General features: G+C 38.8%; 1 protein-coding gene and 1 pseudogene across 1 annotated transcript; both read left to right on the forward strand.

Moving 5' to 3' along the window:
• Positions 1-18,393: 18,393 nt before the first annotated feature.
• LOC107764100 (ABC transporter G family member 1-like) lies at positions 18,394-37,776 on the forward strand (annotated as a pseudogene).
• A 5,575-nt stretch (positions 37,777-43,351) lies between these two features.
• Positions 43,352-47,009, forward strand: LOC142163047 (ABC transporter G family member 1-like). The gene is made up of 9 exons (XM_075220297.1): positions 43,352-43,616; positions 43,711-43,764; positions 43,902-43,981; positions 44,121-44,564; positions 45,240-45,326; positions 45,420-45,539; positions 45,619-45,810; positions 45,947-46,033; positions 46,136-47,009. The coding sequence occupies exons 1-9, from the start codon at positions 43,352-43,354 to the stop codon at positions 46,850-46,852; spliced, it is 2,046 nt and encodes a 681-aa protein (XP_075076398.1). The 3' UTR covers positions 46,853-47,009.
• The last annotated feature ends 25,080 nt before the right edge of the window (positions 47,010-72,089 follow it).

Raw genomic sequence — 72,089 nt, forward strand, 5'->3', positions numbered from 1 at the left:
TGCTACCTTCAGTCCAGTCGGAGATTCCGAGGTAGTCCTGTAGGCGTCCGTAGGCCTTGGCTTCTTCTCCTATCCTTTTATTCTATTTCTTTTATATATTTTTGAGACAGTGTTGAAATCTTTCGGACCTTTATTTGTAGTATTCCTAGACTATGTGAAGTTGTGACACCGGTCTTGGGTAGCTTATGTATGGATTGATATTGGCACCTTTATTAATATAGTATGTTTCAGTCTTCCGCTTTTAAATTTTCCGCAATTTATATAATGTTGGTCCTTAACTGCTAAAGGATTAAAAAATGGAAAAAAGGTAAATAATTCAAATAGTCGGCTTTCCTAGCTTTCTGTAACAACCCGACTGGTCGGTTTGAGCTCTAGCGCATCGTTCAGCAGTTTGAGGCCACGAGCAGCTTCACTTCAGGTATTATGACTTGTATGCACGGTCAGAATTGAATTCTGAGAAGTTCGGAGTTGATTTGGAAAAAAGAATTCTCATTTCGGAAGCTTTAAGTTGAATGAATTGACTAAGGTTGGATTTTTGAGTAAATGACCTCGAAATCAGGATTCAAAGGTTCCAACAGGTTTGTATGATGATTTCGGTCTTGGGCGTATGTCCAGACTGGGTTTCGGAAGACCCGGGAACGTTTCGGCGCCTATTATGGAAGTTAGCATTTTTAGAAAAATCTCATAAGTTTAGATTGAAGTGCATTTCCGGGTTATCAATGTTCGTTTGAGATTCTGAGTATGGGAATAGCTCCGTATGGTGATTCTGGTATTGGGAGCGCGATTGGAAGTGAATTCGGAGGTTCGGAGGTCATTTTGGAGTCATTTGGCTAAAGACAGAAATTTGAAGGTTTTGAGAAGTTTGACCGGAAGTGGAATTTTTGATATCGGGGTCGGATTCTTATTCTGGAAGTTGGAGTAGGTCCGTAATGGCAAATATGACTTGTGTGCAAAATTTGAGGTCAATCCGATGTGATTTGATAGGTTTAAACACCGAAAGTAGAAGTTTGAAATTTTAGAGTTCATTAAGCTTGAATTGGAGTGCGATTCATGGTTTTAGCGTTTTTCGATATGATTTGAGGCCTCTAGAAAGTCTGTAATGTGTTTTGGGACTGGTTGGTATGATTGGTTGGGGTCCTGGGGGCCTTGGGTGGATTTCGAATGGTTAACAGATCAAAAATGGAATTTGGAGAAGGTTTGATGCTGTTGGTACTGGTATAACCGCATTTGCGAGAGAGAGTTTGCATTTGCAAACCTAGGGGCTGCTTAGGGGAGATCGCATTTGCGAGGGGGCCATCGTTTTTGCGATGCTGTCCTCTTCGCATTTGCGAAGAATTTTGTCGCAAATGAGACCATGGAAGGGAAAGCTCGGCTTCGCATTTGCGATGCCTTTGTCGCAAATGCGACCATCGCAATTGCAAGCTGGGAGTCGCAAATGCGACTTCTGTGTCTGGTGCAATGGCTTTTTATTCCAAGACTTAGCCCATTTCCCTCATTTCCCACTTGGTCTTAGATGATATTTGAGGGCATTTGAGGAGAGGTTCCATCATCATAAAAAAGGTAAGTAATTTCTACACATCATAAGTTAAATACATGGATTATAGGTAGATTAACATGTGAAAATTAGGGAAAATCAAGGGTTTTAGATGAAAAACCTAGAATTTGGTAAAAATAAGATTTAACCACGAAATTTGTTAGGGAATGGAGTAAAAATCATATATTCTTGATCCTTAGGTTATGGGTAACAATTTTCTTCAAAAGTTTCCAGAATCCGGGAACGTGGGCCCGGGGATGAATTGTAGGACCTTGCATTTAGGGTTGGGAAATTACTTTAATAATTTAAATAGTTTTGGATCGTTCGGCTCCGAATTGGAGGTTTGAGCGCGTTCTTGAATCGGAATATAAGCTTCGGAGTGAGGTGACTCTCTTTTCTAACCTTGTAAGAGAGAATTGTCCCCATAGGTGAGTTAATTGGTTATGTGCTCCTATTTGTGGGGGCTACGTACGCACGAGGTGACGAGGGTCCATGCGTAGCTACTATTATGCTATTGTTCGGGTAGTCTAGGACCCAAAAGCATGTTGTAATTGGAAATATTTGTAATCCTATTGACGGTTTGAATTGCTTAAATTTTATCGAATTGGTAAATGAATTTCTAAAAGAATTAAACTTCATTTTTCTTAAATCGTTAAAAAGGGAGAATTTGGATTTTCCTTGGATAGTTGTTCCCTAATGAAGTCTTGATTAACTGTTTGAATATGTGATTCTATGTGTACCTGCGTCGCATGTATGATTCGCGAGCAGGGTGTTTGTTTATTTTATGTTGACCGCGTCGCATGGATTATTCGCAAGCGGGGTAATAGATGTATCTATGGTTCGCGTCGTTCGACCCTCGGCAGTACACATTTTACATTTATGTTGGATCGGTTCGTACGACCTCGGCATGATATGCGCATGTTTGTATTATTGCTTGAGATTTATAAATATTGACATTTGCCTTTCCTAGCCGGAGATAAATTGATAACGATAATGAAAAGTAAATTTTTTGAAATCCATTATTATTTGGGAAGTTGTTTACCTGCTATCTGACTTTATGAATTATTATTGTTGTTTTAATAAAATTCCCTGATCTCCTCGCATTTTTACTATATTATTATTGGGCCACTAGTAAGTGTCGAAGTCGACCTCTCGTCTCTACTTCTTCGAGATTAGACGGGAAACTCATTGGGTACACATTATTTTCGTACTCATACTACACTTGTTGTGCATCTTTATTGCATAGGTTCATATGTGGCTAGTGGCTTAGTGGCATAGCGGCATGGTTGATACGGAGACTTAGGTGAGTTACACTTATCGAGACGCCCGTAGCTAGCAGAGTCTCCTTCAGAGTATTGTACTATATTTTCATTTCTGTCCACTTGTATTCCGGACAGTTACTATATTTTATTTCATTCCCTAGTAATTGCTCATGTACTTGTGACACCGGGTTTTGGGATGATCACGGGATTTTTCAGTAATTAAATTTTGTAAAGACATCCTCATTTATCCAGCGAAGTTTATTATTTATTATTTATTTGCTTAAAGGAAATGATTTCAAAATAATTAAAAATGAGAAATTGTTAGTAAATGGTAGTTGGCTTGCCTGACAGTGGTGTCTGGCACCATCACGACCCTTAGTAGATTTTGGGTCGTGACAACATGGTATCAGAGCACTAAGTTCCCTTAGGTCTCACGAGTCATGAGCGAGTCTAGTAGAGTCTTGCGGATCGATACGAAGACGTCTATATTTATCTTCGAGAGGCTACATGGCTGTTAGGAGCACTTCCCTTCTTGGTTCCTCATCGTGTGGTTTGATTCCTTGAGGCTTATGCCCTTGTTTCCTTCCTACTCTATTTTACGCGACGCGAACCACTTGTTACAAATCAAGAATTGAAGAATTGTAATGGTACTACAGATGTGGTACGGGATGTTTCTCCTGGTATAGTTGGTTGGGCTATTGTCGTAGCCTTGCGTAAGGATTTTTCTATCATTTCAGCTCGGTAGTTGTGCTTCTAAGAGCTTGGAGGCTATGCACAGGTTGCTATGATGCTCACAATTGGTTATTGCACAGTATTGACTTGATGGTAGGATACTTGCCTATGTGTTGGGGCGGTGAATAATTTGAAAGAAAGTCTACTCAGTGCATGATTTAGAGATCTGATAGTTCATTTCCGGCAAAGGAAAATCAATTGGCCTATGAATGTCCAGATTTTGGGTGATGTAGTAACGAGACTTGGCATTTTTTAGCGTGGTGGAATTTTCATCTGCGATGTAGTGTCGTCGTCCTCGATTGTATGTGTTATATTCGTCGGTGTTATGGTCTTCTACAATTCGCCTTTGGGGTAAGATATTATGAAATAATATGGGAGAAACAACTGTCAGAGATTGCGGGGTATGGTGGTTCAGGATTGAATTGGTGTTTCTAATGTTGATGGCTCGACAAGGATTTTCTTCGAAAAAGTTTAAGGTTAGTAGCGATTTGAGGGTTCAAGTGCTGCGAAGATAGATTTATATTTAAGGCAACAACTGAGCGTCAAAGGATGAGGAAGGACATGTGGGGAGTGCCAGGTGGTGGTTAAAATTTCTAGAAGGCCAAGTATAAGAAGCAAAGGTCGAGTAGTCGATCAAATGGGTGAGTTCCGCCGAAGTGGGAGAGTGGCGGAGTTGCGTATGGGCTTTGTGGTAGGATGACCACGTAACTTGAGGAGAGCTTGGAATGATTTGGGAACTTTAGAGATTGGTGATTGGGGTCTACGAATTTAATTTGAAGCATGGGCTATTACGCGGCAGGAGATTTGAGATAACGGAAAGGAGATGCTTGAAATGAAGAAGGATACAACCTAACTTTGAATTGGAAAGATGTTTCCGCACATTTAATGGATGTCCACGAGAGATGAATGGACTTGTGCAGCTAGAGAGTGAGCTCAGGCTCAGTATGGGTTAATGATGTTGTAGTGATTGTACATCGTGCAGCAGCGTTGGAAGATGTCGGCGCGTAAATTCCACAAGTGGGTTATCTCCAGTGAGAAGATCGGCGATCGCATGGTTGGTGAAGCTTCTGCAAAAAATTCTATTGTTTCTATAGCAAAGAGATCGGTCGTGCGAATATGGTTGATGATTCAGAGTATAAAAATAGATTCCGAGAATTTTGGCGGTTGATTGTGCAAGGTTATGTCAATAAGAGATAAAGAATCCTGGTGAATTCCAGAGTTGTGTAATAGTGGCTTCAAGCTAAGTGGGAGAGTCCCACCGCCTACGGTTGGATTGCATGGTCGTCCATTTGTGAGATATCTGGTTATTAACATATTGGTGGGTTATTTCCGCTAAGGGAGAGTAACATAAGATGAGATTTGAGCAAAGGATTTGGTAAAGGTGTTCTATGGTTGGCCTTATTGGCTCATGTTCAGACACAGAGAAGGATTCTGGATTTGTGCCTTGTATAGATGCGGGCTTCAAGGGAAGGATCAAGCTTTGTAGCAGCTTATGAGGAGAGGCCCAAAATGTCTATGATATTTTGATTTGTAGTGTAGCATCTGGGAAATATGAAATGGTTCGTGGGATTTGAGACAGCATGGTCTCGTGATTCAAGTTCACTCGGGATGAGTGCGGATGGAGTGTGTTATATATTGAATGGAGTTATTATTATTTCTAGGGCAATCAAGGATAAATTGGAAGAATATAGATTGGTTAGCCATAGTTGAATTGGCATATTGGTGGTAGTGATCAGTTCCTTCAGCGTGATCAAGTTATGTAAGTAATTTGTGACGGTATGTGTGAGGCTTGTCGGTCGCCGTAATCGGTGTTATTTAGAAGTATTCTACTGTTATGGCCTGTTATGTGTAGGTGGATCCCGGAAGGGCTATGGTGGCTGATCGCAGCCTACTCCGCACTACTAAAAAGTAGGAAGAGAGGGTCGCAATAGCTTTTACCCGATTTATGGGTCGGGATCGATTTCCATAGGGAGCTAGGAATGGAGTCGAGTATCTATTTAGAGTGGAATTATGTATTTATTCCAAATATCACTTCCAATCATTTTTGGTTTTTCTTTAACAAACTACTATTATCAACTACTAATTATAAATGCAACTAGATTATGCTAAACGAGAATTGCTAAAAGTTGTATCTAATGGATAAAAAGGCACTAGGGTAGTGACTTTCACCTAGGTGGCTAATTGACGGGTAATTGCTTCTAAGGCACGATTGAAATGATTGGGGAATATGCTATAACCACTGCAAATTTTACCCACTATCACACCTCTCGGTAGAGAGAGTGATTTTGCCCAATTGACTTTCTCAAGACCAAATGGGTAGGCAAATTTGCCCAAGCAACTAGGGTTCAAGTCGGGTAATTACTCTCTTGAGGTTTAACCCTTTAATTAGCACTATAAATTCTCTTGAGTCCATCCCAATTCCTTGTTAGGTCAATTTTAGAGACTTAGGCTCTCTTTCTCCAGAAGAACCAAGTCAACTTAGCACAAACCAGTGTTTGCAACCACCAATTCAAAAATTAAACCATAAAATTGACCCAAATAACAAACACCCATAGTCAATCTAGCCCTAAATCACAATACCCATTAATTACCCACACTAAGGTTGAGCCACAACTCTAGCTAATGGGTTTAGATACGCATGCTTGAAGAGAAGAACAAAGAAATAGATGAAGATAAAGACATATTAATTAATTGCTAAGATAAATACAAAGATTCAATGAAAAAAACTATGTAAAAATGCCCAAAATGGCTACAGATGGTCTTCTCACGAGCGCAGCTCAGTTCAGAAAATAGTCGATACCCTAAAAATGAAAAAACGTTCAATTTACTAAGTGGGAAAAACTGGATAAAAATGCCCCTGCGGGGTCAGTGCGGACCGCACAAAATGGTGTGCGGCCGCACTAGGCTCTTAACTTTGAAAAATCAACTCTCTGAACCCAGGCTCCACGGACCGCACAGAATGGAATGCGGCCGCGAAGGAGTCTAGCACGGTCTGCACAAACATGATGGACCGCATAGGCTTGAACCTTGGCACTTGACATCTCTCTGAAGTTTGCTTCCGCAGACCGCATAAATTGGTAGTGCGGTCACGGTGTCTTCAATGCGGACTGCACAATATGTACTGTAGCCACACTGCTTTGATGCCTTCAAATCCAGCTCTCTGAATCTCCCTAGTGTGGACCGCACAAAGTGTAGTACGGCCGTACTAGGCCTGTTTGTCCTGAGTTGTCACGCCATCCATCATTGGGAAGAGCCACCCGGTTCACACAACACTCCACCTTTGGAAAGAACCGTGGCATTAAGAAAACCAAAGGCTTATTGAAAACGTCCAAAACAAAACAAAAGCTACGAACATAAATAAGAAGCTAAAAACAGAAAAAAATTGCGAAAATAGAACGAATATATACAATAGGGGATTTGAATATACAACGGGGATGAATATATACAATGATGTAACTTTATATACAGACCCAAAGAAAAATGAAAAATGCAATAAAAGTAACTAAATATCAAATTATATACAGACCAAATGTGAAAATCAAGAAAGCATAAAATGAATCAATATATACAGTCATCCAAAAATGTAGCGCGCACCTCCTAAAATAAAAGCTGGCATTGTCCCCAATGCCAACTAGTCCAAATAAGCATAAAAAATAATAGAAAAAGGATATGAAGACTCCCTAAGCCCTGTCGGTCTGCATAGGATCATGGATGGTCCCTGGGTCTTCTGTGTGCTCAGGAACCTCAGACTGGTTCTCGGTGTCCTACTGCTCAGCTGCTGGGACCTGGGCCTGGACAAGCTCTGGATCTGGTACACCCTGTGGCTGACTGGAGGAAGTCTCTGTTGGGTCTGCCAACTGGATGATAGCATCATCGGCTCTAGGAATCCTCCTCTTCCTCTTCGAAGGTCGCTGTGACTGCTCCGGCTATGGCTCAGCTGCTGGAACTGGGTCCTCAAACAATAGGTCTAAAGGCAGCTGGTCTGCCTTTAACTTGTCAACATCCGCCCGCAGCTCCTTCACGGACTCCTTGGAGGCCCGTGTCTTTCGCAGTTTCTTATGCTCCTTAACAATCTCCTTGAGAGCCATGCCATGCGAATCAACTGCCTTTGCAAATGCATCCTGGGTGGTGAGGATTTTCTTCTGGTTCTCAAGAATCTCTTTCAAGGCATCCTCAATGGATTGTGGGACCTGTGCTAGCTGAGGTGACGACTGAGCTGCAATAGTGGTGGTCAAAGTGGACAACTTGGATGAAGCAGTATACATCCAGTTGTTGATACTCTAAAGTGTCTGACTCAGTTGGTGGGTAGTGATAGGATGGGCACGGAAAGATGAGATCTCTGGGCCTGCTGATGTGGAAGGGCCAGGAGGAATGGCTGAAGATGTGGAAGGTCCGGGAGGCATCTCAGCAGAAGTGGAGGCAGGCTCAGCGGGGGCCTCTACCGTAACTGGCTCTTTAGACTGGCCAGTTGGGGCAGAAGCAGGGGCTTTTTAATTTTTATCCTTGGGGTTGTCATTCCCCTTCACACTATACCAGGAGAACGGGGCTGTCGCCTTGACCTTGATGTCATATGGCCTTTTGTCCACCTGCAAGTCCCAGAAGTACATAGTAAGGGTGTTGGGTAAGGGATAGTTCTGGTCGCTCTCGGCACCCACTATAGAAATGATCCGAGACATCATATTCCCCATGTTGATGGGGTACCCCGCCATAATGAAAGCAACCAAAATAGCCCGGTGGAGAGGAAGTGTCTGGTCATGGGTAGTAGGGTCTAACCGGCTGCATACAAATGTCTCACAGCCCCTCGCCTAAAAGTTTAGGGTCCTCCGTAGTATTTTAACCCCAACAGTCAGCCACTCCGGAACGGTACCTAGGATTGCCAATTACTGAGCTAACCATGGACAGACCTCCTCGCCCATCTCCAGCTTTGCCATATAAAGAGACTCATCTTCCTCATTGAAACCCAGGTATTCATAGAGCGACTTCCCATCAAACAACACCTTGAGGTTCCGAACCTTAGTCACTTTGGAACCCTTTACGACGTGGGCTACATTACAATAGAACTCTTTGATCAAGTGTTCATTGGCATCCACGCAGTCATCTAAGAAGTGCTCCCTACCCACTCTCGTTCTGAACTATCTATGCACGTCAATGTTGTGGGGTAAAAGATCTCTGTCAATGAAACTCTGCTTCGGTATCAATTTTCTCACCGGCCACCACTCCATAAATTTGTGGTACGCCACCTGGATCATGAACCTATCCTCCCAAACTTCAGGTTTTCTAGTTCGGGCAATGCCCCCAACCTGAGGCCCACCACCCTCAGCTACCTCCTCAACCCCTTTCACTTCCTCCTCACCTCCGTTTGCACCCTCCCCAAATAATGAAGTTGTGGGGGTGGAGTATTCACCACTGCCGGCTGATGAGCCCTCAGACGACTCAGTACAAACATGCTCTGGTGCTTGGGTAGTAGGTGATGGTGGAGGAGTGTCATCTGTCAATCTAAAACTTGAGTGGAAATGTGTTGGTACTGAGTCTGAAGAAATATCTTAGGGGGGAACATACTCACTTCCCAACTGATCACAAGCTCTATCAGTTGCCTTAATTGCCTTTCTCATCTTCTTTATGTTTTGACGAGCCTGGGGAGTGAGTTTAACCAATCTCTGCTTCCCTCCCCGGAAGGAATCACCTCTGTCGGGTTGTTTGGAGCCTTTTCCTCTTTGTCTAACCATTATCTGCAAACACAATCATTTTACATTGTTAGTATCAATAGAAGCAGTGGGCAATATTTATGCAAAAAGGATTGCAGACAAAATTGAAAAGATGCAGCCAAGTTGCAGAAACAGCCCAGTGCGGACTGCACAAAATGGAGTGCGACCGCACAGGGACCACCACGGATCGCACAATAACGACCGCGGTCTGCACAGGGATGGGGTTCATACTACCTTCCTCTGAATCTGACCAGTGCGGCCCGCACAAAATGGTACCACGACCGCACTGGGCCATTGCGGACCGCACAATATGTAGTACGGCCGCATTGACCAAGAGTAATCTTTCTAAAGTTTGTCAATGTGGTCCGCACAAAGTGGTACTGTGGACCGCACTAGGTCACCGCGGACCGCACAAAAGTGACCGCGGTCCGCACAGGGTGCCCAGTAGTGGCACTGAGTTAGGGTTCTTAGATTTTGCTTTTAAGTTCAACTTTTGCTAATTTAGGTCCCTACATATTTACCTAGTCCATAAAATTCATTAAGTCCTCATGAATCAGCATTACAACCAATCTAACCCAGCTAGCGAACTAATTAGGGGAGGAACAAGAATTATAAGCTAAGAAAAATTGAAAAGAAAATGAAATTGATGGAATTGAAACAAGAAAATGGAAAATTATGTTACTAGTTGTTAGATGAAGTGAAGATTGATCGATGTAAGTAGTTAATTACAAGAAGAGAGGAAGATGAACAGTGATATATGCTTCTGAGAGTTAAAATTGCGAAAAGGGTAAAAGGGGGTCCCCAGGGTCTATTTATAGAAAAGCCCCTGGGGCCTAGTCTCACCTACCAGTGCGGACCACACAAAATGGACCGCAGTCTGCACTGGGCTGTTATGATCAAGCTTGGACCAGTATCCCACTGCGATCTGCACAAAACAGACCGCGGCCGTAGTGGTCCACCGTGTACCGCACAAAGTGTAGTGCAGCCGCAGTGGCAAACTTCAGAGAGGTATCATTTTGGCCTTCACCAGTGCGGACCGCACAAAGTGTAGTGGGGCCGCACTGGCAACTTCAGAGACTGAACATTTTCTTCACTATGTCTTGCACTACATCAACACAATCCCTGCAACATCTCACAACCAGTTAGCCCAAAAATCAATCCTATACTACAAAGAAAATCAAAGAATACAAGAAGAAAAACACATGGGTTGCCTCCCAAGAAGCGCCTGATTTAACGTCGCGGCACGACGCATGTTACCACCACATCACTTAAGATGAAGGAGCTTCACCACTTGGCTATCATCAAACTTTCTAAGATAATGCTTTACCCGGTGCCCACTAACTCTAAAGACTTCACCATTTTTATTTTTCAAATCAAGAGCACCAAAAGGGGTCATAAACACAACTTCAAATGATCCACTCCATTTAGATTTGAGCTTTTAAGGAAATAGACGTAACCGGGAGTTGAACAAGAGAACCAAATCACCTACATTGAACTCCTTTCCACAAACATATTTGTCATGAAGATACTTCATCTTGTCCTTATACAAGGACGAACTGGTTTAGACATGGAATCTAAATTCATCGAGTTTATTGAATTGTTCAACACGAAGATTAGCTGCAACATCCCATTCAAGATTCAACTTCCTCAAAGCCCACATGGCCTTGTGCGCTAACTCAACCAGAGATGGCATGCTTTCCCAAACACCAACCGATACGGAGACATCCCAATCGGAGTTTTGTAAGCCGTCCGATAAGCCCATAGAGCGTCATCCAACTTCTTCGACCAATTAGTCCTATTTGCATTGACCGTCTTTGACAAGATACTTTTGATTTCTCTGTTGGAGACTTCACTTGACCACTAGCTTGAGGATGATAAGGGGTCGAAACCTTATGATTGACACAGTACTTGGAAAGCAATGCATCGAAAGCTTTATTGCAAAAGTGAGACCCCACATCACTAATAATCGCATGAGTGTCAAACCTTGTGAAAATGCTCTTTTTAAGAAATGCAACAACACTCCGGGCTTCATTGTTAGGCAAAGCCACGGCTTCAACCCATTTTGAGACATAGTCAACCGCCACGAGAATGTAAGTATTCCCGCTAGAGCTAACAAATGGACTCATGAAATCGATGCCCCAAACATCAAAGATATCCACTTCAAGAATGGTATTGAGAGGCATCTCATCCCTTTTTGAAATTCCACCTGCTCTTTGGCAATCGTCACACCTCTTCACAAAATTACCCACATCTTTGAACAAGGTTGGCCAATAGAATCCACAACTAAGAACTTTCGAGGCGGTCCTCACCCCACCATGATGGCCACCATAAGGTGAAGAGTGGCAAGCCTCTAAGATACTCAATTGATCTTCCTCCAGGACACATCTACAAATCACACCATTCGTGCAAATCTTGAACAAGTATGGCTCATCCCAATAGAAATCCAAACTATCCCGCTTGAGCTTCTTCCTTTGGTTAGAAGAGAGCTCACACGGGATCACTCCAATCACAAGGTAGTTGGAAACATCGGCAAACCATGGCATATCATTCATTAACACCGCAATGAGTTGCTTGTCGGGAAATGAATCATTGATCTCAAGGCCATCACAAGGCCTCCCCTCCTCCTCCAAACAGGACAAGTGGTCCGCCACTTGGTTCTCACTACCCTTCCGGTCCACAATTTCTAGATCAAATTCTTGATATAGTAACACCCATCTCATCAATCTTTCCTTGGAGTCTTTATTTGTCATCAAATACCTAAGGTCGGCATGATCGGTGTGCACTATAACCTTGGCCCCCATAAGATATGGCTGAAATTTTTCCATTGCAAACACTATAGCCAATAACTCTTTCTCGGTGACTGTGTAGTTACTTTGAGCCTCATTCATGGTATTGCTTGCGTAGTACACCGGATGAAACGTCTTATTAACCCTTTGACCCAAAACAGCCCCAACCGCAACATCACTTGCGTCACACATGAATTAGAAAGGCAAGCTCCAATTAGGTGCGGTAATGATTGGGGTAGTGGTCAACTTAAGCTTGAGAAGCTCGAATGCTTGCATACATCCCTCATCGAACACAAACTTTGCATCCTTTTTTAGCAACTTGCACAAGGAGTTTACCACTTTTGAAAAACCTTTTATAAACCTCCGGTAAAAACCCACGTGCCCAAGAAAACTCCTCACCCCTTTGACAAAAATGGGGGAGGAAGCCTTGAAATCACCTCTATCTTGGCTTTGTCAACTTCAATTCCATGCTTTGAAATTTTGTGACCCAACACTATACCCTCTTCAACCATGAAATGGCATTTTTCCAATTGAGTACGAGGTTTGTATCTTCACATCGGGCCAATACTCTATCCAAATTTCTCAAACATTCTTCAAAGGAATCACCAACCACACTGAAATCATCCATGAAGACCTCCAATATATCTTCCACCATGTCGGTGAAAATAGCCATCATGCATCTTTGGAATGTCGTCGGAGCATTAACACAATGCGAACGACATTCAAGAGAAAGCGAAAGTTCCATATGGACAAGTAAAAGTGGTCTTCTCTTGGTCCTCCAGGGCAATTAAGATTTGATTATACCCCGAGTACCCATCCAAAAAGCAATAAAAAGCATGCCCCGCAAGATGATCAAGCATTTGATCAAGGAATGGCAATGGGAAATGGTCCTTTTGAGTCACCTTGTTTAGCTTCTGGTAGTCCATGCAAACCCTCCAACCTGTGACTGTCTGAGTAGGAATAAGTTCATTGTTGTCATTGGTCACCACAGTCATACCACCCTTCTTTGGTACACATTACACCTAGAGAAGTCCATGAGCTATCAGAAATGGGGTACACAACCCCGACATCCAACCATTTGATCACTTCTTTCTTCACCACTTCTTGCATAGCCTCGTTCAATCTTCTTTGATGCTCCAAGGAAGGCTTTGCATCATCCTCCAAGATAATTTTGTGCATACAAAATGCGGGGCTTATTCCCCGAATGTCATCTAGAGTCCATCTAATTGCCCTTTTTCGCTTTTGAAGCACCGCCAAAGTGGCCTCAACCTGCATGTTAGTAAGGCAAGAAGAAAGAATAACTGGTAAAGTAGAGTTTGAACCCAAGAATTCATACTTGAGGTGTGGATGAAGTGGTTTCAACTCCAACATCGGTGGCTCCTCAATTGATGGATTTGTTGGTGGAGTTTTCCGGTTTTCAAGATCCAAAGACAATTTTCTAGGCTTGTAAGAATAAGATCCCATCCCATGTAAGTCATTCACGCACTCTACTCTACTTGCATCCTCATTGACATCAAGATTTAATAGCACGGCCTCAAGAGGATCCTCCACGTTGATCATAGCACTGGTATCATCCACAATAACAACTGTGACAAGGTCTACAAATGAGCACACCTCGATGCTATTGGGTTACTTTATAGACTTGCACACATGGAAAATGACCTTTTTATCTCCCACTCGGAAAGTGAGCTCACTCACTTCAACATCAACCAATGCCTTCCCCATTGCAAGGAAAGGTCTGCCCAAGATAATAAGAACCTCATAGTCCACTTCACAATCCAAAATGACAAAGTCAGCCGACAAAATGAATTTGTCCACCCGGACAAGCACATCATCAATAATGCCCAAAGGTCACTTCATCGATCAATCTTCCATTTAAAGTTTCATTGAGTTTGGACTAGGTTGCCCGATACCCAAAGTTTTGAAAACCGAGTAGGGCATTAAATCTATACTAGCTCCCAAGTCTTACAGAGCCTTGAAAAAATCCGCACTCCCAATGGTGCAAGGAATAGTGAAAGCACCGGGATCTTCAAGCTTTGGGACCATTGAATGCACTATAACACTAACTTGGTGAGTCATCTTTATAGTTTCACAATCCATAGAACGCTTCTTTGTAACCATGTCTTTCATGAATTTTGCATAACCCAACATTTGTTTAAGTGCCTCCACTAAAGGCACATTAATAGATAAGCTCTTCATCATGTCAATGAACTTTTTAAACTGATTATCATTCTTCTGTTTTGCAAGCCTTTGAGGATAATGTGGAGGTGGCCTTGGCAAAGGAGCCTTGGCTTTTGGCACAACCGGCTCCGGCATGTCAATTATGTGTGCCTAGACGGGTTCACATCATTTTGGGTTTCCACCTTGACTTCTTAAATATCAATCCTCACTTCATTGTTCACCTTTTCATCAACCACATCTTCAACTACCAAAGGGATTTCGTCATCATGCAACTCAACATCATCATCCACGACTTGCTTTTGCTTAGAGGCATTCACATCACCGCCTCTCCCACTTCTTGTTGTGACTGCCATAACATGATTTTTCCCACTCTTTGGGTTCACTATCTTATCATTTAGTAGAGCACCCTTTGGGCGAGTATTCAATAACTGAGAGATTTGGCCTAATTGCACCTCCAAGTTTCGGATAGAGGTGTTGTGAGAAGCTAACTGTGCATCAGAATCCGCATTCCTCTTCATAATTTGCTCGAACATCATTTCAATTCTACCCATATCATTACCAGAAGAACTAGGACCTTGAGAAGGGAAAGGGGGTGGATTGTTCAGTTGTTGGTACATTGGGAGTCGTTGAAAGCCTTGCCCCCGGTTGCTTGGTTTCCATTGTTATTCCACCCTCCTTGATTGTTGTTGTTTCCCCAATTGTTGTTATTTCCATTCCAATTGCCTTGGTTGTTATTTTGGTTGTTGTTGTTCCAATTGCCACCACCTTGTTATTGATTGCCCCAATTTTCTTGGGGTTGCCATTGTTGGTTTGAAGAGTTGCCTCTATTGCCTTGATAGTTGTTGACATATTGTACCTCTTCACTTTGGTCATCATAACCATCATTTTGAAACCCATCACATATATCATCATATTGCTCAGAATTCCCTTGATTTTGTTGCCTCATTTGCCTTCTCTTGTTGACAAGCATACTAACACCCTCCATGGCATTCACTTGGCGAGGATTCTGAACTTGTTGCAACTCCGCCTTAGCCAATTGGTTCATAGTAGTAGTAAGCTCAACTATCGCTTGCCCGTGATCATATAATTCCTTGTGCAAATGGATAACCGTAGGGTCACCTTGAGGCACATTTGCTCTACTCTGCCATGCTGAAGAAGTGTCTGCCCTTTCATCAAGTACATCACATGCCTCCTCAAAAGAAAGCTTTATAAAATTGCCCCCGGTAAATTGGTTAAACATGCATTGATTTGTAGTATTTATGCCCCGGTAGAAGGTTTGTTGGATCATGGCCTCGGTCATATCATTATTTGGGCACTCCTTCACCATTGTTCTATACCTCTCCCAAATCTCATGCAAAGGTTCCGTTGGCTCTTGCTTGAAGGCTAATACTTCATCTCGAAGTGCCGCCATATGACTAGGAGAGAAGAATTTGGCAATAAACTTATCCGCCAACTCATCCCAAGTTGTGATGGAATGGTTGGGGAATCTCTCGAGCCAGTCTAATGCCTTCCCCCGAAGTGAGAACGGGAAAAATCTCAATCTCAGCGCATCCTCGAATACATTCATCTGCTTGATCCCCCAACATGTATCTACGAACCCCTTGAGATGTTTGTAGGCATTTTGATTTGCAGCGCCCGTGAAGTACCAACGCTGCTCAAGTAAGGTCAACATCACATTGGTTATCTGAAAATTGCCCGCTCGGATTCGGGGTGGGACAATAGCACTTGCGTAGCCCTGGTTCGGTAATACTCTGGGAGCCACTCTTGGAGGAACCGGATGAGGATCTGGAATATTGTCATTTGGATTAGCATTGGAATTCCGACCTCTCCGTTGACGTTGAGGTGCAAGAGGCACCTCATCTTGCTCAAGATCATCTACCTCCTCCCCCGCTATAACATTTCCAAGAGGGTCATTAGCGTTGTTTAAAGCCATGTTGGTACCTGAGTAGTGACACAAATAAGTAAGTAACAAAGAAGGAAAGAAGAACAATACACAAAACTAACTAAATAGATAGCCAAAACCGTTAACTCCCCGGCAACGGCGCCAAAAAGTGATCGCAGCCTACTCCGCACTACTAAAAAGTAGGACGAGAGGGTCGCAATAGCTTTTACCCGATTTGTGGGTCGGGATCGATTTCCATAGGGAGCTATGAATGGAGTCAAGTATCTATTTAGAGTGGAATTGTGTATTTGTTCCAAATATCACTTCCAATCATTTTTGGTTTTTCTTTAACAAACTACTATTATCAACTATTAATTATAAATGCAACTAGATTATGCTAAACGAGAATTGCTAAAAGTTGTATCTAATGGATAAAAGGAACTAGGGTGGTGACTTTCACCTAGGTGGCTAATTGACGGGTAATTGCTTCTAAGGCATGATTGACATGATTGGAGAAATATGCTATAATTGCTGCACGATTTTACCCACTCTCACACCTCTCGGTAGAGAGAGTGATTTTGCCCAATTGACTTTCTCAAGACCAAATGGGTAGGCAAATTTGCTCAAGCAACTAGGGTTCAAGTCGGGTAATTACTCTCTCGAGGTTTAACCCTTCAATTAGCACTATCAATTCTCTTGAGTCCATCCCAATTCCTTGTTGGGTCAATTTTGGAGACTTAGGATCTCTTTCTCAAGAAGAGCCAAGTCAACTTAGCACAAACCAGTGTTTGCAACCACCAATTCATAAATTAAACCATAAAATTGACCCAAATAACAAACACACATAGTCAATCTAGCCCTAAATCCCAATACCCATCAATTACCCACACTAGGGTTGAGGCACAACCCTAGATAATGGGTTTAGCTACTCATGCTTGAAGAGAAGAACAGAGAAATAGATGAAGATAAAGACATATTAATTAATTGCTAAGATAACTACAAAGATTCAATGATAAAAATTAAGTAAAAATGCCCAAAATGGCTACAGATGGTCTTCTCACGAGCACAGCTCAGTTCAGAAAATAGTTGATACCCTAAAATGGAAAAAGGTTTTATTTATACTAAGCTGGAAAAACTGGACAAAAATGCCCCTGTGGGGTTAGTGCGGACCGCACAAAATGGTGTGCGGCCACACTAGGCTCTTGACTCTGGAAAATCAACTCTCTGAACCCAGGCTCCGCGGACCGCACAAAATGGAATGCGGTCGCGAAGGAGTCTAGCGCAATCCGCACAAATACGATTGTGGACCGCATAGGCTTGAACCTTGGCACTTGATATCTCTTTGAAGTTTGCTTCCGCGGACCGCACAAAATGGTAGTACGACTGTGGTATCTTCAGTGCGGACCGCACAATATGTACTGCGACCGCACTACTTTGATGCCTTCAAATCCAGCTCTCTGAATCTCCCTAGTGTGGACCGCACAAAGTGTAGTGCGGCTGCACTAGGCCTGTTTGTCCTAAGTTGTCTTGTCTTTGGTACTTGTGCAGGTTTCACTCCTTTTGAGCCGATCTTTGACGTCTCATCACTTTGTTGATCAAACCTGTAATCAAGCACAACTTATGATCCTTTTGAGACTATTTTGTAAGAATTTATAATCAAAGCATAAGCAAGAAGGATCATGAAACACGTCAAAATCCCTAGTTATCAGTGGCTTAGACCACTACTTAGAGATTTGCATGTTCTACGGTTATGAGAATTCAGCTGTGTGTTACTATGGTTCTCCTGAAGTGAGTTAAGTGACAAGTTTTTATATGATGAAGTGTTAATCTATTAGCGGTTCCGGAGTTATGATGAAAATCATGTTCTACCGTCTATTGTCATGTTGTGTGCAGTGGGTGGTATGGAATTTGAAGTGACGATCAAGGTTGTAGTTCAGCGTCGACAAGGATGTCACGAGCTCGGATGAGCAGGAAAGGGGTTTCAATGTTTAAAGTAAATTGGTATTGCCTTCAGCATCCCCTGAGATTGGTGTTTTGTGAAAAAGGTTTTGCATCCTGGTTAAGGATTCTTGATCGATTCTTAGCGTTAGTGCGGCCGGTGGTTTGAATGTACAAATCTGTTATCTGTTACGGAAGGTTGTGGGAGCGTGCCCCATGGGAAGGTTGTATAAGTGTGGCATATAGTCACTTGATTGATTGAAGAAGCTAAACCAAGTATGAAGATTGTAGTGATGTCGTTAAATTGAGAATTGATGCCTAGAGGGCACTCGGTTTATTAGGTTGTGGACTGTGGAGGATCACTCCGGTTACGATGGTTGTTCTTGTGTGTTATGAGAAAAAAGGGGGTACTTATGGACCCATGAAAGGTTATTGGCCTAGTTCGGTGTGATCAGAATCAGCTTGAGGTCTGTGGATGGATTTAAATGTGAATATAGGCTCTATATCAGGCCAGATGTGTTCATTTTAGCAAAGTGCTCCTTATGGAAGGGTAGTCGGGGTGTTATTTCGTCGTCAGCTATTTCATGAAATGATGTATTGCACCGTGTGAGTTGTAAGATGGCTTGGTAAATTTCTTATGTGTTGGGGATTCCGTGTAGTGATGATGTTATATGAGCATAATGACTCTTGAGATTCAGATCGTATATCACACCTCAGTTGTGCTTGAGTCCGTAGCTTATAGCACTATATGTCTCCCCAAGGATGGTATTATGCACTTAGCGTGCTTGTGACCGACATTCGATATTTTGATGTAGTGAGCAATCTAGCTCAGTGTGTATCTCCTTATGTGAATTTTATGTGTGGATCGGGCAGCATGTTGTTTGGATCGGGTTGCGCACCGCAACAGTGTAATGTTGAGTATAGTTCCCTATATCAGTTTTCATGTGTTTTGTTTTCTATTTTTCTGAGGAAAGCTCATGTTAGCTATGTGCCCGTGTCGCATGTATGATTCGCGAGCGGGATGTCTATTTAGTTATGTTGACCGCGTTGCATGCGTGATTTGCGAGCAGGGTAAATGTATTTCCTTTTCAGAATTCGTTTTTCTTTTGCATCGCGTTCGAATTGGTAGCCTATTGGCGCATTGTGGCATCATATGGGACTTTTGGTCATGTCTGGGTTGCTTATTGCCTAAGCAGTTCATACTGGATGAGACGAGATCATTGAATTTAGGATCAGTGCAATCTGATTATATGAAGTATATTAAGGAGCTAAGACCATTATTTGGTTTAGAATGAGGCGATGGTTCTTGTCACGAGTATAGACCCAATGATTTGTTGGTTCGACAGTGTGTTATGAATTTCTACACATCTTTTCCGTCGGTGCGGTACTGTAAGAGTTAGAGCAAGACCTATGTATGTCATAAGGTGTAATGGGTGCATCAAATTCATGGAATTTTGACTAATTTGATCAGAAAGTGTTATTGTGGTCCTGTGAGTAAAATGGTGCAAGGTGTGAATTCAGCAAAAATTGTGCATTCATGTTTGGGTACAACGTGTAGTGATTGATATAGTGATCGTATGTTGGAAATAGTCCCGGCGGAGAATTCCGGATGATGGAATTGGGCTCTAAGCTTATTTGCTTGAAGGAAAGAGAATATCTTCAGATTGATTGAGCTAATATGCTTGACTGAGTTGTGGTAGCACAGGTAGGTGTACGAGGTGTTAAACAGTGATTTCAGACAACATCACTGCAGTTCTCAGTATGTTCAAGGACGAACGTATGTTTAAGTGGAAGAGAATGTAACGACCTGACCGGTCGTTTTGAGCTCTAGCATGTTGTTCGGTAGTTTGAGGCCATGACCAGCTTCACTTCAGGTATTATGACTTGTGCGCACTGTCAGAATTGTATTCTGGGAAGTTCGGAGTTGATTTGGAAAGAGAATTCTCATTTCGGAAGCTTTAAGTTGAAAGAATTGACTAAGGTTGGATTTTTGAGTAAACAACCTCGGAATCGGGATTTGAAGGCTCAAGCAGGTTTGTATGATGATTTCGGACTTGGGTGTATGTCCAGACTGGGTTTTGGAAGACTCGGGAATATTTCGGCGCCTATTGTGGAAGTTAGCATTTTTGGAAGAATCTCATAAGTTTGGATTGAAGTGCATTTCATGGTTATCAATGTCCGTTTGATATTTCGAGTCTGGGAATTGCTCCGTATGGTGATTCTGGTATTGGGAGCGCTATAGGAAGTGAATTCAGAGGTCCGTAGGTCATTTTGGAGTCATTTGGCTAAAGATAGAAATTTGAAGGTTTTGAGAAGTTTGACAGGAAGTGGGCTTTTTATATCGGGGTCGGATTCCGATTCCGGAAGTTGAAGTAGGTCCGTAATGGCATATATGACTTGTGTGCAAAATTTGAGGTCAATCGGACGTGATTTGATAGGTTTAAACACCGAAAGTAGAAGTTTGAAATTTTAGAGTTCATTGAGCTTGAATTGGAGTGTGATTTATGGTTTTAGCATTATTCGATATGATTTGAGGCCTCGACAAGTCCGTAATGTGTTTTGGGACTAGTTTGTATGATTGGTTGGGGTTCCGGGGGCCTCGGGTGGATTCCGGATTGTTAACGGATAAAAAATAGAATTTGGAGAAGGTTTGATGTTGCTGGTACCGGTATGACCACATTTGCGGTGTTTGGGTCTCAAATGCGACATCGCATTTGCAAGAGGGAGCTCGCATTTGCGACCTGGGGGCTGCTGAGGGTAGATCGCATTTGCGAGGGGGCCATCGCTTTTGCGATGCTGTCCTCTTCACTTTTGCGAAGAATTTTGTCGCAAATGCGACCATGGTAGGGAATGCTGGGCTTCGCATTTGCGATGCCTTTGTCGCAAATGTGACCATCGCAACTGCGAGCTGGGAGTCGCAAATGCGACCGTTGCGTCTGGTGCAATAGATTTTTATTCCGAGACTTAGCCCATTTTCCTCATTTCCCACTTGGTCTTAGGCGAGTTTTGAGGGCATTTGACGAGGGGTTCCATCATCATCAAAGAGGTAAGTAATTTCTACACATCATAAGTTAAATACATGGATTATGGGTAGATTAACAGGTAAAAATTAGGAAAAATCAAGGGTTTTAGATGAAAAACCTAGAATTTGGTAAAAACAAGATTTAACCACGAAATTTGTTAGGGAATGGAGTAAAAATCACATAATCTTGATCCTTAGGTTATGGGTAACAATTTTCTTCAAAAGTTTCTGGAATTCGGGCACGTGGGCCCGGGGATGAATTTTAGGAACCTTGCAATTAGGGTTGGAAAATTGGTTTAATAATTAGAATATGAACTTCTGGGCATGTATTGACTCGTTCTTACCCTATTTGAATACTTTTGGATCGTTCGGCTCTGAATCGGAGGTTTGAGCACGTTCTTGAATCAGAATATAGGCTTCGGAGCGAGGTGAGTCTCCTTTCTAACCTTGTAAGAGGGAATTGTCTCCATAGGTGAGTTAATTAGTTATGTGGTCCTATTTGTGGGGGCTACGTACGCACGAGGTGACGAAGGTCCGTGCGTAGCTACTATTATACTATTGTGCGGGTAGTCTAGGACCCAAAAGCATGTTGCACTTGGAAATATTTGGAATCATATTGACAGTTTGAATTGCTTAAATTCTATCAAATTGGTAAATGAATTTCTAAAAGGATAAACTTCATTTTTCTTAAATCGTTAAAAAGGGAGAATTTGGATTTTCCTTGGATAGTTGTTCCCTAATAAAGTCTTGATTAACTGTTTGAATATGTGATTCTATGTGTACCTGCGTCACATGTATGATTCGTGAGCAGGGTGTTTGTTTATTTTATGTTGACCGCGTCGCATGGGTGATTCGCGGGAGCGGGGTAATAGATGCATCTATGGTTCGCGCCGTTCGACCCTCGGCAGTACACATTTTACATTTATGTTGGATCGGACCGTACGACCTCGGCATGATATGCGCATGTTTGTATTATTGCTTGAGATTTATAAATATTGACATTTGTCTTTCCTAGCCGGAGATAAATTGATAACGATAATGAAACGATATAGTCATCATTGGACCACTAGCAAGTGTCGAAGTCGACCTCTCGTCTCTACTTCTTCGAGATTAGACGGGATACTCATTGGGTACACGTTGTTTTCGTGCTCATACTACACTTGCTGTGCATTTTTGTTGCATAGGTTCATATGTGGCTAGTGGCTTAGTGGCATAGCGGCATGGTTGATACGGAGACTTAGGTGAGTTGCATTTATCGAGACGTCTGTAGCCAGCAGAGTCTCCTTTAGAGTATTGTACTGTATTTTCATTTATGTCCACTTATATTCCGGACAATTACTGTATTTTATTTTATTCCCTAGTAATTGTTCATGTACTTATGACACTGGGTTCTGGGATGATCACGGGATTTTTCAATAATTAAATTTTGTAAAGACATCCTCATTTACCCAGCGGAGTTTATTATTTATTATTTATTTGCTTAAAGGAAATGATTTCAAAATAATTTAAAACGAGAAATTGCTAGTAAATGGTAGTTGGCTTGCCTGACAGTGGTGTCTGGCATCATCATGACCCTTAGTGGATTTTGGGTCATGACACTTTTACTAATAGGCACCGTCACGACTCTCGAGGGTGGAGAAATCCAGGTCGTGACAAAGTCCTAGCTATGTTTCAACAAACTCAACATTGACCAAACAATGTTTGCTTGGAATTTAGCCATCACATGTTCTAGCTAATGATTGTGAGGGATTAGTGCCAAGCAAATATCCCTAGCTATATTAGCAACGGATAACATATTTTTCTAGCTAATAAAATTTAGCTAAGAACATATTAGCTATGGAATTTAGCTAAGTCCATTTTTCTAGCTAAAGCGACGTTAGCTAGGAGTCTCAGTAAGTTAGCTAGGATTTTGGTTTTTAGCTAATGGCTTGTTCTCTTGTAGTGATATCACATGAGTAAATGCAGAACTAGATAAACTATAAGATCTCAAAAATTAGCACAAATTGTTATGTTCTCTAAAAAAAGAAATTATAAAATTAAATTTGTTCTCAATTCAAAAATTCCTATCAAGACCCAAGTTTTTTATGTTAAAAGAAAAAAAAATTAAAAGATTTAAGATCTAGAGAAATCTATTGCTCTATCAAACCAATTGCTCTTGAGAAATCTATCATTTACCAAGATATATTGATGATAATTGAATCAAATAGTGATAAATACTTTAAGTGCTCAATTAAAAATCAATTATTTTTAACATGAAATAAATTCTTTTACATAGCAAAAGAAAACTACTAATCAAACTAGAATGTAAAGGCAAAGAATTAGATTATTATAGTAACAAAGGACTAGGCTAAAAATACAAATGAATAATGTGTACCATATAATTTTAAAAACTATATGTGTGTGTGTAATAATAAATTTAAATTTCTGCTTATATAGTCGGTTTTGGATTTTTTGGTTGACTTGGTTCGGTTTTTTGTTTGGTTCGATTTTTCGAGTTTTTATGAACCCCTATTATGCATGTCAACTATCGCCTGCAATGCGGCAAGAGATCTTTTTTTGCTAACTAGTTTTTTGGTACCCCGTCTCAATAAGTATAATTTTTTTTGTAAAATCAGAGCCTCATTTTAAAATTTCTTCGATAGTGTGAAGACACTATGCGTATCCACACCGAGACCAATCCTTGCTATCAACTCTTTGATCAATGAAACTGGCGAACAAATTGAATATTTTTTTTACCCTTTAGAAATAGAGTTCACACTAAACAAAAAAGTCATTTAATTATTCGCCTAATATTTAAAATTATAAAATATACTATAACTTTATTATTAGTAGTAAATCTTTTCTTATTTGAACTTTATAAAAAGTCCTAATATTTAGGACTTTAAATTCAAGTAAAATTTGCTTTCCATAAATTATTTACTTTTTAAATGAATGAGATTTAATTTACACGTAACTCTAAATTTTGAGAATATTGCTTCCTTGCTAGTATTTGTTTATTTTTTGTTTTGTAACCGTTAGAACGGTTATTTTCTATTAAATATTTATTCTTTAATATGAGAAAATAAATTAAAATGACTATTTTATCTAGTATGAAATCTATTTTTAAAGGATAAAAAAGACAAACGATATTTAACTAAGGTTTTTCGTGCATTTAATCTAGTATAGAGTATAGATAAATATAAATATAAATTATTAAAATTGACGGCAAGTAAGAGAAGTTGAATCGGCAAGGAGGGCGACCTAACTGTGTAATTGGTGTGCTCTTTCTAATTTAAGAATTTGTAAACATACTGAAGATTTGTAGGAATATTTATTTTTGACTGAAGAAATTACAATGTTAGATCTTGACTCGGACTCATTTACTTGTTCTTTTGAAGGGATAACATATACAATTTGATTCCAACAAGGAAATATAACCGAAATCTAGAGTCATTTCTTTAAAATAATGCTTTTATAATGAACTTTAAAGTCCTAAATAGTAGGAATTTCTACCTAGTCAAATAAGAAAAAATTTAATAATTTTTTAATTTGATTTTAAGGTTCTAAATATCAAGCAAATAATTAAAATTAAAATTTTGTCCAATATAAAATTAATTTTTAAAGGGTAAAAAAGGTGAACGACATTTTAATAAGGGCTTTCGTGCTTTTAATATAGTATATATATATAGATATAGATATAGATATAGATAGGTATAGATATAGATAATGATAATTGCAAGGGAGCATTTATACTTGTAATAAATACTAAAATTTAATATGCAACCCTAAAATCACGAGTTGTTGAAGAGAATCCGCCCTATTGGCCAACCATGTTATATTAGCCAGTTGTGTTGATCACGTAAGTGATTGAATTAATTTATCTACTATTCACAAAGTTGACCGAATATATATCAACAAGTTACATATTTGGCCAACCTAACAAACATAATTATATTTAATAGCTGAATATATAAAAAAAATATGTATAGAATATAGGGTGAAAATCATTTATATTCTCCAAGTTTACTCTAAAAATCAAAACTTATCCTCCAACTTTCAACAATTATCATTTTCGTCCTTTCATCCTAAGCAATGTCTATTTTACCCTTGACCTTTTCAACTCTTCATATATGTAATACCTTTTTTTTAATATTATTTAGATATTTTTTAATGCATGTATTTATTCATAAGTTAAAAATATTATATCTTATTAAATAATTTAATCTAATTTCACTAAAATTATAAATAAAATAATTATATTATTAATTTGTTACAAAATATATTGCTACTTTATTATTATTATTTAAATATTATGTATATTAAAATTTAATGTATGTTGGTGTGTGTCTGATTTTAAGTTCTACTATTTTTATTATACTCTATGTGTATATAAATGTTTGAGTTTTGATTGTTATTACAAGATTTTTTCTAAATTATAATTAAAGTTCATGTAAAGTGTAAATAGATAATTTTTGAAAATTTATTATAAAATTTACCTCTATTTTACGTCTATTATTTTTTTATTACCGACATTGTATAATTTATAAAAATTTTACTCTCATGTAGATAGATTGAGTTTTAATTTCTATTAATAAAATTACTAATACGAGTAAATTATTAATTGCAGTTTTTTATTTTTTTATTTATTTTACTATTGAACATCATTAACTTATATGCTTGACTACTACTTATCACCTTTCTTGGTTTCGAATTTTTTTTTAAAGTTTGTCTATAGGTAAGCCGATAACATAAATTAAAATTAAAAAAATCATTAGAATTTGAAAACTGTAGAGGGTAAAATAAGCATTTTAAGAAGTCACCTTTGATATGAGGAGTAGTATGATAATTGATCAAAGTTGGAGGATGAATTTGATTTTTAAAGCAAACTTGAGGGATGTAAATAGTTTTCATCCAATATATATATATATATAGGTTGTACTGTATAGTTTTCCCTATATCTATCTTAAGGAATCATGTGTCTCCCTTTATATACTACTCATGTATATCAAAAAGAGTTTAATTACTTAATGCTTAGATGAGTTAGTTTGACTTGACACAAAGTTTAGAAAAAAAAATAACACTTTTAAAATATGTGGTCCTAAAAGCCTAAGTGGTAAAAGCTTTGTGGGGCTATAATATTTGCGTGACTATAAAAGCTTCTCATTAAGGGTAAAGCGGGTAAAATAAAAAGTTCAAAGTTAAATTATTTCTAAGTAGAGAAAATTATCATTCTTTTTGAAACGAACTAATAATGAAAGTGTATCATTTAAATTGAAATAGGTAATTTTGTATAAAAAATAATAATTGGTAATCTTAAGAAAATGAAAAAGTAATCTTCTAACAAGTCAAAATGCACTAATAGTTGTAAAAATATCTTTACACTGTCAATGCATATAGCTTAATGTAACGATCTGGCCGGTCGTTTCATGAGTTACCGCTCTGTTTTTCCCATTTCTGCTTCTTATTTCTTTGTTTATCGGTTCTATATGTGATCGGGTTGGTTGGCTCGGGTTTGGAAAGGTTTTGAGAAGGTTTGAGACTCTTAGTCTCTTTTGAGCATGTTTAAGTTGGAATAGTCAACCAGATGTTGACTTATATGTTAAAGGGCTCAGATGTGAGTTCTGATGGTCGGATAGCTTCGGGAGGTGATTTGGGACTTAGGAGCATGATCGGAATGTGTTTTGGAGGTCCGGAGTAGATTTAGGCTTGAATTGGCGAAATTGGAATTTTGGTATTTCCGGTTGATAGGTGAGATTTGATATAGGGGTCGGAATGAAATTCCAGGAGTTGCAGTTGTTCCGTTGTGTCATTTGGGATGTGTGTGCAAATTTTTAGGTCATTCGGACGTGGTTTGGTAGACTTTTTGATCAAAAGCGTAATTTAGAAGATTTTGGAATTCTTATGCTTGAATCCGATGCGAATTTGGTGTTTTGATGTTGTTTTGAGTGTTACGAAGATTGGAACAAGTTTCAATGATGTTATGGGGCACGTTGGCATGTTTGGTTGAGGTCTGGGGGAGCCTCGTGTGAGTTTCGGGTGGTCAATTGGACCATTTCAAGTTGTTGGAGATTGCAGAAAACTGCTGTTGAGTGTTGCAGGCAATTAGCCTTAGTGTTTGCGAAGGGCTGGGCCATTGAGCATTGCATTCGCGAGAAGGGGAGTCGCATTCGCGAAGGTTGGAGTCAGGAGGCATCGCGTTTGCGAGAGGTCAGACGTGTTCGCGAAGGAGGAAATTTTGGTCAACGTTAGTTTGTACATCGGGAACGCGAGACTTTGATCGCGTTCGCGAAGAAGGTTTTAATGCCTGGGCAGAATGTTTAAATAGCCATTGTCCGCGATTTTGGGGCTGACTTCCACCATTTTGGGGTGATTTTGAAGCTTTTTGAAGAGGATTGAAGAGGGATTCAAGGGGAAACACTTGGAGGTAAGATTTATGGACTTAATACTCGATAATTATGTGAATTCTACCTAATTAATCATGTAATTTAAACCTAATATTGAAGAACTAGGGCTTGTGATTGGAGACCTAGAAATTGGGATTTGAGAGGTCGTTTGTGGTTGGATTTTGATGTTTTTGATATGAATGAACTCACGGAGTGATAAGGAGTATATTAATGTAATTTTTATTGGAATCCGAGATGTGGTCCCGGGGGTCGGATTTGGCCAATTTCGGGATTTATGTTGTAATTTGATTTCCTTCTAGTGGGCTTTGTTCCCTTAGCATATTTTGATGGTTTGCACCGATTTTGGTTAGATTTAGAGCATCCGGAGGTCGATTCGAGGGGAAAAGGCATCGCGAGCTAGAGATTTGGACCGGATATGTCACGACCCAAAAATCCCTCCGAAGGAGTCGTGATGGCACCTAGTCTCTAAACTAGGTAAGCCTAACATTAACTGAAATAACATTGATATTTGCCAACTTTAAATTCAATAACTCTTAACAATTTATAATTCCCAAAACCGGTGGTACAAGTCACAAGCCTTTCTAAGAGTAGTTATACAAAATAAATACATCACTGTTCCGAAACAAAGGGAACAAATGGAAATAAGTACAATTGAAGGTGACTCTAAGGACTGCGAACGCTGCAGCGGGTTTACCTTGAGTCTCCACCGCAACGAGTAGCTACTATCGATCAAATACCTGGGTCTGTACACAAAAATGTACAGAAGTGTAGTATCAGCACAACCGGCCCCATGTGTTGGTAAGTGCCTAGCCTAACCTCGGCGAAGAGTGACGAGGCTAGGACCAGACTACCAAATAAACCTGTGCAAAATAACGTACAAAAATAATAGGAAGCAGATAACAATGATGACAACAATGATCAACCAGTGATATAAATAACAAGCAACAAGAACACCATAAATGCTTCTCAACAAATAATAAATACAAGTGCAATCAATTAATCAAGTCCTTCAAATATAAATCTTTCGCCTATAAATCCTTCAAGTAATAATCTCTAAGATAATATGTTTTTCAATAAATATATTTCATCCTTAACTCTGAATCACAAGTATTTTGCACATTGTGCCAACTAAAATTTTCCATTTCCTTTCTTCCTTCTTTCAAATAATTTCGGTTAAACAAAATCACAACATACAATGATCCCTCTTACCGGTAGGTCATATAATTTTCAATGAAAATCAATTATTTAGAAATTAAATCAAACTCATCGAATTGATTAACAAGAGTCTCTTTTAGCCTCACAACTATTTTTAGTGACCAACACATAATGATAGACATAGCTATCTCCATATAATCTCCCAACAGAAGTATTCACATATGTAGATTAAGAATTAGGAAGCTCACTCATAAGTGGAGCACAATAGGAGAACTTTCCTCGATGCTCAAAACCGAATCAAGTTAAGAAAATTTTGACTTTATAATAATTTGAGACCGTACTTATAACGATACCGTCTGGTGCAGCAACCTCAGCCATACCATAGAAAATATATCAACGGACTGGGTCTCCACCTCTAGGAGTCTCACCTTCACCTATAATATCCTAACCTCTACCTATGGTTGGTCATGTAAGTGGAGTAGTAACTGCAACGGGGCACGTAGCCTGAGTGCTTTGACGAAATATGTTTCTCCCAAGTCTAGGATAATTTCTCAAGATGTTCCTAGTATCACCATTTTCATAACAACCCATCCGCAGTTCGACTGCTCATACTAAGTCTGTACCGGATAACTTAAATAACCATTGCGGGAAATTTCATGCCACTGGTACATTAAAAGATGATTGCCCCACGTAAGTGCCCTGATTAACTAGAGCACTATGAGTATTCTGAAATTGTTTCCATGTCCCTGCTGATACTGAAATGTAGAATTATTAAGGACGCGGGAATACCAAAAAGTCCCATCATCATTCCTTTCAAATATCAGCTCTTAATCATATACAAGTTTCAACAAACCCTTCAATACCACATATATACAGCTCAAGCCAAAACTAATATAACACATGACCCCACAATTTGAGCGTTGATAGTAAACTCCCCTCACTTAGCACGAAGCCATATGAAGCATTCTGATGATTCACAATACTAACCTTTATTGCTCATACGACACCGGTCATAAGACACCTCAAGCTATTTATTTGGCGCATGTCATCCTCGTGACAGTTAAACTCGCCTCTTCCAGTGTCTCGGCTTGCTAGTAAATATCATTCGCTAAATAGAAATCCCATACGAACACATAACCTCTAATATGACCAACTATTTTTAGATCTACATCCACATGTGATGATTAGGCAACCAATTAAACCTTCTTAAGATTTTACTTATCAACCAAATGTCAGAATCTGATGCACGCCCATGCGCACAACCAAAAGATCTCTTTGCGCTTTCATATCTTTGATTTTGAACGACACGTGGTAACAATGGTTGAGCAGCCCTGGCTCACTTATAACCTTTTACGGCATCACAAACCATTGGCATAGTGCGCAATTCCATACATGAGTGGATGCAAAAGAACATAACATATATGCTTCAAGCTGAATGTCGCACGATAAGGAATGAATGAAGTGGAAATTTTTCCTACTAGTTCTGTAGCCTCTCAAAGATAAGTACAGACGTCTCCGTACCGATCCGCAAGACTCTACTAAACTCGCTTATGATTGTATAACCTATGAACTTAGAGCTCTGATACCAACTTGTCACGACCCAAAAATCCCTCTGAAGGAGTCGTAATGGCACCTAGTCTCTAAACTAAGTAAGCCTAACATTAACTGAAATAACATTGATATTTGCCAACTTTAAATTCAATAACTCTTAACAATTTATAATTCCCAAAACCGGTGGTACAAGTCACAAGCCTTTCTAAGAGTAGTTATACAAAATAAATACATCACTGTTCCGAAACAAAGGGAACAAATGGAAATAATTACAATTGAAGGTGACTCTGAGGACTGCGAACACTGCAGTAGGTTTACCTTGAGTCTCCACCGCAACGAGTAGCTACTATCAATCAAATACCTGGGTCTGTACACAAAAATGTACAGAAGTGTAATATCAGCACAACCGACCCCATATGCTGGTAAGTGTCTAACCTAACCTCGGCGAAGTAGTGACGAGGCTAGGACCAAACTACCAAATAAACCTGTGCAAAATAGCGTACGAAAATAATAGGAAGCAGATAACAATGATGACAACAATGATCAACCAGTGATATAAATAACAGGCAACAAGAACACCATAAATGCTTCTCAACAAATAATAAATACAATTGCAATCAATTAATCAAGTCCTTCAAATATAAATCTTTCGCCTATAAATCCTTCAAGTAATAATCTCTAAGATAATATGTTTTTCAATAAATATATTTCGAATATATTTTCTTCAAATAAATATCTTTCAGATAAGCATCTTTCGAATAAAGGTCACTTTGTGACACCTCATTTCATAATCATAAATAATATATGTCTCAGCCCACTTTCATATTTTCACGGCACCTCGTGCCTATATTTATGTCACAACCGCACGGACAACTCACGTGTCATTAAATAAAACCATAATATTTTCCCCGGCACCTTGTGCCCACATATTTCTGTCTCACATTGCACAACAATATTTTCATGTTACTCAGTTCATAGGTTCCATAACCCAATACAATTAAGAGTGTTCAAGGAGTCTCATTCACTTAACATAAAGTAGAGTACAACTTCCAACCCAATTAGGAAATCAACAAGAAAAGATGAAATTTTTTTTTTTTTGAAATCATTTGATAAAGAAAATACCATTTTCAATGAAAGTACAATATCGAAGGAATCATTACCTTTAATACGAGAAATTAATAAATCAAAACATAGTAGAAATTCCTTTTTAAGTAAAGTACAACCTCAAACGGTTTAAGGAAACTTTAGTTGAGAAATCAATTGAGTTAAAAAATGTAATAATTCTTGAAATTTGAAGTATTGAACATATTAAAAAAATAAGGCGAGGTATTGTAAACACTATGGATTCCAACACAAAGGATCACAACAGTAAAGGGATCTAAACAGTTAATGCACTTGAATTGTTAATAACAAGTAAACACAGCAAACAGAAAGTGCACGACATCACCCTTCGTGCTTTAACACTCTTTCACTAAAATAATACACTGCATCACCCTTCGTGCTTTAACACTCTCTCACCAAAACAATACACGGCATCATCCTTCGTGCTTTACACTCTTCCTCACTCAAGCAACAAACACAAGGAAAATAGGGTAGGGAAATCTATAACATCGAAATAAAATCAAGTGATAACGGAAAATCAGTAAATAAACGTACAGGACAACATAACTCAATTAGAATCAGAAAAAACCAAGGACAAGTGCACGACATCACCCTTCGTGCTTTTACTCTCGTCCTCACCATAAGAATCAATATAAACTACACGGCATCACCCTTCGTGCTTTACACTCTTCCTCACCATAAAATCAATATAATCGGCACGGAATTGTACATCGTGCGGCACGACATCACCCTTCGTGCTTTACACTCTTCCTCACAAAATCATACACGGCATCACCCTTCGTGCTTTAACACTCTTCCTCACCCAAACAACAATCACAAGAAATAAGGGCAAGGAAATAAATGAAATCACAATAAAATTCCGGTAAGGGAACAATAATACAACAATCAAATAAACGGCAAGGGAAACAACATCAAAACAATAACATCCCGGTAAGGGAAACAATAATATCAAACAAACATCTCGGCAAGGGAACAATAATATCAAAAAACATTCCGGCAAGGGAACAATAATAATAATAACATATGAAGTGCAATAAACCACAACGGAGTCATAACAATTATAATATAAGACTCACGGGCATGCTTGACACCAACGTATAGATACTCGTCACCATGCCTATACGTCGTACTCCACAATTAACATGTAGCAAATAAGACACAACTCCTAATCCCTCAAGCTAAGGTTAGACCAAACACTTACCTCGCTTTGCAACCAATTCAAAATTCCAACAAGCCTTTGCATCGCGAATTCGTGCCCGAAATTCCCAAATCTAGTCATAAACAATTCGATTCAGTCAATAAATATTATAGGAATTAATTCTATATGAAATTCTACATTTTCCATTAAAAATCCGAAATTGCACTAAAATTTCGCCCGTGGGGCCCACGTCTCGGAACCCGACAAAAATTACGGCATATGAAACCTCATCCAACCACGAGTACAACCATACCAATTTTACTAAAATCCAACATCAACTCGACCCTCAAATCTTCAAATTAAACCAAGAGGGTTTTCAAGATTTTCCCAATTAAAAATCACCAATTAAATGCCAAAACTAGTAATAGATTCGGGTAATCTAAACGCGTTCACACTGTTCACGACTATTCGCGGGGGTACTGTTCATGGGGTACCGTACACGACACTGTTCATGGGTTACTATACATGGTACTGTTCATGGGGTACTATACATGATGCTGTAAAAAAAAGACAGCAGCTTCCCAAAGAGAATTTCAGCAGCTTTTTCTACCTGTTTACCTTCCGAAATCCACCCGAGGCCTTCGGGTTTTCAACAAAATACACCAACAAGTCTTAAAATATGATACGGACTTAGACGAAACCTCAAATCGCATCAAATAATGCTAAAACCGTGAATCAGATCCCCATTCAAACATAATGAAACTAAGAACGTCCAACTTCTATATTCGATGCAAAAACCTACCAAAACAAGTCCGATTGACTTCAAATTTTGCACACAAGTCATAAATGACATAACAAAGCTATAAAAAATTTTAGAACTAGATTCCGACCCCGATATCAAAAAGTCAACTCTCCGGTCAAACCTAAGAAATCTTTAACCTTAAATTTCTAGATTCCGTTAAATGGCGATAATTTGATCTAGGGACCTCCAAATTCGCTTTCGGGCATATAACCAAGTCCCAATTCACGATACGGAACTACCGGAATGGTCAAAACTTTTATCCGGGTTCGTTTGCTCAAAATGTTGACCGAAGTCAACTCAATTGAGTTTTAAAGCTCTAGTTCACAATTTAATCCATTTTTCACATAAAAACCTTCCGAAAAATTATACGGACTGTGCATGCAAGTCGAGAAATTATTGATACCGCTTTTCAAGGTCTTAAAAATACCGAGATGATTATTTAATTTAAAGATGACATTTTGGGTCATCAGAGGATAGAGTTGAGTAATGATTGTAAATGTTGTCCTCAGGGTATGAAACCCTGAATTTCACAGGTGACACACATGCTAGATGACGAGCGTGAGGTCGTGTACCGTCGGGGATTGTGACTTAGTCCATCCCGAATGACTGTTTTACCACGTATTTGATTAAAAACTATTTGATATCATCATGTTTTGGGCTGAATGCCATATTTGGGCATTGTGCCAACTATTTGGACCCTTATGAAATTTTTACTGATATTTTCTCACTGTTTTGACTTTATACTTGTACCTAGTCATGCTATATTCTACTAATTTGATAACTCAGCCATATTTACTTTGTTATAACACATTAAATGATATTTTTAAATGATAATTTGGGCTGAGCATCATGTTTTAATGTTGCCCGAGTGGCTTATGAGATTCTGACTGAGTAAGACCGAGGGCCAGTGTTGTAAGGATACATTGATTTATAATTATGAGGCCGAGGGCCTAAGATTGTACGCCACGAGGTGACTTGTTGATATAAGGCCGAGAGCCTACTGATTATGCCACAAGATGACTTGATATTGCGCTTGGGTCGTAAGGGGTCCCTCCTGGAGTCTGTACACTCCCAGTGAGCACGGGTACCCATTGTGATATGAGATATAGCCCGATGGGCTGGTGTTGTTCCATGATATTGCCCGAGGGGTGGATTTTTATGTGTTTATCTGTTCTAGCTGCTCTTCATTTAATTGTTTAACTGTTAAAAATGGTATTTTAAGGAAGTTTCTTCTGAACTAAGTGTTTTTACATGTTTTCACTGTTTCATCGCTTTTACTGGTTTTATACTGCTTCATTATAGCATGTTGATGTGATTTTACATGATATCTTATCGCTCAGTCTTCATTTATTATTATTACTTATTGAGTTGGAATCCTCACTTTATTCCCTGCACCCCGTGTGCAGATTCAGGCGCTTTAAGTCCTACTTGACTGGGTACATATTATCCTCTCCAAACCCTACTGATGAGATTGCTCTGGGCTTTTTTGTTGGTGTCTTTAGAAAAAGAAAGAGGGGAGGGCGAGGATATTATATTAAATTGTTCTGCTAGCTAGTTAGTCTCTTTTCGAAATATTTATGACGGATTACCAGATGACTACCTCTTAGGGCGACTGGATTTCAGCACGAGGCAGAACGGTGATATTCTGATCAATGGTCACAAACAAAAACTTTCTTATGGAACATCTGTAAGATAACTAGCCTTTAGCTAAATAGTTAATACTATCATTATTTAAGTTTTCTTTCTATTAATTAACGTCTCCTTAATCAATTGTTCCCTTGTGATGATTGTTAAGATTAGAATTCATCGTAATTTTTCCTATAAAACCAGGGTTGCGTAACTCAAGATGAAACGTTGATAGCAACACTAACGGTTAAAGAAGCAGTGTTATACTCAGCAGAACTTCAACTGCCAGATTCTATGACAAAAGCAGAGAAGAAAAGAATAGCAGAGAAGAGTATAAAGGAGATGAGGTTACAAGATGCGACGAACACAAGAATTGGAGGAATTAGTGGAGGAGAAAAGAAGTGATTAAGCATTTGCATGGAGATTCTAATGCGACCAAAACTTCCTTTCCTTGACGAACCAAGCAGTGGCCTTGACAGTGCTGCATCTTATTATGTGATGAGCAGAATTTCACGTCAAAGATTTGAAAAAACCATTATTGCATCCATACATCAACCTAGTGTTGAAGTTTTTAACCTCTTTCAAAACTTGTGCCTTTTGTCCTCAGGATTAATGGTATATATTTGTCCAACTAGTGCAGCAATTGAGGTAAAATGCAAGCTCTAAATATATATATATATATATATATATATATATATATATATACGCACACACTCCCTATATCTCTTATTCCTAGGAGATCTTCCTCCACTAGCATATTTTTTTCGAAAAACTCTATTTATTCTGGTGTGGATTGACAGACATGCTTATATTTCTTGGTTTTAACAGGGCTCCTTACAATCGTAATTTCTATCTACTATTATCTACAAATAATAAGGTTATTAATAACCGGATAAATCCAAGAAATAACCTCTCACGTGCAAAATTATAGAAGATCTCCTTTAAGATCAAACAATTCCATCTAATTGAGTATAATTATATGTGTGATAGCATTTATAATCAGGGGCGAACCTATGCTATATTGAGATGGGTCACGGCACCCGTAAAGTTTAGAAAAATTTCATGTATACATGTATATGTTCTTAAAAATTAGTAGTATATTAGTAGTGGACACTCTATATACAAAGTAGATTTTAGTTCAATCTAAAGTGCACCCGTGACTTTTAAATCCTGAGTTCGCCTTTGTCTACAACACTAGGAATATCAATGAACCCGATTATTGCATGATAGCCTTTTTTAGCTTCTAGGGTCTATTTCTTAGTTCAAGATCCATTTTACTAACTGAATCAAAGAATTAGTAGATCTGTCCCTATATATATATATATATTGATTGAGTATAATTGTTCGGCTTTTAATCTCTCTTTTTATTTTCTTTTATGATAGTTTTTTGCATCAAATGGTATTCCTTGGCCGCCTCTTTAAAATCCGCCGGACCATTTTCTGAAAACAATAAACAAAGACTTTGATGAGGTAAGTCAAATGTATACACTTCCCTTTTCTAAGAGAGAGGGCAACGTTTGCTTTTTATTGAATGTCTTGCCTTCTGTTCATAAATAATTATAGGATATTGAGCAAGGCTCATCAGCTGGAAGAAAACCTACCGAAGAAGTAGTGGATCTTCTCATAAATTCATTTGAGAGCTATTATAAAGTTCAGAATCATGTTGTAGAAATATGTCAACGGGTAAGGAAAAAAACCCTAAAGGGTTGCTTGTTTGGAATGAGAAGAAACTCTATGACATTCATTAGTATATTATTTTCAGGGTGGTGAAGTATTGGAAAAAAGAAGCCATGCCAATTTTACTACACAATGCCTAGTGTTGACAAGGAGGTCAGCTGTGAACATGTTTCGCGATCTTGGCTACTATTGGATGCGATTAGCTACTTATTTCGCCCTTGCTTTAGGTATTGACTCCATCTACTATGATGTTGACACGAGCTATCGTTCAATCGAGGTCAGGATATAGAATCTTCTGACGAAATTTTAGAAATTTCTTCGTTAATTCTCAAAGTATGTCAATACAATAAACTTAGTAATTGTCACATAGTTTTATGAATCGTAACTTGGTTTTAAAAATTATTTTTTTGGAAAGAGGTTTTATGGTGGCTTTCATTGTTTCATTTATGACATTTAATGGATTTCCTTCATTTGTGGAGGACATGAAGGTATATCTATATCTTTTTTTTTTTCATATGACATAACTAACGAATTCTGCATTTTATTTTGTATCATGACTAATTAATTTTAACTACTTCAATAAAAATTGCAGGTATTTCAACGAGAAAATTTGAACGGGCACTATGGATGTTTTGCTTTTGTAATAAGCAGCACACTTTCTTCTATATCATACTTTCTATTAAATTCATTACTGGATTTCAAAGTGGATTTGTCCATTTCAGCTACTTTACTCTGATCCTCTTCACTTGTATGATGATAGTCGAAACTCTAACGATGAACGTTGCGGCAATCGAACCTAATTTGCTCACTGGCATTGTAATAGGTGCAGCAATAGAAGGATTGATGATTTTAACCGGTGATTTTTTTCAATTACCTGATAAATTGCCTAAACCTATTTGGAAGTACCCATTATACTACATTTCCTTTCAAACGTATGCTTACCAAGGTATGTTTAAGAATGAATTTGAAGGGTTAAACTTTACGGATTATCTGAATGGAAATAATCAGACAATGAGTGGAGAAGATGTCTTAAGAGATAGATGGCAAGTAGAAATAACATACTCAAAATGAATAGACCTTGCCATTTTGGTAGGAACGTTAATTTTGTATCGTTTGATGTTCTTTCTGATTATCAAGACAAAGGAAAAGGTCATGCATGTAGTGAAAAGATCCATATCAGATCTATCAACCAAAATAGACAAATCATGGCCAAGTCCGTAGCTGCCTCACCTTTCCATGGACTCACTTCATCTAGTGAAATTCCTACCAACAAAGTATAAGATGTAATTCGCTCAGTTCCTTGCGATTTAATGATTTGACCATTTCTCAATTTGTGCATGTTTAGAGGTGGATCTAGGATTTAAAGGTAGCGGGTGCCATAATTTTCTTTAATGTATAACTTGTAATAACTAATATAGAGTTTGTTCGGAATGTTTATTTGGTTCATTTTTTTCCGTTTATTCGGGCAATTTAATATGCTTTTTAATTATGAAATATTACATCTCTTTCTCAAATCCTGCTTGTGAGATTTTATTGGGTATGTTGTTGTTGTGTGAAAATTACGTCTCTGACATCAAGAAACAAATGTAATTGGCATTTTAAAAAGGAAATCACGGCTTTATTATTATTAACAATATAAGTAAAATCAATATTTTCACTAGGGAACTACATCTTTTTTTGTATGCTACAAATAAATTTGTACAAATAAAATAATATCTTCAATTAGGACATTCCACCAATCAGAATAAGAAAAATAAAAAATATATCTTCAATAGATAAGTTATACACAGGAGAACATGCCATTAGCATCGGAATTTAGTTTGGGACCTCAGTTCCCTAGCTAATATAAGCCTTTAGCTAGGGATGTAGCTAGAGAAGTCCTATTTCCTTGCAAAATTTTTCGATCAAAAATTTAGTCACAATATAGCTAGGAATTAGCTAAGGACTATTCCTTGCTAAATGGTAGCTACAGATCTTTCCTAGCCAAATTTATAGCTAAATAACATATTTTGAACACGGTAACACAAATGTATCGTAGTAGAATCAAAACATAAACCCAAAATGTTCAAATTGGGGGCATGGAGGGATAGGCAGGTTAACCCAAATTGGGGCCATTTATGTTTCTTCTTCTGGTGTAATGTCAGGAGAAAAATTTAAAGATCCTTATGTGAAATCCCCCCATTTGCATCATAATCTTAAATGTCACTACTTATGATCAACTTCATAATTAAAATTAATAAAAATATGCCTTAAATAAATTCGAAACGAACATTCACCAGAAATTGAACTCGACTTATTTCAATTCTTGGCTCATCAACTATTTCTCCAGCCATTAACTCTTAGATCTTGTTAGTGCAGGATATTAAATCTTACTCATGTCTTCCTCTTGCCATAGTTCACTAAACAAGCTTACAAAATTAAAAATGACATAATATCTTCATTGAACTAGGCTCCAACAGAAAACAAGCTTGCACACTAAATATTTGGTAACAATATATAAGATGTATTTCTAAAGTTACAATTAATGTTTCAACAATGTAACCAACAAAATATAAAATAAAAATAATAAGAAACAAGTCAAGCCTGTGAATCTAAGACTAAATTGTCATTGGCAGACAGGAACCTTAAGCCTTTGTCCTATGAAAGCAAGAAACTTTGTTGCTTTCTTTTTATATACTGAAATCATCAGAAGCTAGACCATTTTCACTATACTAGAACGAACTTATGAGATATGGTCAGTCAATCTACACCAAAAAATACATTTTCTCAATAAAGCAAAAATAAGCATAGAAGCCTGTTGTTTCTGTTAGCATAAAGAAGATAATTGATTTTGTCTATGTTGTATGTTTATTGTTTGCCTTATTATTATGATGCACTACGATATGCTATCGTGGTTCTTTTCTTCTATCCCAAGAATATATCCACATGACTAGTGTTAAAGTTATTGTTCAAGGACATAATTATGGTAGAATATCACAAGCACCTTTTATCTTACCCTGCTATTTTTTGTCTATGAATTGTAAGAAAAGCTTCTAAGATTTTGTACATTCTAAACTTGAGAAACAAACAACAACTCTATAGCACCTCTTCTTGTGCACATCAAGAAAATAACAGTGATAAGATATTAAGATGACCATCTGTATTTAAATGAACATTTTTTACATTTTTTTATTATTTACTTAGTCAATTAGAGAAGTTTATTTCTCCATTGTCCATTTCTTTCATTACAGAACAATTTGACTGTCTTCACAAAATTTTTAACTATTTGGTAACTCTTTATTCTATGTAATAATTAATTACTATAATTTTTTCAGAATACATTTACAAAAATTATTAAGGAGAAGGTAGGTTAGACTTCAACATCAAGGAATGAAGAAGGTTTTGAAATAGATGATGCAGAGATGGAAATAAACATGGCAACAAATGGAGATGAGGAAAGAGAATATACTAGCAAAGGAACTGTTTTGTTTTGTTGAAAACTATACCAGATGAGCAACTACTCAAAACTTGGATTGAAACAGTTGGAGGGGCGAAAAAGGAAGAATATATGGTCTTGGTCCCAAAAATTATCTTCTGGCAAACTCATTCGACACTAATTGTGTATCCTGTGGTGCTCAAAATCCTCCAAATATTCCTATCCATCAAGTTTTTAAAACATCCAAATTTCATCAACTTCTTGATAGTGCACTGGAGCAACGAATGGAGAACATGCTGGCACGAATGCAAGCCGATATTCGGGAGGATATGCAAAAAGAAATAAAAGTTGCGGCTTGTGCGGTCGTGCGTGGGATGCTTCTTTTAACTTCTCAACCACCACCAAATGGACCTGGTTGTCCCCCAAACATATCTTAGAATAGTAGAATTTATGTTATTAGTTATTTAATTTAAGATAATGTTATATATATATATATTGCAAATTAATAGATTTAATTACTTATTTCGTCTTATGTAGAAAATTATATTTGTATTTCAGTATATATAAGATAGGAATTATTCATAGCTGGATTTAGCCTGAAGAAAATATCCCAAGCCAAACCAAATATAGGCTAATGTTACGTCCTTAGTCATTAAATAAGTATACGTGCGACAATTGATAATTTACTCACGATCCTGTACAACTTATTCACGATCTTCCTATGCCAAGTCAGTCTAAATTACTACACTCAAGATCATTAAAGGAATTATAGATAAGAAAGGCAAGAGAAATTTGCCAAATGAAGTTTTTTATCATAGAAAACTTAATTGTTTTGCTTGATGAGTTACAAATGAATATCCCCTTTTTATACTAGTCTCCTAGGACTAGTATGTAAATATTAATTATTATACAAGTTGTCACGACCCAAGTTCGCCCTCCGTAAACTGTCATGACGGCACCTAGTCTCTACGACTAGGTAAGCCTAATAAATTGTGGAAAAGAAATCAACAAAATAAAACTAGCCAAGACTGTAGAAAAAAATATCAAAATGAAGCATTTAAGATTCCGCTCGACATATACAATACAATTCTGGAAAGAAATTTTCCAAAACCCGAAATCTCATGAAATGACAAGCTTTTGAATGTCTACAAGTATCTAACTCCAGAATGTCAAAACAAAAGTAAGTACAGAAGGGGTAATACTTTAAGAAAGAATAGAAAGAGACTCCTCGGTCTGCGGACGCGACAGATATACCTCGAAGTCTCTGGAGAATCGCCTCGCCTCAAGGGTAGTAGGGGTTAGTCGAAGTACCTGGATCTGCATATGAAAAACATGCGCAGAAAGGGCATGAGTACACCATAGTGGTACTCAGTAAGTGCCAAGCCTAACCTCAATCGGGTAGTGATGAGGAAAGTGAGGGACCTACTAAGTTTATATAAAAAACAAGGTATAACAGAATAGAATAAGACAGTATAATTAAGTACAACAGTAAGAAGTAACACAGGATAGTAAGAAACAATAGCAACTACAACAGAGACAAAATAATCACAGAAGGAATATAGATCAATACAGAGGTAACAATCGGGGATCACCCAGGATACCGTCCTGTAGTCCCAAATATAAATATCCAGTGAATCTCCCGAGTGTCGTCCTGTAGTCCAACTCATATTGGCGGGGATCTCCCGAAATACAAATCTGTAGTCCCATATATAGATACTCAATACTAGGGGAATCTACCGGAATACTGATCCATAGTCCCAAAGTAAACAAGCAGGGGATCTCCCGGGATACCATCCCGTAGTCCCAAAGTAAACACACAGCAGCACGAAGAATATTCCATTCAATCCAAATTTCACACTAGGGTAAAATAGGTATTCCTAACCTAGCATGCTGCACTGAATTCAAATAAGGTAGTTTGAGCACGTAAAGCAATTAAATCAATTAGGCATGCTTCCCTAAGCTAACAGTAGGCTAAAATTGAAAGTAGTGTAAGCAGGGAAAGAAACACAGTTATAATTACTTAATAAAAATAGGATTTTCAACAATTAGCACAAGTACGCACTCGTCACCTCACGTACAAGGCATTTCATATATCAACAATACCAAAATTCTAAGGGGAGTTTCCCTAATACACTTATACGCAGTGCATAGTATAGCGTAAGTATATATATATTATATATATATAAGCTATATTCGATACAGTATTACCTAATACACTTATACTTAGTGCATAGTATAGCGTAAGTGTATATATATATAAGCTATATTCGATACAGTATTACCTAATACACTTATACTTAGTGTATAGTATAGCGTAAGTATATATATAAGCTATATTCGATACAGTATTACCTAATACACTTATACTTAGTGCATAGTATAGCGTAAGTATATATATTATATATGTAAGCTATATTCGATATAATATTACCTAATAGACTTATACTCAGTGCATAATATAGCGTAAGTATATATTTTATATATATATATATATATATAAGAGAGAGAGAGAGAGAGAGAGAGAGAGAGAGAGAGACACGCACGATTCATAGTACTATTCATCCCTTGTATTACAAAAGTATTAACGGCTTATATTTATATTATTTAGATAGTAAATACAAAAGTGATTTTTAATTTTGACCATTGTTAACCTGAATAGAGACCAACTTTGGTCACTATTTATTCAAGAATTTAGTTTAGCGACCAAAGTTGGTCGCTATATTTAAATCAGATTTAATTATATTTCATATAATATTTAAATTAATAATATAATTATTAAAATTGTATAACTGGGCCCCATTTAAGCGACCAAAGTTGGTCGGTATCTGCCTACCCTTTAAGTAGCGACCAACATTGGTCGCCATTTTTATATTATATATATTTATATTTTATAATTTTTTTAAAATAATAGTATAATTATTAAAATTTTGTAGGTGGGTCCCACTTTAGCGACCAACATTGGTCACTAATCCCAGTAAATGTTTGACCAAGAAAGTCTGACCAGTTCAGTCAACATTTTGACTAATATAGCAACCAAGTAGCGACCAACCTTGGTCGCTATTTTGTTTCTTTTATTTATTTTATTATTTTCGCTAGTTTAGCGACCAACTTTGGTCGCTTTTTCCCACAGACCAATTTTGATCGCTAAATTTTGGTCGCTTTTTTCCGGATTTCTAGTAGTGTAAATTGAAACGGAGGGAATACTTATTATGAATCTCATCTGTTAACAAGAAGTTATTATGATGGAGATCCCTGCTTTAAATGATCTTATTTCTTGTGGATTTAAAAAGATATTTTCATATAAAAAATGAATTAGAAATAACAAAAAATGATTATATTGTCGGCCACTTGATAGCCATTTGCTGGACAACAAGACTCGTGACATTATATATATTTTGTGAAGTCCATCTTCTGATAAATGTCAATACGTAAATCTGGCAATGGCACCTATAGAGTTAGGGGATACTGGAATTGGAAAAGATGAAGAAGAAGAATTCAATAATTCAAAGAGTAGTAGTAATAACCGTGAAGGTGTGTTCTTGACTTGGAATGATTTGTGGGTTACTGTTTCCAAGAGAAAATTGGGTGGCAGCAAAAACATACTATTACTTGAAGGTCTAACTGGCTATGCTCGCCCTAGTGAGCTCTTGGCCGTCATGGGTCCTTCTGGCTCTGGCAAATCTACTCTTCTCAACGCTTTAGCTGGTAAATATTATTACACTCAAACCTCTTTAATACATCATATATATATATAAGCTGAGGGTATATCAGAAACAACTTGCTTGCCTTCACAATGTAGGAGTAAGGTCTAAGTACATATTATCCTTTTCAAACTTTGGTGGAATTACTCTAGGTTTGTTATTAATTGTTCTCTTTAAAAAAAGAAAAAAGAGGAGGGGGAGGGGGGAGGGAGGATATTATATTAAATTGTTCAACTAGTTAGCTAGTTTCTTTTCGAAATATTTGTGACTGATCACGACTACCTCTCAGGGCGATTGGATTTTAGCACGAGGCAGAGCGGTGATATTCTGATCAATGGTCACAAACAAAAACTTTCTTATGGAACATCTGTAAGATAACTAGCCTTCAGCTAAATTAATATCATTATTATTTATGTTTTCTTTCTATTAATTAACGTCTCCATAATCAATGTCTCCTTGTGATGGTTGTTAAGATTAGAATTCATCGTAAATTTTCCTATAAAACCAGGCTTATGTGACTCAAGATGAAACGTTAATAGCAACACTAACGGTTAAAGAAGCTGTTTACTACTCAGCACAACTTCAATTGCCAGATTCTACGAAAAAATCAGAGAAGAAACGAATAGCAGAGAAAAGTATAAAGGAAATGGGGTTACAAGATGCGATGAACACAAGAATTGGAGGAATTAGTGGAGGAGAAAAGAAGAGATTAAGCATTTGCATGGAGAGTCTAACGCGACCAAAACTTCTTTTCCTTGACGAACCAAGCAGTGGCCTTGACAGTGCTGCATCTTATTATGTGATGAGCAGAATTTCACGTCAAAGATTTGGAAAAACCATTATTGTATCCATACATCAGCCTAGTGCTGAAGTTTTTAACCTCTTTCAAAACCTGTGCCTTTTGTCCTCAGGAAGAATGGTATATTTTGGTCCAGCTAGTGCAGCAATTGAGGTAAAATGCAAGCTATATATATACCCTATGTCTCTTATCCCTAGGAAATCTTCCTTCACTTGCAAATTTTTTCGGAAAACTCAATTTATTCCAATGTGAATGGCAAACATGCTTATATTTCTTAGTTTTAACAGGACTCCTCACAATCATAGTTTCTATCTATAATTATCTACAAATAATAAAGTTATTAATAACCGGATGAAACCAAGAAATAACCCTTCACGTGCAAAATTATAGAATATCCCCTTTAACATCAAACAATTTCATCGAATTGAGTATAGTTGTATGTGTGATAGCATCTATAATAAGGGGCGGATCTATGGTATACTGAGAGGGGTCACGGCACCCGTGAAGTTCAAAAAAAAAATCATGTATACATGTATATGTTCTTAAAAACTAGTAACATATATTAGTAGTTGACACCCAATATACAAAATAGATTTTGGTTAAAGTGCACCCCGTGATCTTTAAATCCTGAGTTCGCCTTTGTCTATAATACTAGGAATATCAATGAACCCGATTGTTGCAGGATAGTCTTTTTTAGCTTCTAAGGTCTATTTCTTAGTTTAAAATCCCTCTAATCAAAGAATTATTAGATTTGTCCCTCTTATATATATATATTGAGTCAAGATTTTATCAGCTTTTAATCTCTCTTTTTATTTTCTTTTATGATAGTTTTTCGCATCAAATGGTATTCCTTGCCCGCCTCTTCAAAATCCGCCGGACCATTTTCTGAAAACAATAAACAAAGACTTTGATGAGGCAAGTCAAATGTATACACTTCCCTTTTCTAAGAGAGAGGGAAACGTTTGCTTTTTATTGAATGTCTTGCCTTCTGTTCATAAATAATTATAGGATATTGAGCAAGGCTCATCAGCTGGAAGAAAACCTACCGAAGAAGTAGTGGATCTTCTCATAAATTCATTTGAGAGCTACCATAAAGTTCAGAATCATGTTGTAGAAATATGTCAACGGGTAAGGAAAAAAACCCTAAAGGGTTGCTTGTTTGGAATGAGAAAAAACTCTATAACATTCATTAGTATATTATTTTCAGGGTGGTGAAGTATTAGAAAAAAGAAGCCATGCCCATTTCACTACACAATGCCTAGTATTGACAAGGAGGTCAGCTGTGAACATGTTTCGCGATCTTGGCTACTATTGGATGCGATTAGCTACTTATATCGCCCTTGCTTTAGGTATTGGCTCCATCTACTATGATGTTGATACGAGCTATCGTTCAATCGAGGTACATACAATATAATCAGGATATAGAATCTTCTGACGAAATTTTAGAAATTTCTTAGTTAATTCTCAAAGTATATGTCAGTACAGTAAACTTCGTAATTGTCACATTGTTTTTGGTTTTACATATTGATTTTCAGGAAAGAGGTTTTATGGTGGCTTTCATTGTTTCATTTATGACATTTATGGCAATTGGTGGATTTCCTTCATTTGTGGAGGACATGAAGGTATATCTATATCTTCTTTTTTCATATGACATAACTAACGAATTCTACATTTTATTTTGTATCATGCCTAATTAAGTTTAACTACTTCAATAAAAATTGCAGGTATTTCAACGAGAAAATTTGAACGGGCACTATGGATGTTTTGCTTTTGTAATAAGCAACACACTTTCTTCTATACCATACTTGCTATTAAATTCATTGGTTCCAGGTGCCATTGCCTATTTTATTACTGGATTTCAAAGTGGATTTGGCCATTTCAGCTACTTTACTCTGATTCTCTTCACTTGCATGATGATAGTCGAAACCCTAATGATGAATGTTGCAGCAATCGTACCTAATTTCCTCACTGGCATTGTAATAGGTGCAGCAATAGAAGGATTGATGATATTAACAGGTGGTTTTTTTCAATTACCTGATAAATTGCCTAGACCTTTTTGGAAGTACCCATTATACTACATTTCCTTTCAAAAGTATGCTTACCAAGGTATGTTCAAGAATGAATTTGAAGGGTTAAAGTTTACGGATTATCTGAATGGAAATAATCAGACAATGAGTGGAGAAGACGTGTTAAGAGATAGGTGGCAAGTAGAAATGACATACTCAAAGTGGGTAGATCTTTCCATTTTGGTAGGAACGTTAATTTTGTATCGTTTGATGTTCTTTCTGATAATCAAGACAAATGAGAAGGTTATGTGTGCAGTGAAAAGATCCATATCAAATGTTTCAAACCAAAATAGACAAATCATGGCCAAGTCCGTAGCTGCCTCACCTTTCCATGGACTCACTTCATCTAGTGAAATTCCTACCAACAATGTATAAGATGTAGTTCGTTCAGTTCCTTGCGATTTAATGATTTGGACCATTTCTCAATTTGTGCGTGTTTAGAGGTGGATCTAGGATTTAAAGGTAGCGGGTGCCATAATTTTCTTTAATGTATACCTTGTAATAACTAATATAGAGTTTGTTCGGAACGTTTATTTGGTTCATTTTTTCGTTTATTCGGGCAATTTAATATTTTAATTATGAAAATTACATCTCTTTCCCAAACTCTGTTTGTGGGATTTTATTAGGTATGTTGTTGTTGTATGAAAATTACGTCTCAGACATCAAGAAACAAATGTAATTAGCATTTTAAAAAAGAAATCACAACTTTATTGTTATTAACAATACAAGTAAAATTAATATTTTCACTAGGGAACTACATCTTTTTTTGTATGCTACAAATAAATTTGTACAAATAAAATAATATCTTCAATTAGGGTATTCCACTAATCAGAATAAGAAAAATAAAAAATATATCTTCAATAGATAAGTTATACACAGGAGAACATGTCATTAGCATCGGAATTTAACATGGGACTTCAGTTCCCTAGCTAATATACGCCTTTAGCTAGGGATGTAGCTAGAGAAGTCTTACTTCCTTGCAAATTTTTTCGATCAAAAATTTAGTCACAATATAGCTAGGAATTAACTAAGGACTATTCTTTGCTACATGGTAGCTACAGATCTTTCCTAGCCAAATTTATAGCTAAACAACATACTTTGAACACGGTAACTCAAATGTATCGTAGTAGAATCAAAACATAAACCCAGAATGTTCAAATTGGGGCCATGGAGGGGTAGGCAAGTTAACCCAAATTGGGGCCATTTATGTTTCTTCTTTTGGTGTAATGTCAGGAGAAAAATTGGAAGATCCTTATGTGAAATCCCCCCATTTATATCATAATCTTAAATGTCACTACTTATGATCAACTTCATAATTAAAATTAATAAAAATATGCCTTGAATATATTCGAAACGAACATTCACCAGAAACTGAACTCGACTTATTTCATTTCTTGGCTCATCAACTATTTCTCCAGCCATTAACTCTTAAATCTTGTCGGTGCAGGATATTAAATCTTACTCATGTCTTTCTCTTGCCATAGTTCTTTAAACAAGCTTACAAAATTAAAAATGACATAATATCTTAATTGAACTAGGCTCCAACAGAAAACAAGCTTGCACACTAAATATTTGGTAACAATATACAAGATGTATTCCTAAAGTTACAATTAATATTTCAACAATGTAACCAAAAAAATATAAAAAAAAAATGATAAGAAACAAGTCAAGCCTGTGAACCTAAAACTAAATTGTTATTGGCAGGCTGGGACCTTAAGCCTTTGTCCTATGAAGCAAGAAACTTTGTTGCTTTCTTTTTACATACCGAAATTATCAGAAGCTAGACCATTTTCACTATACCAAAACGAACTTATGAGATATGGTCAGTCAATCTACACCAAAAAATACATTTTCTCAATAAAGCAAAAATAAGCATAGAAGCCTGTTGTTTTTGTTAGCATAAAGAAAGATAATTGATTTTGTCTATTTTGTGTGCTTATTGTTTGCCTTATTATTATGATGCACTACGATATGCTATTGTGGTTCTTTTCTTCTATCCCAAGAATATATCCGCATGACTAGTGTTAGAGTTATTGTTCAAGGACATAATTATGGTACAATATCACAAGCACCTTTTATCTTACCCTGCTATTTTTTGTCTATGAATTGTAAGTAAAGCTTCTAAGTTTTTTTTTTTACATTCTAAACTTGAGAAACAAACAACAACTCTATAGCACGTCTTCTTGTGCACATCAAGAAAATAATAGTGATAAGATATTAAGATGACCATCTGCATTTAAATATGACGACCCGACCGGTCGGCTTAAAAATTAACTCCCTGATCCCCTATTAACTAGTTTTACCGAGTTTATTTCTGCTATTTTGATTTGCCGGGACGTTCAGTTTTGAGTTTCTGTTTTGGGACACTTAGTCCCTAAATGAGAGCTTATGTGTTGGAAAGTTGACCGTTGACGGAATAGTATGAAGACAGCCTCAGAATGGAAATTTGATGGTTCTGTTAGCTCTGTTGGGTGATTTCGGGCTTAGGGGCATATTCGCATTGTGTTTTGGAGGTCCGTAGCTAGTTTAGGCTTGAAATGCCGAAAGTTGAATTTTTGAAGTTTCTGGTTCGATAGTGAGATTTTGATTCAAGGGTCAGAATGGAATTCCAGAAGTTGGAGTAGCTCCGTAGTGTTTAATGTGACGTGTTCAAAATTTCAGATCATTCGGATGAGGTTTGATAGACTTTTTGATCGAAAGCGTATTTTTAGAGTTTTTGGAATTCTTAGGCTTGAATGCGATGAAAAATAGGTGTTTTGATGTTGTTTTGAGCGTTCCGAAGGTTGGAACAAGTTTAAATGATGTTTTAGGATTGGTTGGCAGGTTTGGTTGAGGTCTCAGGGGCCTCGGGTGTGTTTCGGATGCTCAACGGGTCATTTTTGGACTTAGAGGATTGCAGAAAATGCAGCAGGTCTCCAGTTCCGGTTTCCTTCTTCGCATTCGTGAGTGGGGTCTCATGTTCGCGAAGAGGAGTTGGGGTTGGTGGAAGCTTAACGCTTCTCGTTCGTGATGATGGTCCTGCGTTCACGAAGCTTAGAGGTCGTATGCCTACGCGTTCGAGAAGAGGGTCCCGCATTCACGTAGAAGGGGGAAGCTTGCTACCGTGTTCGCAATAGGGGCATCGCATTCGCGATGAAGGATATATGGGCCAAGAGAAGTTGTGCTTCGTGAACGCGAGGGTCCTTCCGCGTTCTCGAAGAAGGATTTACCTGGGCAGATTAGAAAATTTCAAAGTCGAGGGTTTAGCCATTTTTGTGAAAACTAAAGCTTGGGAGCTCGGATTTGAGCGAGGTTTTGAGGGATTTTTAGAGATATCGATTGGGTAATGATTCTTAATTCTTTTTTTCTTGTAACCCATTAATCTAAACATGAATTCATCATTTAATTTCGGATTGGAGATGAAAATTGGGGAAAAGTTGGAAGAAAGTTCTTAGACCTAGAATTCGATTTTTGATTGCGAATTTGACCTTAGATTTGGATAATTTTGGTATACATGAACTCGTGAGAGAGTGAGGATTCTGAAAATATAAATTTTACCCGATTCCGAGACATGGGCCCAAGGGACGTTTTGGTCATTTTATCTAATTTCGCGTATTAGCCTAGAATTGCTTTGTAGAATTAGTTACTTGAAGTTTTATTTACATTATACAATTGAATTGAATAGATTTGGGACATTTGGAGTCGAGTACTCATGGCAAGAGCGTGATTTCAGATTGATTTTGAGCCGGTTCGAGGTAAGTGGCTTGTCTAACCTTGTGTGGGGGGCCTTCCCTTTAGGATTTGGTATATTTGGTAATTGAAACGCCTTGTACGTGAGGTGAAGAGTGCATACTTGTGCTAATTTTTGGAAATCCGGTTTTCTTTAAGTAATTACTAGTATGTTTCCTTTCCTGTTTTATTACTTGCACTATTAAGCCTGTTGTTAGCTTAGGAAAGCATGTCTAAGTGACTTTAATTGTTTTACTTGCTCAAACTGCCTTACCTGAATTCTGTGCAGCATGCTAGGCTAGAATTACTTGTTCGCCTTAATATGAAATTGCCATTTCTGAATATTTTTCTGTTACTGCTATGTATTTACATTGGGACTACGAATGTGGGATTCCGGTAGCTCCTCCCTTGCCTATTTATTTTGGGACTACGGATGTGGGATTTCGGTAGATCCCCTTGCACAGTTATATGGAACTACGGGAATGCACCCAGTAAATTCCCCCAGTACTAGGTATTTACATTTGGGACTACGGAACGAGATTTCGGTAGCTCCCCGCGCACTATGAGTTGGACTGCGGAACAGGATCCCGAGAGATCCATTGGATATGTATATTTGGGACTACAAGACGGTATCCTAGGAGATCCCCAATTGTTACTTTGGTGTTGAATCGTATTTCTTTCTGGGTTACCGTGTCTCTGTAATAGTTGTTGTTGCCCTTTTTTTATCTCGTGTTACTTTTCTTGCTGCACTTATTTAAATTGTTTTGTTCTATGCTGTCGAACTTTATATTTTATTTAACCTCAGTAGGGCCTTGACCTTCCTCGTCACTACCCGATCGAGGTTAGGCTTGACACCTACTGAGTACCGCTGTGTGTACTCATGCCTTTCTGCGCATGTTTTTCATGTGAAGATCCAGGTACGTCGACCCAGTCCTACCACCCGTGAAGCGAGGCGACTGCTCTAGAGACTTCGAGGTAAATCTTCTGCGTCCGCAGACCGAGGAGTCCCTTTCTATTCTAGCTTTTAACCATTTGCCCTTCTGTATTTCTTTTTCCTTGATAGATATTCTGGAGTTAGATACTGTTAGATATTCAAAGGCTTGTGGTTCTGTGATCACTAAAGGAATGTTAGATAAAAAAGGGAAGAGAAATTTGCCAAAGGAATCTTTTTATCATAGAGGACTTGATTGTTTTGCTTGATGAGTTACAAATGAATATCCCCTTTTTATACTAGTCTCCTAGGACTAGTATGTAAATATTAATTATTATACAAGTTGTCACGACCCAAGTTCGTCCTCCGTGAATTGTCGTGACGGCACCTTGTCTCTACGACTAGGTAAGCCTAACAAATTGCGGAAAAGAAATCAGTAGAATAAAACTAGCCAAGACTGTAGAAAAAAATATCAAAATGAAGAATTTAAGACGCCGCTCGGCATATACAATACAATTCTCAAACTGGAATTACATTTCCCAAAACCCGAAATCTCATGAAATCACAAGCTTTTGAATGTCTACAAGTATCTAACTCCAGAATGTCTAAACAAAAGTAAGTACAGAAGGGCTAATACTTTAAGAGAGAATAGAAAGGGACTCCTCGGTCTGCGACGCGGCATATATACCTCGAATCTCTGGAGAATTGCCCCGCTTCAAGGGTAGTAGGGCTGAGTCGAAGTACCTGGATCTGTACATGAAAAACATGCGTAGAAAGGGCATGAGTACACCACAGCGGTACTCAATAAGTATCAAGCCTAATCTCAGTCGGGTAGTGACGAGGAAATTCAGGGCCCTACTGAGTTTATATGAAAAACAAGGTATAACAGTATAGAATAAGACAATATAATTAAGTACAACAGTATGAAGTAACACAAGATAGTAAGAAACAACAACAACTACAACAGAGACAAAATAATCACAGAAGTAATATAGCTCAACACAGAAGTAACAATCGGGGATCTCCTAGGATACTGTCATGTAGTCCCAAATATAAATATCCAGTGGATCTCCCGGGTGCCTTCTCGTAGTCCAACTCAAATTGCGCGGGGATCTCCCGAAATATAAATCCGTAGTCCCAAATATAAATACTCAATATTGGGAGAATCTACCGGGTGCAGTCCCGTAGTTCCAAAAAATGCCCAGAGGGATCTACCGGAATACCGATCCGTAGTCCCAAAGTAAACGAGCAGGAGGATCTCCCGGGATACCGTCTCATAGTCCCAAAGTAAACACACAGTAGCAATACGAATAATATTCCATTCAATCTAAATTTCACACCAGGGTAAAATAGGTATTCCTAACCTAGCATGCTGCACTAAATTCAAATAAGGCAGTTTGAGCAAGTAAAGCAATTAAATCAATTAGGCATGCTTCCCTAAGCTAACAGTAGGCTAAAATCGAAAGTAGTGTAAACAAGGAAAGAAATACAGTTATAATTACTTAATGAAAATAGAATTTTCAACAATTAGCACAAGTACGCACTCGTCACCTCACGTATAAGGCATTTCATATATCAACAATACCAAAATCCTAAGGGGAGTTTCGCCCCACGCAAGGTTAGGCAAGCCACTTGCCTCGAACCTGCTCAATCAACTCAACACCACATTCTTGCCACAAGTATCTAACTTCAAATGGCCCAAATTTATTCAAAGTAATTGCATAATGTAAATATAACTTCAAGTAACTAATTCAACTAATTAATTCTAAGATAATACGCTAAATTAGGAAAAATAACCAAAACGCCCTCCGGGCTCATATCTCGGAATCGAGTAAAATTTACGAATTGGGAATCCTCACACTCTCACGAGTTCAATCATACCAAAAGTACCAAAATTGGACCTCAAATGGCCCCTCAAATCACTACTCAAAGTTCTCCAATTAGCCAAGCCCTAACCCCCAATTTACCACTGATTTTCCTTCAAATTTCATGCTTACAATGATAAAAATCACCATAATAACGAGTTTTGGTTCCAAGAATCTTACCTCCTCGAAGCTCCCTTGAATTCCCTCTCAAATACCTCTCAAAAAACTCAAATCCCGGATGAAAATGGTGAAAGAATGGGCAACAATTGTGACTGGGACCTTATATAGGTTCTGGCCCAGGGTTTCCGCACCTGCGGCCGTTTCCTCACACCTGCGGACACTCACCTGCGGTCCCAGGTGCACATCTGCAAAATTCCACTTAAAGGACAGGGTCGCACCTGCGCTTCTTCTACCCCATCTGCGGTCTCGCAGGTGCATTCAATCTATCGCACCTGCAGATTCTGGTCTCCAAGCGCCTGGCTGCAACTGCGGCTTGCTAATCACTTCTGCGATCACGCACCTGCGGTCCCCTAACCACAGGTGCGGTTATGACAGATCTTTAGCAACCTTCACATTTCTCTTAAGTCCAATTCTACTTTTGTTAAGCACCCAAAACTCACCCGAGGCTCCCGGGACCTCAACCAAATATACCAACCAATCCTAAAACATCAAACGAACTTATTCCAACCCTCGAATCACATCAAACAATGCTAAAACCACAAATTACTCTCCAATCCAAGCCTAAGGATTTCCAAAACTTCCAAATTCCGCTTTCGATCAAAAAGTGTATCAAACCTCGTCTAAATGACTTGAAATTTTGCACACACGTCTCATTCTACACTACGGAGCTACTCTAACTCTCGGAATTCCATTCCGACCCCTAGATCAAAATCTCACTATCGAACCAGAACTTCAACAATTCAACTTTTGGCATTTCAAGCCTAAATAGGCTACGGACCTCCAAAACACAATCCGAACACGCCCCAATGCCCGAAATCATCCAACTGAGATAACGGAACCAACGGAATTCCATTCTGAGGTTGTCTTTACACTGCTCTGACTATGGCCCAAATTCTAAAACTTAGGCTATCATTTAGGGACTAAGTGTCCCAGAACTCTCCAAAACTCTAAATAAATCCTCCCAGCAACCCACAATAACAAAAATAAACACTGGGAATGCAGTTAATAGGGGATCAGGGCATTAATTCTTAAAATGACCGGCCGGGTCGTTACATCCTCCTACACTTAAACATTCGTTCGTCCTCGAACGAGCATAGAGACATGCCTAAAGTAGTGAAAAGATGAGGGTAACAACTGCCCATAACCTGCTCGGTCTCCCAGGTCGCCTCCTTGACCAGTTGACCCCGCCAGTGAACCTTTACTGATACAATGTTCTTTGACCTCAGCTTTCGAACCTGCCCGTCCAATATTGCCACCAACTCCTCAACATAGGATAGATCCTTTTCCAACTGGACTGAACTGAAATCCAACACGTGTGACGGATCGTCAGGATACTTTCGGAGCATCGAAACATGAAATTCCGGATGAACTCCTGCCAAGCTGGGAGGTAAGGCAAGCTCATAAGCAACCTCCCCAACACGTCTCAATATCTCAAAAGGACCAATAAACCTCGGACTCAACTTCCCGTTCTCCCAAATCTCATAACGCCCTTCATAGGCGAAACCCGAAGCAGAACCTGCTCTCCAACCATATAGGAAACATCACGAATCTTTTGGTCCACGTAACTCTTCTATCTGGACTGGAATGGATGGAGTCTATCCTGAATCACCTTAACCTTCTCCAAGGCATCCTGAACCAAATCTGTGCCGAATAATCTAGCCTCACCCTGCTCAAACCAACCCACCAGGGATCTACACCGCCTACCATACAAAGCCTCATACGGTGCCATCTGAATGCTGGACTGATAGTTGTTGTGTAGGCAAACTCCGCCAATGGAAAGAACTAATCCCAAGACCCTCCACATTTAATCACACACGCATAGAGCATATCCTCAAGAATCTGAATAGTGCGTTCGGACTATTCGTCCGTCTGAGGGTGAAATGTTGTACTTAACTCCACCAGAGTACCCAACTCACTCTGTATGACCCTCCAGAACTATGATGTGAATTAAGTACCTCTGTCTGAAATGATGGAAACTAGAATACCATGCAGATGGACAATCTCCCGGATATAGATCTCTGTCAACCGCTCCGAAGAATAAGTAGTACACATAGAAATGAAGTGCGTAGACTTGGTCAGCCGATCCACAATCACCCAAACAGCATCAAACTTCTTCAAAGTCCGTGGGAGTCCAACTATGAAGTCCATGGTGATCCTATCCCACTTCCACTCCGGAATCTCTATCTGCTGAAGCAGCCCACCCGGTCTCTGGTACTCAAACTTTACCTGCGGACAATTGAGGCACTGATCTACAAACCCAACTATATCTTTCTTCATCCGCCTCCACCAACAGTGTTGTCTCAAATCTCGGTACATCTTCGCGGCACCCAGATGGATGGAATACCGCAAACTATGGGCCTCCTCTAGAATCAACTCCCGAAGCCCATCAACATTGGGTACACATACCCGACCCTGCATCCTCAATACCTCGTCATCACCAATAGTCACATCTCTGGCATCGCCGTGTTGAACCTTGTCTTTGAGGACAAGCAAAAAAGGGTCATCATACTGACGCTCCCTGATATGGTCAAATAAGGAAGGCTGAGAAATCACGCAGGCTGGAACCCGATTGGGCTCCGAATGATCCAATCTCACAAACTGGCTGGCTAAGGCCTGAACATCCATCGCCATGGGCCTCTCCACTGCTGGTAAATAGGCCAAACTCCCCAACTCTCTGCCCGGCGACTCAATGCATCGACCACCACATTGGCCTTCCCCGGGTGATACAAGATAGTGATATCATAGTCCTTCAGTAACTCTAACCACCTCCTATGTCGCAAATTAAGATCTTTTTGCTTGAACATGTGCTGCAAACTCCGATGATCCATATAAATCTCACAAGGAACACCGTACAAATAATGACGTCAGATTTTCAAGGTGTGAACAATAGCAACTAACTCGAGATCATGGACATGATAATTCTTCTCATGTACCTTTAACTGTCTGGACGCATAGGCAATCACCTTACCGTCCTGCATCAATACCGCTCCAAGGCCAATCCTTGAGGCATTATAATAGATAGTATAAGACCCCAAACCTGTAGGCAATATCCAAACTGGGGTTGTAGTCAAAGCTGTCTCGAGCTTCTGGAAGCTCACCTCACACTCTTCCGTCCACTGAAACAGAACACCCTTCTGGGTCAACCTGGTGATTGGTGTTGCAATAGATGAAAACCTCTCAACAAATCGACGGTAATAACCCGCCAAACGAAGAAAACTGCGGATCTCGGTAGCTGAGATGGTCTGAGCCAACTCTGCACTGCTTCCACTTTCTTCGGATCCACCCATATACCCTCACTCGATACCACGTGACCCAAGAAAGCCACAGAATCCAACCAAAACTCACATTTGAGAACTTTGCATATAAATTCTTTCCCTCAAAGTCTGGAGCACTATCCTCATGTGTTACTCATGATCTTCCCGACTCCGAGAATACACCAGAATATCATCAATAAAGACAATGACGAATGAGTCAAGATATGGCCGGAACATACTATGCATCAAATGCATAAAGGCTGCTGGGGCATTGGTCAGCCCAAATGACATAACAAGAAACTCGTAATGACCATACCGAGTCCTAAAAGCAGTCTTCGGGATATCTAGCTCCCAAATCTTCAACTGATGGTAACCTAAATGCAAGTCAATCTTAGAAAACACTCGCGCACCCTGAAGCTTGTCAAACAAATCATTAATACGAGGCAAAGTATACCGGTTCTTCACTGTAACTTTGTTCAACTGGTGATAATCAATACACATACGCATAGAACCATCCTTTTTCTTCACAAATAAGACAGGAGCACCCCAAGGTGATACATTAGGCCGAATAAAACCTTTGTCAAGCTATTCCTGCAACAACTCCTTCAACTCAGGAAGAGCCATACGATAAAGAGGAATAAAAATGGGCTGAGTGCCCGACAACAAATCAATGCCAAAATAAATATCTCTATTGGGTGGCATACCCGGAAGATTAGTCGGAAACACATCAGAGAAGTTCCACACTACTGGAACTGAATCAACTGTAGGGGGTATCAACACTAACATCTCCCACATAAGCTAGATACGCGTCACACCCCTTCTCAACCATTCACTGAGCTTTAAGGAAAGAAATAACTTTACTGGGAGTGTGATCTAAGGTACCCCTCCACTCAACTCTCGGAACACTTGGCATAGCCAGCTTCACGGTTTTGGCGTGACAATCAAGAATAGTATAATGGGGTGACAACCAGTCCATGCCCAAGATAACATCGAAATCTACCATGCTGAGTAATAATAAATTGGCTCTAGTCTCAAAACTACTAAGATTAATCAAACACGACCGGTAAACGCGGTCCACAACAAGAGAATCTCCCACAGGAGTAGAAACATAAACTGGGGAACTCAAAGAATCCCGAGATATAACTAAATATGGGGCAAAATAAGAAGACACATAAGAATAGGTGGATCTTGGATCGACTAAAACTGATGCATCTCTATGACAAACCATGACAATACCTGTGATGACAGAATCGGAGGCAACAGTTTCGGTACGGGTAGGAAGGGCATAATATCTGGCCTGGCCTACCCCTTTAGGGTGACCTCTACCTCCCTGACCTCCACCTCTAGCTGGCTGAGCAGGTGGGGTACCAACTGGTGCTGTAATTATAGCTTGATAACTCTACGAGGCACGTTGCGGCTGAGATGTCTGTGGAGGTGAACCCCTCCTAAGTCTAGGGCAATCCCTCACCATATGGCATGTGTCACCACACTCAAACAAGCTCTTGTAGGATGTGGTTGTTATGGCTGGCTCGGGCCATATCTGCTGGACTGACCACTGAAAGCACCCTGCGCAGGAGGCGCAATAGATGTTAGAGGTGCATAATAAGGCTCCTAAGGCCTAGGAGGAGCTGGAATACCACTGGCTGTTGGAAGAGCTGAATGAACAGGGTGACTCATATAACCCTTACCCAGATGAATGGCAGTTGGAGCATGGGCACCGGAATAATGGCTTGACTCTCGAGACCTCTTGGCCTCCCTCTCCTCTCTATCCCTAGCATGCATACCCTCTATCCTTCTAGCAATGCTCATCACTTGTTGATAAGAAATATCCATCTCCAACTCACGAGCCATGTTAGACCTGATGCTGGGAATAATCCCCTCAATAAATCGGTGAACCCTCTCGCGAACAGTAGAAACCAAGGCTGGGGTATGTCTAGAGTGTAACAGACATCATACGTCGAGACAGTTATAGTACCCTGGCGCAAATGCTTAAACTCCTCGCGCCAAGCATTCCTAAGGCTCTGAGGAACATACTTTCTCAGGAACATATCTGAAAATTAAGTCCATGTCATGGAAGCTTCCTCATTCGTACTGTCTAACTCATAGGTACGCCACCACTCATAGGCGGCTCCTCGAAGCTGGAAGGTAGTGAAGGAAACCCCGCTTGATCCGGATATACCCATGGTATGGAGGATACGGTAGCACTCATCTAGAAATCCCAGAGCATCATCTATTTCTAGACTACTGAATACATGAGGCTTATAATTCTTGAATCTCTCAAGCCTCCGCTGCTCATCCTCTGAAGCCGCTGCCCTATCGTCGGGCTGATTTGGGACTGCAGGCGGTAAAGGAATAATCTCTGGGACCTGATCAACATGCACTCACTACTCCGGAGTCCAGGCGGCGGGAGTCTGTGCTCCTCCCCCGGCCTAAGATGTGGTTGTAGCAAGGGTAAGCAACCCTACCTAAGCTAGAGTAGTGTACATGCTTATGAATTGTGCAAAAGTCTCCTAAAGTGCTGGATAGTAGTAGCAGTAGCCATATCAAGTGCTTGGGCTCCGACAGGAACTGCAGGTGGCTCCTCGATGGTAGCTCGTGCGGGTGCTCTGGTTGCACCACGGGTGGGTCCTCGACTACTACCCCAGCCTCAACCTCTGACCGCTCTAGTAGGGGCGAGGGTGCCTGATCATATCTGCTAGCATGTGTCCTTACTATCTGTGAGAGAATAGAAGATAAAAGTTTAGAATTGTGATATCAAAAATCTCGCACGACAAGGAAATCAAATAAAGTGGAATTTTCCTAACAGTTACATAGCCTCTCATAGATAAGTATAGACGTCTCTGTACCGATCCGTGAGACTCTAATAAACTGACTTGTGATTCATGACTCATATAAACCTAGAGCTCTGATACCAACTTGTCACGACCCAAGTTCACCCTCCATGAAAAGTCGTGACAACAACTAGTCTTTATAACTAGGTAAGCCTAACAAATTGTGGAAAAGAAATCAGCAGAATAAAACTAGCCAAGACTGTAGAAAACAAAAATCAAAGTGAAGCATTTAAGATGTCGCTCGGCATATACAATACAATTCTCAAATTGGAACTACATTTCCCAGAACTCGGAATCTCATGAAATCACAAGCTTTTGAATGTCTACAAATATCTAAGTCTAGAATGTCTAAACAAAAGTAAGTACAAAAGGGCTAATACTTTAAGAGAGAATAGAAAGGGACTCCTCGGTCTGCGTACACGGCATATATACCTCGAAGTCTCTAAAGAATCGTCTTGCGTCAAGGGTAATAGGCTGAGTCGAAGTATCTAGATCTGCACATGAAAAACATGTGAAAAAGGGCATGAGTATACCACAACGGTACTCAGTAAGTGCCAAGCCTAACCTCAGTTGGGTAGTGACGAGGAAAGCCAGGGCCCTACTGAGTTTATATGAAAAACAAAGTATACCAGTATAGAATAAGACAGTATAATTAAGTACAACAGTAAGAAGTAACACATAATAGTAAGAAACAACAACAACCACAACAGAGAAAATAATTACAGAAAGAATACAACTCAACACAGAGGTAACAATTGGGGATCTCCCAGGATACCGTCCTGTAGTCCCAAATATAAATATCCAATGGCTCTCCTAGGTGTCGTCCCGTAGTCCAACTCATATTGCGCTGGGATCTTCCGGAATAAAAATTCGTAGTCCCAAATGTAAATACTCAACACTAGGGGAATCTACCGGGCACAGTCACGTAGTTCCAATGTAAATGTGCAGGGGGATCTACCGGAATATCGATCCGTAGTCCCAAAGTAAACAAGTAGGTGGATCTCTCGGAATACCGTTCCGTAGTCCCAAAGTAAACACACAGTAGCAACAAGACGAATATTCCATTCAATCTAAATTTCACACTAGGGTAAAACATGTATTCCTAACCTAGCATGCTGCACTGAATTCAAATAAGGCAGTTTGAGCAAGTAAAACAATTAAATCAATTAGGCATGCTTCTCTAAGCTAACAGTAGGCTAAAATCGAAAGTAGTGTAAATAGGGAAAGAAACACAGTTATAATTACTTAATGAAAATAGGATTTTCAAAAATTAGTACAAGTACACACTCGTCACCTCACATACAAGGAATTCATATATCAACAATACTAAAATCCTAAGGGGAGTTTCCCCCACGCAAGGTTAGGCAAGCCACTTACCTCGAACCCGCTCAATCAACTCAACACCATGTTCTTGCCACGAGTATCCGACTCCAAATGGCCCAAATCTATTCAAAGTAATTGCATAATGTAAATATAACTTCAAGTAACTAATTAATTCTAAACTAATACGCGAAATTAGGAAAAATGACCAAAATGCCCTCCGAGCCCACGTCTCGGAATTGGGTAAAATTTACAAATTCGGAATCCTCACACTCTCACGAGTTCAGTCATACCAAAAGTACCAAAATCTAACTTAAATGACTCCTTAAATCACTACTCAAAGCTCTCTAATTACCCAAGCCCTAACCCCTAATTTACCACTGATTTTCCTTCAAATTTCATGCTTACAATGATAAAAATTACCATAATAACAAGTTTTAGTTCCAAGAATCTTACCTCCTCCTTGAATTCCCTTTCAAAAACCTTCCAAAATGCTCAAATCCCGGATGAAAATGGTGAAAAAATAGGCAAAATCGCGACTGGGACCTTATATAGGTTCTGGCCTAGGGTTTCCGTACCTGCGGTCTTTTCCTTGCACCTGCGGTCGTAGGTGCACATCTATGAAATTCAACTTAAAGGACAAGGCCGCACCTGCGCTTCTTCTACCGCATCGGCGGTCTTGTAGGTGCGCTCAACCTATCGCACCTGCGAATTCTAGTCTCAAAGCACCTGGCCACATCTGCGTCTCGCCAATCACTTCTGCGATCATGCACCTGTGGTTCCCTAACCGCAGGTGCGGTTATGACAGATCTTCAGCAAACTTCACATTTATCCTAAGTACAATTCTCCTTTCGTTAAGCACCCGAAACTCACCCGAGGCCACCGGGAACTCAACCAAATATACCAACCAATCCTAAAACATCAAAAGAACTTATTCCAACCCTCGAATCACATCAAACAATGCTAAAACCATAAATCGCTCTCCAATACAAGCCTAAGGATTTCCAAAACTTCCAAATTCAGTTATCGATCAAAAAGTCTATCAAACCTCATTCGAATGACTTGAAATTTTGCACACACGTCTCATTCCACACTATGAAGCTACTCCATCTCTCGGAATTCCATTCCAACCCCTAGATCAAAATCTCACTATCGAACCGGAATTTCAAAAATTCAACTTTCAGCATTTCAATCCTAAATAGGCTACGGACCTCCAAAACACAATCTGAACACGCCCCTAAGCCCGAAATCACCCAACGGAGCTAACAGAACCAATGGAATTCCATTCCGAGTCTGTCTTCACACTGCTCCGACTACAGTGCAAATTCTAAAACTTAGTCTCTCATTTATTGACTAAGTGTCCCAGAACTCTCCAAAACTCCAAATAAATCCTCCTGGCAACCCACAATAGCAGAAACAAACACAGGAAATGCAGTTAATAGGGGATCGGGACGTTAATTTTTAAAATGACTAGCCGAGTCGTTACATAAGTCTTTAATATTTACAAGTAAGACCCCTGTCTAGAATTCTCTATATAGCTAGAATCTTCCAAGGACTTTTCTAGAACATCCATAGGGTTCTGAGGTCTTCCATGAGAAATCTCCATATTTCTCTAGAACCTTCCCACATGTGCTAGTCTATTTCATATGTAAGCTTTTCATATGACAAAAATATATGCCAACTAGCACCTACATGAAATAATGATGTGTCAGGCCATGACACTCTCCCCACCCAATTTCGCGTTGCCCTCAGTACAAAGCATCATCACATACGCGCGCATCTCGCTTTAGCATCGTCAGAGTTCTTTATCCATTAGTCATGATGCCCTATGGAGTGATTCGCCTTCCCATGTCACAAGGTACTGGTCACCTTTATTCTTTCCCCTTTTGTACTTTGGACGGCTAGCAATGATGGCATTGATCCTTCACCCATCGGATTCCTCTCCTTGCTCTTGGCATGAATTTCCCCAAAACTCAACCAAGTCTAGCAGTTTCTTAAGCATCGGGTCCATGCTTCTACTCCCTATTTGGCTTCCCTCCGTGGTCCCAGCTTTGATTGGAAACTTGACCCCTCTACTTAGTGTATTGTCTATGTCTGATAGCATGCCATCACTTTGTAATTTGCCATCCTCTTCAACTATGTCTGCCCAACTTTTCTCGTTGCCACCATGCTCTATTTGCATGGTGCCAAGATATGCTTTGAAATCCTTTACTTTCGGCTTAGATTCAAAGAGCATCCCCCTAATGCAGGCGGTCCCTCCTGTATTACCCTTGTGTGCCTAAGTAATGTTCCCGATCATTGTTGCAAGTTTCCCCAACTCTAGGCATTTACTTGTCCGATGTGATCCTTTACAGAAGTAGCACCCTCCCTTAGGTACGTACTCGCTACCATTTTCCGGTCCATTGTCATTGCTATTGGACCCCTATCTGTTATAGGATGGCCCCTTGCCATTGCTCTTGTATACCTCGGCTATGCATTTCCCATTGTTCTTGTGATGATCTCCCCCACACCTCTCGGTGTTGCCTTCTTTAGACTTGGCAGGCTCCATCTTGAAGTCAACGAGCGACTCGGCTACCACTATGGCCTCGTTCATGTTAGCTACTTGATGTCTTCTTAACTCCTAATTTTCTTAATTTTGCAACCCATCCATGAAGTAGAAGAGCGAATCTTCCTCAGACAACGACGAGATTTGCAGCATTAAGGTAGTGAACTCTATTGCGCCCCTTTTTTCTCGCGAAAATCGGGTTTGTAATAATTGGGAGGACAACTCGTTCCCTTTCGGAAATTGGGTTTGAATTGAAGAGTCGCCACCTAATTATTAAAGTGCATTTGGACACTAGGAGGGGTTTGTTTTGAGTAACCAGAGATTGGGTAAGAGCTTGAACCAAGGGGAAGGTTTTAGGCACCCCTCAGGATCCACTAGTGTGGTTCCCGACCAAACTATTGTTGTGACTTAAGTGCAAATAACACATAGGCAAATAAAGGCTTCAATAAGAGGGGATTTTCACGTAATGGTTACAAATAAACAAAAGTAAGAAAAATGAACTAAAAGAGTTGATTTTCTTAAAATAAATGGTTTAAAAAAAGATTTAAAAGAAACAAAGAAAACAAAGGAAAAGGGGGTCCTAGGTTTATTAATAATATGGATCACCCCACACAACATTCGGTAATCACTCCTCAGTGAGGGGCTACAAATGATGTTAATGTGGGATCATCATATCCATATCTACCCTTCCCACCCCGTTAAGGTATTAAAGCACAGAATGGTCTCCTTTACTTATTGCATGCTATTACCCGCCCCAATCCTATCAGCCCAGGAGGCACTTGGGACTACTAATCCTAGAGGGAGGTGGTATTGGGCTTATTTGTGGTTTCAAAAGATAAAATACTAAGGCGACAGACAAAACACATATAAAAAGTTTGGGGAAGCATATAAACAAATAAAAGGGCTCAAACGGACCTCCTTAAATCAAAGAAAAGCATATAGTTTAGCATGTCTTACACGTACTGATTAGGGTCTGATTAAACTTAACAGTTGGGGCAGACTGATTTATTGCATATTTCAAATAAGAAGTCTGAATCAGGCCTGCTTGCTAGTTGTAGTTAATAAAATCTGATTCAGTTTATAAACTGCCATATGGCTTGCCTAAGTGTTAGATGAAAACTTATAGGCATGCTATCTACTGGTTTCAAAAAAGATGAAGTTTACTGATTTTAGAAAAAGGTTGTTAGTTATTCAGGAAAGACTAGTTTTGACAAAAAATCATAAATTCTGCAGACGTTAGATAATGATTTTAGATTTGTAGACGAGTAAGACGCTTCAGACTTGGTTATTAATTCCTATAGGTATACTTTCTAAGCGTTGTTGATTTTAAACACTTTTACAGACATAACAAGAGTGCAGAAATCCTATAGGCATGACATCTAAATGTTGTATTTCATTTAAGCCTATGAACATGATATCTAAATACAGTTAGTTGTTTAAGCTCTATAAACAGGTTTGCCTAGTGACAGATGCATATGCAGGATTCGGATTTCCAGTTAACTATGAGCATGGTATTTATATGAGAGATGCAGAAATTTTACTATAGGCAGGATATCCATATGAATGCAGAATTTCAGAAACCTATATGCAGGATATCTATATGGGTGCAAAATTCCTTATAGGCATAGTATCTACATTAGAATTCATATAGGCAGGATATCTATGTGATATGTAGAAATCAGAAATTCCCTATGAGCAGGATATCTACTCCTTTTACATGCATGGTTACCCTTCCCTTTTCACTAACCATCCCCAAAAGTTATTATAAGTTATTACAGTCCAAATAAAATAAAGAAAAATACATCAGAAATTGAAAATTACAACCAAGGAGAGCCTGATTCAGACTTCCTGTCTAAAGTATGAAGTAAACCAACTCCAAAGATTATGTTTCAAATCCTTTGTCCCACTTGGGTGTGTCAGAGTTCCCTAAGAGTTTCATAAGACCTCCGGGAAGTGTTTACACCCAAATGTATCACCATATTAAGCCAAAGTGTAGTGTGGAAGGGTCAGCCCTCAGGTGTCCAAGTTCAAAGGGAACTCAAGGTCCCAAGGCAAGGCTCACAAGAGGGGGGCAGAACTTAGGAACAAAGAGAGAGTGTAAGTGCAGAATTCTGAAAGGGGGAAAGAGAAAAGGAAACAACACACATGGAGGTATTGGGAATGAGGAGTTGCAAGAGGTAAAAAGCAGGCTAGTGGGCATAACCCAACAATGGGAGATGCTAGCACACCCATAAGCCTACTGGAACACATTGTTTAGAGGTTAGGATCCCCTAAGGGATCAGGTTCAATCCATATACCATAACTTGTATATTGCCATGTCTTAAACTATAACTCAAAGCACATAAAGGGAAGTAGGGAATAGGGATTCATAGCAGAAACAAGCAAAAGGGAATCAACATGCTAGTTTAAGTATTTAACTCTGCATAAGTAGTAAAGTAGACATAGATGCAAAAAGCTATAAGTAAACACATTGTGGGGATGCTGAAATTTAAAATTAGGACATACCAGTTTCAAAGAAACAAGTAGAGAAAATGTAGTAGTCTGGTAAAAACCTCAGTGCAGACAAGAAGAAAGAGTTCTATTATGTGAGTAAGAGTTCAAAAGAGATTGTGAATTGTGTCGTATGCTGTGTGAAGAAAGGTCGTGCCCTTTTATAGTGTAAAAACCAAGTAGAAATAAGGTAAGAAATAATTGAAGAGCCGATTGTCAATCAATTACACAAGACTCCCTTTAGTTAAGGGATTCAAATTCAAACGGGTATAAACCAATTAAGGAAAGAAATTAATCGAACACTTTGTGCAAACTAGACAATTAGTGGTGAATACATAAAAGTTATTTAAGGACGGGGTTTTTGAAATACACGGTTTGTGCGAATAAGGTAAGAAGATGAATTAACAACTAGTAAATCAAAAGGGTCTGAGATTTTGTATGAATGAACCGAGTCAAAAGATGGGAAAGGTTTTTAACTTAAGGGAAATCAGCAAATAATGGAAAGGGAATCAATTAAACCCATATTCAGAGGGAAGTATGAACTAATCACAAATTCAGAAGCTATTTTAAAGGGAAGTCTATCATATATAATGAGCATACGAACATGTTAAGCATGAAGGAAGACTATAGTGTCATTGTAAAGTCAGTAGAAAATCTAGTATAGAAAGGTTTAGCAAAAGGTCAGAGTCATATGAAAGCAAGGAATGGGTTTGAAAGAGTTAGGGGTTTTGAAATAAACCCTAAGTTCAATCAAATCACATAATCAAGCTTGGCGGAACCCCCAAATTCTAGGGTTTCCACACTGAATCAAGTACAGAGATGAGAAGGCAAGTAGTTGAAATAGGCTCAGAGGTTTCAGAGTTGAAACCTCTTGCATGTTTCTTTCACCAACAGAAACTCATGCGAAAAAACATGATAGCAAAGTACCATTCGGAACACAGTAGAAGCACTCAAAAGAAAAAAACTGATAGGAACAGTAAAAGAAACACGCTTAAGAGATTTTTCAGAAGAAACTTAAACAGGGTTTAATAGAAGGCAAATAAGGAAACTTAAGAACTTAGCAGGAAAATACAGTAGGAGAAACACACTGGAACATAGTAGAAGACAGAAAAAATAAGAACACAGTAGAAAAGCATATGAGAGCATAGTATGGAAAACATGGTAGAAGAATATACAAGCATGGAGTATATAAAACTCAGTAAAATAACATACAAGAACGGAGTGTAAAAACTCAGTAGAAGAACATACAAGAACGGAGTGTAAAAACACAGTAAAAGAACATACAAGGTAGAAGAAAATATAATAACATAGTAGAGGCAAATAAACACAAAATACATAGGAGAAAAAGTCAGAGAAACACTTAAACATTTTCAGAAAACCCTAGATCGGAAATGAAGCGGTTTTGAAAGTAATTTTTGAAAGAAAAGTTAGGGAAATAGTTTGAAAACTCAAGGAGAGCGTAGATACACAACGGATCTAAGGAAATCGGAGAAAACCTCTAAGGGTTAGGGTTTCAAAGGAACCCTAGAAGTGAGATAGGCTTTGAAAAGTCACCGATCTGAGTCGGAGAGATCGGAATCAGGCTCAAACCACCATGGTACGCCGGAGTAAAGCTGGAGATGGCCATGGAAACTTGAATTGACAGAGGTCTGGGTGCAAACCTTCGAGGTCAAGCCTCGAATCTTCAGGTATCAGGCACGTGGGAGCAAGAGAAGGTGAGTATACAACTCCCAGAGCCTGAGAAGCCATGGATTCTAGTGTGTTTCATGGTGGAGGTAGTAGTAAGAGGCGGTTAGGGTTTGGGAATATTTGAGAGAGTTTGAGAGTTCAAAGGCGGATGGTAGGTGAGAAATGAGAAGGTTAGGGTGGTCGTTTGGGTTAAAAAAGGTAAGAGTAAATAGGGGTCGTTGATCTTAGAGATCAACGGTCAGGATGAGAGGGGTCTGGGTCGGGTAGGATTTAATCAGGTTAGGGGCGGGTTTAAATTAAAATTGGGTTGGGGAGTTGAGATTGGGAATTGGGTTCATTGGGGCTCAAATAAGGCTAAAATTGAAATAAATGGGGCTAACATTTAAATAGCCATTTTCCCTCATTTATTTTATAAAAATAGTAAAATAATTTCTGAAAATAAATTAAAGGTACTAAAACGATTAATAATATGTAAATATTAAATTAAAAATACTGGAATCAAATTTGTAATTATAAACACAATTAAATCTTAAAATAAGTTAAAATTGCAATTATATGCAATTTAACTTTAAAAAGCTAAATAAATCTGTAAAAAATGTGCAAAAATTACCTTAGCTATATTTTGGTATAAATATGAGAATTAAATAAAGGAGTTACCAAAAATGATAATTTGGGAAATAATTATTGGCTTTTTCTGATAAAATAAGGCGATAAATTGATTTAAAAATAGAAAAAATGATAAAACACTTGGACATGATTATATATGCATACGTATGCTATTTTGAAAGTATTTGTCATATTAAAAATATACAGGGAAAAAGTGGGTATCAATAAATTCGCGCACATACTCCCGAATTGTGGCTATCTGTTGGATCTTCCTTAGCTTCCGCCTAGCCTACACCACATTCATTGGGTAGAAATGCTTCTTCAACTCCTTTTTGAGCTGCTCCCACGTCTCAATCTTGCATAGCCCTTTTTCCATGTTGGCACACTTCTGATGCCACCCCGTAACAACCTCGGTTAAGTACATTGAGGCGTTGAGTACCTTAACAACTTCACCATCCTCTTTGACTACCTCAAAGTACTTGTCCATCCTCCAAAGTAAGTCGTCCATGTCATGTGTTTCCCGTGCACCGCCATACTCCGTTTGTTTAGGAACTTCACATTTGTCCCTTTTGCAAATACCACGCCCTTGATAATCCCGATCATGGTTCCCTACAAAGTTTCATTCTAGCAATTTCTTGTATTCTTTCTAACATTCCTTTAGTCATAATCTTTGCTTTGATACCACGTTATCACGTCCTTAGCCTTTAACTAAGTACACGTGCGTCACTTGACAACTTACTCACGATCTTGCACAACTTGCGCACGATCTTGCTATGCCAAATCAGCCTAAAATACTACACTCAAGATCGCTAAGGGAATGTTACATAAGAAATGTAAGAGAAACTTGCCAAAGAAGTTTTTTATCATAGAGAAACTTGATTGTTTTGCTTGGTAAGTTACAAATGAATATCCTCCTTTATATACAAGTCTCCTAGGGCTAGTATATAAATATTAATTATTATATAAGTCCTTGATATTTACAAGTAAGACCCATCTCTAGAATTCTCTACATAGCTAGAATCTTCCAAGGACTTTCCGAGCAAATTCATAGGTTCTATGGTCTTCCATGAGAAATCTCCATATTTCTCTAGAACCTTCCCACATGTGCTAGTCTATTTCATATGTAAGCTTTCCATATGGCAAAAATATATGCCAAGTGGCACCTACATGGCATGATGATGTAGAGGGTCATGACAGTAGGATATTTATCAAGTTAGCTACCAAATTAGCTATAGAATGTCCTTGAAAAAAATCCCACTACTAATTTAGCTAGGGAAACATTCCAGGCAAACATTAAAAAGGGCTAGAACCTTTGTATGTTCCCCTTCCCATCCTTAACTGTACATTCCCTTTTTTATTTTTTGATGTATATGATTTAACTACATAGGTTTATTTGGTAGTCTGGTCCTAGCCTCGTCACAACTTTGCCGAGGTTAGGCTAGGCACTTACCAGCACATGGGGTCGGTTGTGTTGATACTACACTCTGCACTGTGTGCAGATCCCGGTGCAGCGGCTTTCGGACTGTAGCTTTGGGTTGCTACCTTCAGTCTAGTCGGAGATTCCGAGGTAGTCCTGTAGGCGTCTGCAGGCCTTGGCGTCTTCTCCTATCCTTTTATTCTATTTCTTTTATATATTTTTGAGACAGTGTTGAAATCTTTCGGACCTTTATTTGTAGTATTCCTAGACTATGTGAAGTTGTGACACCGGTCTTGGGTAGCTTATGTATGGATTGATATTATTAATATAGTATGTTTCAGTCTTCTGCTTTTAAATTTTCCGCTATTTATATAATGTTGGTCCTTAACTGCTAAAGGATTAAAAAATGGGAAAAAGGTAAATAATTCAAATAGCCGGCTTTCCTAGCTTTCTATAACAACCCGACTGGTCGTATGAGCTCTAGCACGTCGTTCAGCAGTTTGAGGCCACGAGCAGCTTCACTTCAGGTATTATGACTTGTATGCACGGTCAGAATTGAATTCTGAGAAGTTCGAAGTTGATTTGGAAAAAGAATTCTCATTTCGGAAGCATTAAGTTGAATGAATTGACTAAGGTTGGATTTTTGAGTAAACGACATCGGAATCGGGATTCAAAGGTTCCAACAGGTTCGTATGATGATTTCGGTCTTGGGTGTATGTCCGGACTGGGTTTCGGAAGACCCGGGAACGTTTCGGCGCCTATTATGGAAGTTAGCATTTTTAGAAAAATCTCATAAGTTTAGATTGAAGTGCATTTCCAGGTTATCAATGTTCGTTTGAGATTCCGAGTATGGGAATAGCTCCGTATGGTGATTCTAGTATTGGGAGCGCGATTGGAAGTGAATTCGGAGGTTTGGAGGTCATTTTGGAGTCATTTAGCTAAAGACAGAAATTTGAAGGTTTTGAGAAGTTTGATCGGAAGTGGACTTTTTGATATCGGGGTCGGATTCTGATTCTGGAAGTTGGAGTAGGTCCGTAATGGTAAATATGACTTGTGTGCAAAATTTGAGGTCAATCCGATGTGATTTGATAGGTTTAAACACCGAAAGTAGAAGTTTGAAATTTTAGAGTTCATTAAGCTTGAATTGGAGTGCGATTCATGGTTTTAGCGTTGTTCGATATGATTTGAGGCCTCTAGAAAGTCTGTAATGTGTTTTGGGACTGGTTGGTATGATTGGTTGGGGTCCTGGGGGCCTTGGGTGGATTTCGAATGGTTAACGGATCAAAAATGGAATTTGGAGAAGGTTTGATGCTGCTGGTACTGGTATAACCGCATTTGCGGTGTTTGGGTCGCAAATGCTACATCGCATTTGCGAGAGAGAGCTTGCATTTGCAAACCTAGGGGCTGCTTAGGGGAGATCGCATTTGCGAGGGGGCCTACGTTTTTGCGATGCTGTCCTCTTCGCATTTGCGAAGAATTTTGTCGCAAATGAGACCATGGAAGGGAAAGCTGTGCTTCGCATTTGCGATGCCTTTGTCGCAAATGCGACCATCGCAATTGCGAGCTGGGAGTCGCAAATGCGACTTCTGTGTCTGGTGCAATGGCTTTTTATTCCAAGACTTAGCCCATTTCCCTCATTTCCCACTTGGTCTTAGATGATATTTGAGGGCATTTGAGGAGAGGTTCCATCATCATAAAAAAGGTAAGTAATTTCTACACATCATAAGTTAAATACATGGATTATAGGTAGATTAACATGTGAAAATTAGGGAAAATCAAGGGTTTTAGATGAAAAACCTAGAATTTGGTAAAAATAAGATTTAACCACGAAATTTACTAGGGAATGGAGTAAAAATCATATATTCTTGATCCTTAGGTTATGGGTAACAATTTTCTTCAAAAGTTTCCATAATCCGGGAATGTGGGCCCGGGGATGAATTGTAGGACCTTGCATTTCGGGTTGGGAAATTGCTTTAATAATTTAAATAGTTTTGGATCGTTCGGCTCCGAATTGGAGGTTTGAGCGCGTTCTTGAATCGGAATATAGGCTTCGGAGCGAGGTGAGTCTCTTTTCTAACCTTGTAAGAGAGAATTGTCCCCATAGGTGAGTTAATTGGTTATGTGCTCCTATTTGTGGGGGCTACGTACGCACGAGGTGACGAGGGTCCATGCGTAGCTACTATTATGCTATTGTTCGGGTAGTCTAGGACCCAAAAGCATGTTGTAATTGGAAATATTTGTAATCCTATTGACGGTTTGAATTGCTTAAATTCTATAGAATTGGTAAATGAATTTCTAAAAGAATTAAACTTCATTTTTCTTAAATCGTTAAAAAGGGAGAATTTGGATTTTCCTTGGATAGTTGTTCCCTAATGAAGTCTTGATTAACTGTTTGAATATGTGATTCTATGTGTACCTGCGTCGCATGTATGATTCGCGAGCAGGGTGTTTGTTTATTTTATGTTGACCGCATCGCATGGATGATTCGCAAGCGGGGTAATAGATGTATCTATGGTTCGCGTCGTTTGACCCTCGGCAGTACACATTTTACATTTATGTTGGATCGGTTCGTACGACCTCGGCATGATATGCGTATGTTTGTATTATTGCTTGAGATTTATAAATATTGACATTTGCCTTTCCTGGCCGGAGATAAATTGATAACGATAATGAAAAGTAAATTTTTTAAATCCATTATTATTTGGGAAGTTGTTTACCTGCTATCTGACTTTATGAATTATAATTGATGTTTTAATAAAATTCCCTGATCTCCTCG

Source organism: Nicotiana tabacum, chromosome 8 (genome assembly GCF_000715075.1).
Source record: "Nicotiana tabacum cultivar K326 chromosome 8, ASM71507v2, whole genome shotgun sequence".
NCBI classification, from domain to species: domain Eukaryota; kingdom Viridiplantae; phylum Streptophyta; class Magnoliopsida; order Solanales; family Solanaceae; genus Nicotiana; species Nicotiana tabacum.

Coding starts and splice junctions, on each gene's coding strand:
- LOC142163047 (XM_075220297.1), top strand. CDS start 43,352: ATGGCACCTATAGAGTTAGGGGATACTGGAATTGGAAAAGATGAAGAA. Junction 43,617..43,710: donor TCTTCTCAACGCTTTAGCTG/GTAAATATTATT, acceptor TTCACAATGTAG/GAGTAAGGTCTAAGTACATA. Junction 45,540..45,618: donor TTGTAGAAATATGTCAACGG/GTAAGGAAAAAA, acceptor TATTATTTTCAG/GGTGGTGAAGTATTAGAAAA.